Source organism: Brachyhypopomus gauderio, chromosome 6 (assembly GCF_052324685.1).
Source record: "Brachyhypopomus gauderio isolate BG-103 chromosome 6, BGAUD_0.2, whole genome shotgun sequence".
NCBI lineage: Eukaryota > Metazoa > Chordata > Actinopteri > Gymnotiformes > Hypopomidae > Brachyhypopomus > Brachyhypopomus gauderio.
Window position 1 is genome coordinate 10085481 of NC_135216.1, and position 71085 is coordinate 10156565.

Sequence of the window (71085 nt, forward strand, 5' to 3'; positions counted from 1 at the left end):
AGCTAGTCATTCAGGAGTTAGCCCTTCTGAAGCTAGTCGTTCAGGAGCTAGTCCTTCTGAAGCTAGTCGTTCAGGAGCTAGTCCTTCTGGAGCTAGTCCTTCCTTTCCCACAGCCTGCTCTCAGGGTGGACACTTGTGCTTCATTACCCAAGGCCATTATGAGAGGCAGGCCAAAGGCTGCCGTAGCAGTTATGACTCATCCTGCCAGGACATACGTTTGTTCATTAATGCTAGGTTAAAGGTTAAATACAGGAAAATTACATTAAAGTATTCATAACAAATGGGAGGGGGATTTAATGTCACACCTAGGGTTGCAACGGTATGAGATTTTCACGGTATGATAACCGTCTCAGAAAATACCGCGGTATCACGGTTATCACGGTATCACAGTTAGTTTGTATATTATTAAAAGATACACTGACCCTTAAAGAAATTACAAGTTTTTTTTGTTCAATTAACTATTTATTGTAGAAACCTGGAACTATTGTATACAAAATGTCTCCTTTAAAAAAATAAGCTGTACACATGTTTAAATAAATACTGCAAAATTAGATAAACCTAAATCATGGATTTCAGTACAATTATTTAAGTTTAAATTATTTAATATCTGATAAACTCAACCTGGGTCAGTGTCTGATCAACAACTGTTGTAAACGTCCGTTGTACTGCCAAGTTAGAATATAACCAGATACTGCAGAAAGAGAGGATTTATTTCTGACATGACCCTCACAATAGAGATTTCTATTTTAAGGCTTTCACACCGAGTCTGGTTTTAACATATGAAAAACAGGCACGTAAAATTTTGAAAATGAACGCATGTAAATTAATGGCATCTTTCACATCCAGTGAAAGCAAGGACCTTAAAAATCTATGGATTTACACTTTCACTAGTGACCGTAGCGCGCGACTCGGCACAGTTCTTTTGTATTACGTTAACAAATACGAGCCTCTTGTAATTCCAGGACGAAACACGAGAGAACGTGAAGACGTTAAGACTGGGCGTTTTGAAAATAAACAACCATTAAATAATTTAATAAAAAGCGAATTATTTTGAGTATATGTATAAATATTTAACTTAATTAAGTTTAAGGTGCTGGGAAATATTGAAACGGACCTTTAAAGTTACGTACAAGTGCTTTAATTCCACCTTATAAAGGTGTATGAACCCTGCAAACATGACTTTGTTCATTGCGCTGAGGCGCGACGCGCGCAAAGTTACAAAATTCGAGACGTGCACGACCTCGCGAATCGACAGCGCGCGATACCCGCGCTCACCGGCGGAGCCACCGCGATTACGTCATTTTCGCCGCTGATTTTAGTTAAGCTTTTTTTTTTGTTAAAAAATTTGTTAAGTCTAATGCACTTTCTGCCATTCTCACTGCTGTGTGCTTAGTAGCTGAACCGGAGCGGAGTTGCGCATGCGCGGGTCAGTTTCTCCGCTGGCTTGCTTTTTACCGGTAATAAGCAAACGCACACGGTATGATAACCGTGCATTTTAATACCGTGGTATACCGTGAAACCGGTTACCGCTGCAACCCTAGTCACACCTTTAATGAGATACATACAATGCATATTGTCTGCAACGCAGGTGAGTGGTGTTTGATCAGTGGTTCTTCCTCTGTGTCATGACGCCCATCACCATGACAGTGATGTGCCCACCGACATGTATCATGTATGAAGAGGCCTATATATAAACACCTCTGCTTGGACCATAGAAGAGACCTACATATAAACACCTCTGTATGGACCATAGAAGAGGCATATAAACACCTCTGAGTGCACCAAAGAAGAGGTTTATATATAAACACCTCTGAATGGACCATAGAAGAGATTTACATATGAACACCTCTGAATTCCATTTGGATTCTTCATCTTCCACCAGAAAACGAGACAAACAGAACAATCTAGAGCAGATATTAACATATTTATTACACAGTAAAGAGTACAACAATACCAGAATCATACTGCAAAGATTCACAGACTGACAGACCATTGATTATAGCCCCAAAAAATACAAAAGAAGAAAACACAAAAGAAACAGAATAAACAAGAAACCACAGTTTTGACATAGTAGACTCAAAAGCTCAAGAATATACTGACAAAGTGTGAAGAAAGCACACACCCCCAGTGACAGTCTACCATTAACCTGTGGTTCATGTTTCAATTAAGTATTGCACAACAACTTTCATTTGAGTTTATTTTTTCCACATTAAAAATTTATTCACGCCCGTCTGCCCCTCTGCCCTTCCATAAGCCAAATGTTTATTTGCTTTACAAAAAAAAAGAAAACAAAATAAAACTGATAAAACTAAAGCATGTACATCTCCCTCTTACATATCGGTGAAACAGGCATGCGCAAAAATCACCACCCATCTTTCTCCGCGCGGCGTGTTTAGTATGACCCTTTAGTATAAGCCTTGACGATACTGACTAGCGGCCTAGCGTTTCTTACGACGAAGGAAAGAAATAGCGGGAAAGGGGGAGAGAAGGTGGGGTTGGAGGGGGGAGGGAAATATCACATATCTCACTCGACCACTTCTTGAATTACACTGTATATCAAATGGAGTCAAAACTCTGAAATCATTTATTTTTTCCACTTTAATTTCTTACCTACAAACCAAACTCAGTGTGATCTGTATGCGTGACGCGTAAAGTAACATAAAAAAGTTTTTTTTTTTTCTTTTCCAGCATATTTATTCTATTCATTAGGTTTTCTCTTTTATGAGGTCTGCATTGTTACCAAGTAGTGATATGGTTTTGCAGCTGTATGAGCTTTTAACTTTGGGTTTTAGTCCTGTTCTCGTGTGCCCATTTGGTTTGACTAGACCAGCGTCTGCTCAGTGACTGGTGCTCGTTACATGCTGTCAGAGGTAGAGTGAGACTTTTTGCCACAGAGGAAAAAAGGTTGTAGCAAAACAGACATATTGGAGAGGGAGGGAGGAGAGAGAGCTTTCTACATGTTCCTTAACGCTTCCATATCACTAAGCATTTGTTTTCCCCCGGGTTGCCCTGACTACACTGACCACAGTAACTGTGTACGTTTTCTCAAACACAAGGCTGCTTTAGGCAGCTCAGCTACCACACAGCTTCTGCTATGTGAAGGGGTGTCACACACCGTTCAACGTTTTTATATTTTTTTCAGTTTTTATCTTTTTCTGGATCATTCCACCTCAGCGAGTCTAGAAAAAGACGAGAGAGCGAGACAGAGGAAGCAGGAAACAGGAGAGCGGAGGGAGGAAGAGGAAGTGTAGAGGCCGCTCCAAGCCCGCCCTCCTCCTCGACGTTTAGCACCATGGTGTCGGGGAGAACGCCCCCAGCCATGTAGGGGGAGTGCTCATTCAGTCCCCTCCTCTTCCTAAGCCACCAACGAGGTTTTAGCTTGTTTCGTTTGTTTTTGTTTAGGTTTAGGCATATTGTTTCAAAATTAATCAATGGTCTATTTCTATATTACATGGCTTAACTGTATATGCACTGATACACTTTAATGTTTGGATATGTTATTTATGAACGTGTGCTGCTTTTGTCCAATACCCCAATGCCACGTCACCCTTTTGGCGTGATATTCCAGTTAGAGCTGATAAAGCAAAAATCCTTCAACGTGCACTAACAATTGTACAATAATACACTGCAAACTTTGTTGAAGGAAACATAATTTAGTGGGGGCAACAGATCTGAGCCACCGCTTGCGTTATTGCTCATTACCCTGGAGCAGTGTCACACACGCGAGGAAGCCTTCTCGTCCCCCAGCTCCGGCCGCAGCCACCGGGGCTGTTCGGGCCCGGCGGGGGGGTTCACTGCGGGTGCGGGGCTGCTCGTAGCGCCGGGCGGGAGACCGGGGACGGTTTTGGACATGGAAAGGTTTACTGAAGGTGGTTTCCCCTGATGAACACATGGATAAAACGAAGAGTAAGACATGGTGCGTTTGAGTGAGTCTCTCTTTTTCATGTTTAAATATTGGATAAAATCAGGTTTTGGTCCTTCGTGTCTGTCTTTGGCTGTCTTCCATGTTAATTCTTTTGTAATACTGTGTAACCTGGTGCTCTGCATTGTTAAAGCTGTCTGTTTACACCTCTGCATTTGGAAAGTTAGTTTCTTAGTGTGTTTTTGTACATTTTTTTTTTTCATTTTTGTATAAAACAAAAAAAAAAAAAAACAACATATACTACAACGTTCAGTAATGTGCATGCACTGTTCTTAACTATTCAAAGCAAAGTTATGACTGCTATTGTGTTCAGGACAAAGGAACATTATTAACAAAAGCAGGCTGTGATACTATTTTCCTTTTTTTTTTTTTACAGGAAATAAAAATCACAGATACGTAAAGAAGCACTACAGCGAAAGCCTGTGACATAAGGCTTTCTACTGAGAAACCCCAACCGAAGCATGCTGAGAGCAACTCTGTGACAGTGCAAATACATTTATGTAACGTCCCATGTACAAAACATTTATGTTAGCATTCCGTGTAACATGCTAGTTCTCAGAAGAGATGGGATCATAGTGAAGCAGCAGCTCTGAGAGATAGCTTTTGTCTTCTTTTCAAGAACAATGGGAGAAGCGTGTTTTTTTTGTGTTTTTTTATGAACTATAAGGGATCTACCACAAACACTCACAAGTAGGAACGCAGCTCGAGTTAGGATGTTATTTTGCACCAGCTAGGGGGATGAGCCTTACGGTATGACTGTGGTTTTTAAGTATTATGCATTATCACAATTGTCCAACACGTACAATAAATAACCATCGTAGACAGTACAGGACACAAATGGTCAACACAATGAAAGCATCAGAGGGGGAAAGAAAAGAAAAGTAACTGAAACAAGGACTGGTGGTCCAGCTATAGCTGGGCATGGTGAGGAGGCTCCTGTACTGGCTCCAGCGATGGAGGAACCCACCTCTCAGATACTGGTCATGTTTCAGCCCTTTGCGCCGCTGTCATGGTGGTGAGGTTCTTACAGTCCCGCTCACCCAATGACCCCACTTCCTGTTCGGGGCTGACAGTGAGTGCTTGGGACTCATCCTTCGTTGTGGCACTGTGTGAAGTTCCCACAATGCCACGAGCTACTCAGCCCGGCACGGCTTGACATTCCTTTGAAACAGACCTTTTATTTCTCAGACCAGCGGTCAGAAGTTTAGAAGTTTCAGAAGTTTCTGAAAATGAGCGATGGACATCCTTCATAATCTGCTGCACGTACGCTCACTGTGCGGTGGGCCTGTGGAGTTCAGTAACCCAGAGAAGCCTCCATCTTCTACTCCAGCATGCCCCGCCACCACTGCCAGCATTGTTTTTGTCTTGCTTCCTTGGAACAATGTCTTTGTTAATCACATATTTGCGTCTTTGTTTGCAACAGCTATGAATTAATCCCTTGGTTTGTGGTTTGGTAAAGTGTCTTTCAATGAGGTCAACTAGTTTTAGATCCCAGCTACTGCAGAAGAAAAGGAGTACTGAAAATGAAACGAAACAAACCGAGAACAAACAAACCCAAAAAAGTCAACGGGGAGGTCAAATGTGCTCATCCAGAGGTCTCAGCTGTCCACGCAGTTTCGTTTTCTTCTTATTTACACGAACAGAAAAGAGCAATGACGACAACAGATAACAATAACAGCAATAATCAATAGTAGCTATAGTAACAATAAAGAATTTAAAACACTGAGAATTTAAAACAAAGAATATCTTTGCGTTTTCTATCATGGCAAGTCAATATGACCTGATATGGACCTCCGGTGGGTAATCGTTCTGGAGCCAGTCTTTTCTCTTTTGCTAGCACGATAGCTTTACCACCTTTAAGCAAGCAAGGTAGGCGAGAGTCCCAGGTGGGCTGGTAGGGTTTTTTTAACGAGTTCACCTCCAGCTCTAGCGTGCCGTCGGCTCTATGGTGGATGGGGTGCCGGGCGTGGCCGAGCGGGGCGTGGCGGCGGTGGGCGTGTCCGCGGGGCTACCCGCTCCGCTGCTGGGCGTGGCCGAGGAGCTGACCGTGGCCGGGGTGTCGGCCTGCTGCTGGGCCTGCAGGGTCTGGCCGCATACGTGGTGGTGCTTCTCCCAGTCCTTGTGCTGGCAGAAGGAGCCGCAGTACCGCGCCGTGTTGCAGCCGCTGCACGTCTCGCTCGCCTTGCGGCCGCAGTTCCAGCAGCTCTGCACGGGAAGGGAGACGTTAGGGTCCCCGCGCACTCAAACGAGAGCCGGCCGCGTTCCGGCGCCATTAGGCATGCCACGGGAAACAAGGAGACAGTAGGTGACCATTCAGAACGCCACTTAAACACCACCGGCTTCCCGTTTCGGAGAATTGTGGAGAATTCTGCTTTATTTGTACCGAAGTGTGGTTGCTTTTGTAGGTTTGGGTGTAATAAGAGGGTGTGGGGGAAAAAGGACGTGGCAGGACGTGAAGTCCAAAGTGCTCCCAGATCCCACCTCTTCCTGCGCTTCATTGTGTACGTCTATAGGCCAAATAAGAGCAATTACGAAAAAGTTTGTGCGGGGCACAAAGAGGAAGCAGCGGTTCTTACGCACGACTGACGCGATCCTCCTGGGAGAGGTCGGCACCAACACTGTACTCAGCTCAGATGTGGCCGCTGTCTCCCCTACACAACGATTGCACGGGCGCAACCCCCCAGCACGCTGACAAATGGCTCGTCTATCCCAGAATCCTCCCCAACCGAATCTGTACCAGCCGAAGCGTCCAACGTGTCTTGTACACACAAGGAAAGGGCAGGCCCTCCCTCGGGCGATGAACACTCTACTGCCCCCTCTAAACGACTCCTGCCTGCGCGGGGGATGGTCTGGCACCTGCGTTTATCCTGCTCGGTGTCTTTCATCTGTTTGATCTTGTTTTTTTTTGTATATAAAAAAGGCTTTCTAATAAAAATACCTATTTCAGAATAATTCGTTGAATATTTTGCTAAGGACCATAATAATAACAGGGTACACTTTGGACCTTGATGATGTCTATAGGAATATTCACAGTTATACCAGCTGTGAAAACGTGTCCTGAATTTTAGTACCTAATCAAACACTGATGGGAACAGCATAAACACTTTAAAGTATCATTAAAGCAGAATTCTGATCAGTTCCGCTGAATCACCTCCAGCAACAAGTTCATTATTAACTGTGACCACAATTCAGACTGCTTTTTGAGAGAGTGCACGAAGAAGACAACTAATCACAGTATCTAACAGACATGCATTTACGAACAAGTTGTCAAGGTGCAGATCGATAAGCTCTCCCCATACAGCTGCTCATATGCGGGCCACATCTCTTGCACCATTACAAGAGGGGGGTATTTTGCGCCGAGCTGGGACACCTGCTCCCCCGGCGCTGATGGAGTGACGGTCCGGGCCGGCGGCGTCTGGGAGAGCGAGTGTGTTTACCTCGCTGGAGTCCTCCTGCTGGTTGATGACCGAGAGCGCGTCCTCCGCCGCCTGCCTCTTGGCCTCCGCCACCGTGCGCTCCATCTTGGCTCGCTCCGTGCTGATCATGTCGTGGGCCTTGCGCTCGGCCTCGGCCACGGCCTTCTGCAGCTCGGACATGGCCTGCCTCTTCACCTCGTTGACGGCCTCTTCTGAAGGAGAGGTCAGGAGCGCCATTACGAACATGAGAAAAACAGTGCAAAGGAAACAGGAGATTATCAACGCCAACCAAAAACCTGTCTACCAAATACATCAATTCATAAAAGCATTTTCATATCCTTAATTTGGAAATTATATGTAAATTACGTAAATTATGTATGTGTGTGTGTGTGTATATATATATATATATCATATATATATATATATATATATATATATATATATATATATATATATATATATATATATATATATATATATATATCCTATATATTATTAGAGATGGATCATGCATCATGGAATATTCTACAAGTACCAGGTCTGGTTTTAGAAGAGAGTCGATCAGCTCTTTGTTTAAGACCAGCTCTACTTAGACAATGAATATTCATGTCCTTTCCATGCAGTGTCCTAACAGTTTTCATATTGTGTGCTGCACAAGCCTTTGGGAGCACAATTGAAATGCATAATTTAAATATAAATTGTCTGATTTGCATATACAATTAAACCAGCTTCAGCCTTGAACACAACAGAAAACAGCAAACACCCATCCTCTGGTCCTCTGGTCTGATAGATCTGTGTCACAGATATTTAGTCTCAGTTTAACAATACAAAATGTAGTGTACAGTGTCCATCTGTGGAAAAAAAATCTTTCTATGTTTTGTGCATGAGATTTAACTTCATTTGATATATTTTCTGTGGAACTATAGAACTATTGTGAGGTTCTGATGCTCATTTTTAAAGAAAAAAATTGCTTAAACAAAAATGGTTTTGAACTAATCACAAAGTGAAACAAACCAATAGCTCAGTTAAACAATAGTTTTCAAAATTGAAATTATTGAGCTTGTGCATTAAAAATGTTTATTTATTTATCATCCTGAATATGTAAAAGGCAAGGCAAAGTTTATTTATATAGCACCTTTCATATACAACGGTCATTCAAAGTAAAAGAATAAAGGATATATATATATAAAATGTGCTAAGCCTTACTGTTTGTAAAGTATATCTCACATCCCAAGAGCACAGAAAGAAAATGAACATAGACACTGTTCAGCTAAAGTGTCTAGATGCATTTGAGTGTCATTTATGGACAAAATTGCCATGAATTAAACCGTTATGTAGATGCCTCCTGTGTTAGAGAAATAGACAGTTATGGTCACATAGACCTTCCCCCTCAATCATAAATGTGATTGCAGTGTGACTGCAGTGTGGGATTGCATAATGGAGACCAATTTTCATCTGGATTGGACTGAATTGTTAAACCACGGTGGTTTGGTGCGTCGAGTCCTCTGTCTGATGGGCTGAGGTCATGGAAAATGAACAATGTTTCCTGATATATTTCACTCTGATTATATTCCACCGTTCGGATGGAATTTCTGTCTGCAGTGGTGCTGTGGTGTTGTGATGGCAGCGTCTCGAGCTAAATGGATGTGAGAATCATTTCTCGTTTTTTAATTGAGAAAGATTAGTAGGATTGCTCTTATGAGGCCTCCAATTAGACCACACAGCAACTGCTTTAGACAGCAACTGCTTTAGCTGATGCCATTAAGTGAGCAGAGGCCAGCGTAAACAACCTCCTATTACAGTATCCATCATCCGTCATAGTTCACCCAGATCACCCGCCGTTTAACAAAGTCTTTTAATCATGCTATCTATGCTTCACCGGACACTCCGCTCAAATGGGTTTGAGAGAAGAACGTGCCCTCATCTCCAGGACTCCTAATAGCAGGAGTTAAGTGCACTCCTGCTGACTACATGCACGCTTTATGATCTAACAGCACGGAGATCCCCTCCGAGCTCCTCCCGCGGCCCGCCCACCCTGAGCTCGGCCCCCGGGCTGGGAGCGCGCTCACACCTGGGAGCAGATCGCCACACACACTCACACATTTCAGCAAGGACTGGGTGTGACTGAGTGATTAACTGGCAGAAAAGGGCTCTTTATTATCAACAGCCCATGAAACAGGCCCCAGATCATTTCTCTTCAAATATCCTTCGGTCCATATGTGCGAGTGTGTGTCTGTGTGTGTATGTGCGCCTGTACGTGCGTGTGTGTGTGTGTTACTGGCTAACCTGCTTTCTTCCAGATCTCCTCAGGAACATATCCGGATACCGGCCTGTGGAGCAGCTCCCGGTGGATCTCTGATGCACAGAAAGGGGAACAGATTCATTATAAGCTCCACCTCCACAGTCCACATGAAACATGCCCGCTCTTTCCCACCACCCGCTTGTTTTGATAGCAGCGGGCCGTCTTCTTCCTACCCGAGTCGTCTGAGACCTCTGAGGTGAGGGGCGGGTGGCACGGCTAGCGTGTGTAGCGCGCGTGTGTAGCGCGTGTGTACCTGCGGACGTGCTGTCCTGGCTGGCGGGGCTCTGCTGACGGGACTGGCTGCTCCCGCTGGTGCTGCTGCTGGAGCTGGAGCTCTTCTTCAGGTCCTCGGCGTCGCTGTAGCGGCGGATCCAGTAGTTCAGCTCCTCGCGGTCGGCCTCCTGACAGCGCCGGAGCACGGTGAGGGACCGCCGGGTCTTCTCCACCATGTCCATGATGCAGTTGAGCAGCTGTGGAGCACACACACGCTGAGTACACACACACGGGCGAGTACGCACACACACTCTGAGTACGCACGCACACACGCACGTGTTGCTCCCTCCCACAGCATGAACGCACACAAGTGGTTTGGAGAAAATGATACGTAAGAGGCTACGGGGGCCATATCAATCATTTATGCTAATGCTAACACACATATTCACTCACATACACAGACATGAACAGCAATTCAACTTTCCATTTGCACTTTTAACAGATGTGTTACGTTTCTCTCGTCTGCCCACACCCTCTCACATTCACACACACACACACACACACCTGCACGCACACACGCAATCACACACGCGCACGTGTACGCACGCACACACACACACACACACACACACACACACACACACACACACACACACACACACACACGCATACACAAAGGTGCTTTGAATAGTAATAAAAAATGTTATTACTTTTCTTACATGGTCAAGGTGCTTCCACTCCTCTGCCCATTCTCTGTCTGTAAGCCTGTGATCAATGACCTCCTCCTGACGAGCCCCTCCATGCATCCCTGAGAGAGGGGGAATAAAAGGAGAGAGAGAGAGAGAGAGAGAGAGAGAGAGAGAGAGAGAGAGAGAGAGAGAGAGAGAGAGAGAGAGAGAGAGAGAGAGAGAGAGAGAGAGAGAGAGAGAGAGATTAGAGGAAGAAAGGAGCAGGCTCGTTACTATTTGTGCCGTGGTTCCCCATTTCTCCTGCTGGCTCCGTCTGTTTCAGGGCTATCACTCAGGTCCTTCATGACACCCACCATCTCTCACACACTCACACACACTCTTCATCGCTCACCCCCCCTGCCCCCACTCACACACACACACACACACACACACACACACACACACACACACACACACACACGTTCATTCCTCACTATCCTCTGCAGCGCTGCCCGTGGGCACACTCTCGTTCTTGGTGGAATTAGGCCTGCCAGGCTCAGATATATCTCATTCATACATCACGTCGGAGCAGCACCATCGCGTAGGTTTGTATTTTTAGCACCCCTATTTGGGTGTCATTTGTCAAGATGGGGATATATATCCACATTTACTATTATATTACCCTTCCAATCAGCATAAAGAAGGAGCCGGTGCCTAATTTAACCTCCACGGGCCGCGCCGCTCCATCAGCCGGCGAGATCTGAGCCACGTACCGATGGGCCGGGGCCGTTCGCGGACCTCGCGGTGGTTGGGGTGGCGGTAGGAGTCCCTGTAGTGGTGGGCGATGGCCATGTCATCCAGCCGGTAGTGTTGCGGTGGGGGCGGGGGAGGGGGCGGGGGCGTCGGGTGGGGCAGGCCGTTGGGCTGGTAGGGCAGGCCGTTGGACGGGCTGAAGCGCTGACCCGGGCTGATGGTGCACGCCCGCTTGCTCGGGTGCTCGGCGTGCGGGGGCTCCCTCTCGAAGCCGTTCTCTTTGGTCCTGCGAGAGGAGGAAGAGGAGGAGGAGGAGGTTTAGACAGGGAGACGGAGATGAAGAGGGCCCGGCTTTGAGCAAAAACACTTGTGAGAAAACGCCGGTGAAAGAGATGTGGGCTGCCTGACTGCACGGGCCTTTGTCTGTGTCGTGTGAGTGAGTGTGTGTGTGTGAGTGTGTGTGTGTGCGCTGTATTCTGGTTCGGGTTGTGCCGAGAGCCTATTTGAAACAGCTTCAGCTGTAATAGAGCTTTCTGTGATTTCCTGCACCGGGCACAATGATGCCCGACGAACAGACTGCGGCCGCTATAAACGAGGGGTTTTGATGGCGTGCGACCTTCAAGTACGCTCTCTTGTCTGAGTCAAAGCACGGCAGACACCTCCCACCCCCCCGCCCCGACCCCACCCGCCACGTGCAAGCGTGTGAGCGCGAGCTGATACAAAGATCATCGCGCCAGTCGCCCCTGTCACTGCAGAGAGGCAGCGCTCCCTCTGTTAGCACTCCAACACGCTCAACTTCCTAATGAGTCGCTTTTATGGACTCCTAATGCTCATCCATATGGTCTCCAGAAAGCCCCTCCCCCCACCACACACTCCCCCACACCTACGAGAGGCGCCTGCTTCTCTGCTCCGCCTCCTACAGCCACTTTCGTACCAGACTCTAACTCTCTCATTCAAGACGCAAGATACTACCTTGTGCAGAATTGAAAACAGTGCCTCAAACCCTATTCAGATAAACACCTTGAAGAATATCTTTGTGTGCCAAGTTTTTTTCTACATAAAGCATTCTTTCTGCCACCATATTATTGTTTTTTTTGTAAACACAACACCTGGACTATGCAGAAATTCTCTTAAAAGCAAGAAAATCACTTAATAATTTGCACATACATGGAAGACTTGTACTTACTCTACACCTCACACACTTACGTTGCATCACCAGGGACTCACTGAATCTCATTTAAATTCAAGCTTCTTTTTTTTCTCTTCACTTTTCACATATACGGAGGCCGTGCGGCACAATGGAATATTTTATTCAAATAGGTGTTCTCACACATTTCTCTTCTAAATGAAGAGACAAGCTGCATTCTGGGAAGCTCCCTCACCTCCGCGGACCCTTTGATATTAATCAGCCCGAAGTAGCCTGACATTGTGCTGTACGGTTAAGAACGCCGTCCCATTCAGATTCCGATATTGCGTTTCTCCCCTCCTCCGGGCCACTGGCGAGGCGCGGGTTGCCGAGCTAAGCAGTTAGAGAAGCGCTTAGCCAGCTGGATGCGGGCGTGCGCCTCATCTGTACGTGTTATGGGCTGAACCCCCCCAGGCCCACCCCTCCCCCCCACCACCGCACCCGTAAACCCACAGGGATAGCGGGCAAAGAATCCCCACAGGAGAGGATGGAACGCAGGCCGGCTCTGGCCGTGAGGACTTAAGGTGGTGTACATCGATCCCAGAAACGACACATTCATTTGGTTTGGGTAGCTGGTGTGAATATGGAGGATGCAGGCGTTGTTCTTCATGGCCATGTTCCTTCTCCTTCTCCAGCAGGACCTTGTCTGGGTTTAGAGGGCTAATGCTTCCTGTCCTGCACTGCTCACTGGGCCTCCAGCAGCACACTGAGTAATGTCACTACAGACTCAACTGAACTCAAACACCCACATACAGTCACACACACACACACACACACACACACACACACACACACACACACACACACACACACACACACACACACACACACACACACACACACACACACACACATATTCTCACACACACACACACACACACGCACACACACGCACACACACGCACACACACGCACCTACGCACACACACACACGCTCAGTATTTCTATATTCTCCAGATGTGTCTATCGCAGGCTCTCCTCTTTCGGAGAGCCAGGTTCTGCCTCATTAAAGAGAGCTGCAGAGAAACCCAATGGCGCATGAAACTGCAGTATGCAAAGAGTTGCTCACAGTACATCCCAGCAAAGACTAGCCCAGCTCATCCACACCGAGCTCCTGCTGCGCCTGCCGGTACCGTCTCGCTGGGAACCTTGAGTCCCAGAGGGGCTGTAGTCTCCTGGTCACTCAGCCATTGCACAAAACTGGCAAATCTTTGGAGACAGGAAGCCACCATCAACCTCTTTATTACAGCTCTCTCTCTCTGCACTGCCACGCTGGGTGTGGGAGTGAAGGTGTGGGCGTGTTGGGCGGTACACCCACCTGTCCGGCGTCCTCCTCTTGCCGTTCTCGTTGACGTCCAGGAGCAGCTCGGAGGAGTCCACGGGGGACGTGATGCTGGTGTCCAGCAGGAGCTGCTCGTGCTGGGCCAGGTACTGCGCCGGGTTCTGCTTGGCCAGCCGGGCGCAGTGCAGCAGCTCCCGCTGCAGTAGCGGCAGGTTGGCCTGCAGGGGGAGATAGCGGTCAGCTCTGGCGCCGCGCTAAGTCAGAGGAAAGGTTGTGTGGCGTGGCGTGCGCTTGGACACGTTCCAGTGTTTCTCCGAGCATTGTTTACCCATTAGAGTGATTGTGGGGAAGCTCTCCAAGGGTAAAAAAAAAATAATAATACAATACAGTGCACAGCCTCGGGCCTATACTTTGGTGCTTTCTGCCTAGGTTAGGCTCAGCTGTGTGACCCAAACCATGCATTAGTGCTTTCAGCTTTCCCCCTGACTGGCACAGGGGCATATAAAATCACAGTCAACATGGAAAGTGCCATCTTCAAAGCAGGTGGGAGAAGAACGGCCAGCATTATCTCTCCCTCTCTCTCCCTGATTTCCTCGTTGTCTCTCTCGGCCACTGATTGCTAGGGGGGCCCGGCTTCCTCCAGAAGCACTCGGGCGGCTTTGCCACTTCAAAGCCGTGCAGAGGGGCATTCTTTACAGCAGATGAAAGGTTTTCATAGCACCCCAGCCAGAAACAGTGTGGGCATTACGCCAGTCAAATCACCATGAGCTGACAGCACATGATCAACTCTATTCTTCCACTCTCGCTGACTCTCTTTTCTTGCTTTCCTTGAGATCTCTCTCTCTATCTCTCTTTTTTTCTTCCTCTCTCCACACGCAATTACTGCTGTGCCATTTCAGAGATACACGGCCTTCACCTCAGAGGTGTGGACGGGACGACTCTTTGAAATGTGAGCGTGAAATGTGCTCTTAATTCCAAAGAACACTTTTTGGCTTACAGACTCTGAAAATATTTTATCTAGCTTCTATTAAAAATGTAAACACTTCAGTTGGCAACAGGGACGCGGGCTATGAAAGGTTCTCCGGTCACTGGCTGAGGTAATGCAGTGTTAACAACTTTCCATGGTAATTACCAGAGGACAGAGAGATTGCTTTGACTGCAATGACCTCAGTGTTTATTACTCGGAGGTCATCACAATTAGTACTAGGCCATCTCCAGTGTCAGTGGATGTAGCAAGCTATGTATTCCACATTGTCACAAAACACCAAGCCATCGGACTGGAAGTTTAGGACTTCAGGTTGCTCACCGAAACACCGCACATGGGCATCCTTCACTGTAATTGAAGACATATGTGTAAGCTTTGCTTAAAGACAGAGCAAACACGCTACTTCATAAATGCTGCCTAGCGCCTGTCTGTCCAACTCTGTCCTGATGTGGGCCATTAGCGCACAGCTAGATGGAAACTCCTGAATCAAAGGCAGGCCGCAAAGCGAGCCGTGTATGTTGGTAATCGTCCCTTCCTCGGGGCGCTAGCCCGCGGTGGCGTTCTCGCGGCTGCTAATGCGCTGGCAGGCCGCTTGGGACGGATGCCTGTTCTCTGGACCCCCTCCCCCACTCACTCATCAGGAAGAAGAAGAAGAAGAAGAAGAAGAAAACAAAACAATCTGCTTCATATTCTAGCTCAGCCCAATATCTAAGTAACATAAGAAACAGCCATTTCGAGAAATCATCCAGGAACACCGTTCACACGAAGGCAGTGAGCTGGTATTGACTCCAGATTACATCATTAACACAGTGCGTATTGCCCTTCCAGTAAGCACTTCACGGCAAACCCAGCGCTGAAGCGAGGGTCGTTAGATGACATTAGCCTAATGAAAAAACGCCTCTAATGCACATTGTTGCAGCTGCGCTTCTGTGCACTTATAAAAGCCCCCTGTTCCCACAGCCATATGGTATTTGTCATTAAAGCCTCCTTTGAGGGAAAGCACTAAAATTAGACGAGAGAGAGAGGCGAGAAAGGCTGAGAGACGAGAAAAAAGAGTGAGAGAGAGAGAGAAAATGCGCAAGAGAGACAGAGGGAGAACACAAGTTGCATGTTGGATAGCAGATAGCGCCTCTCCTGACTGTGTGATACAGTAAACATATGGCGTGGGGTGGGGAGACGGTGGAGGGTGGGGGTTGTATCCCAACACGTCTCTCCGCATCCATCAGCGACCAGCGTGGCCCCTCAAGAAACCACCGCCACCGCGTACGTCCGGCGGTCCGATAATCCCCAGATAGAGAGAGCGGATGGCGCTCTCTCTGAACCGCGAGGGCGCGGTGCCGTGCCGGTCTCCTGCAGCACGGGCCTGGACTGCGTCCACTTTAGCGCGGCTAAAAGCGAGAGCACGTGGCTTACAGCATGAAAAAGTGTGTGTACGCGTTTGAGCTTGGAGGGAAAGGGAGGAGCAGCGAGGGTGTAAAGGTTATACCGGAGGGAGGAGCACTGTGCTGTTTAACAGCTGTCACGTCTAAGCAGATGAGGACGAATGAGCCCGGCTTAAGAGAGGGAAATATCGCAGGACCCACACGCCAGCGTCTCCTTATACTATCACGGTCCAGCTCCAGGAACACACCAGGATGCATTCTCCGGCCCAAATATAAACCACACACTTATTAAATGTGCTAACCCTGTTTTTTTTTTTTTTTAAGTGACATCAGTAAAGTGCTTTAAAATCAAGCCCCGTTGCAATTCTAACTCCTTTTTGAAAGCACGATCCATTTATTTCTTTGAGCATTTCAATTTAAGTGGCCCAACATAAACAGACACCAGGCGCTCTGGGCTGTAATGAGATAAGTAGCCCGGTGACAAATGGAATGAGAGCATGGTACAGGCTGGTGTTCTTCTAGAGGCCAGCAGCGGCTCACGTTGCTTCGCTAATGGTTTCAAACGTTCAAACGTCCCACATCCCCCCCCCCCCCCCCCCCCCACCAAACATCCACCATGTGAGAAAATCGATGACTCAACAGGGGAGTCCATCATGCAGAACGAACAAAAAGACATGTTGTGCTGGAAGACCCGCTGCACTGATGCACTTGTGTCTCACGTGAGTTCACGTTCCTTATTTCCCCATAAAATATTACCGAAAAAAAGAGAGAGAAACAAAAACGAGTTCCCAGCGAAGAGGAAACTCGAGATTTTTCAGCTCATGCGGAAACCATGTATCCATTCAAGCTTTCCCCGCCTCTCCCCAGACTCGGAGAGAGAGGGAGAGAACCCGAAAAAGCGGGCTGAGAGAAATATGCACATCTGTGTGTCAGCTGTGGAGCTGTGTGAACGCTTCCCAGATCGCTGGCTTTTGCAATACCTTCAGAAACGGTATGACAAAAGGTCGGAGCGGGAAGTTTGTCGCTTCCTGCAGTTTGGAGTGGAATTCCTCTATGGTCAAAGTGGAGTTCTGCAAAATACAAGGGAAAGACAAAGAGAATAGAACACACATGAATACACATGGAAAGCATTATGTGGTAATATTCATCATATGGCGCAAATCTGTGTCCTGCCGTAGATGTAGTGATTTGGGCTTTGACTTGGGTGCTGGGAAGGCAGAGGTTGGCACATACAGAACCTTTTGCCTTAGTTGCTCCCTTAAACGTGCAAACACTGACTGCGCACATGCACACGTGGCAATCGCCATGTCAGCGGTAAACCTTATGCAGTACGTTAACTGTCATTATTGCTTCCTGCGTGTAAGATACGAGATAAGGCGGCACTACGCTATCACTACACGCGCGTCACTACACGCGCGCTTGCGGCTTGATCCGTTTAATAATAATAAGGATATAGGTTCCCGCTGGTCTCTGATCTCGGCCCCGGCGTCGTATATCAGCCCCTCCAGCCGCCCTGCGCCTGCCGTGAACGCCCAGCGCGGTGGGTGGTGGGGAGGGAAGACAGAACCGACTAATTTCGTTCCCCCACTCTCACCGCTCTATCTCATTCTAACAGACTGGCAGGATGGTGACACTATTTTCAATTTTCAATATGTTATTTCCAAGACGAAGTGAGAGAAAAGGCGGAAGAAGAGGGAAGAGAGTGAGAGAGAGGGAGCGTGCCGGAGAAAAACACACAGCTTTTTCCTCATTTCCCAGACCTGAATTTTGTTACATTAGGCTTACATCTGTTCGCCCAGATTGCAGCGGCCTGTTTTGACAGCCAGAAAGCCTCCTGAGCTTTTCCTCCGGCTTCGCCGGCGCTAATTAAGTGTGTCACTCTTTTCAATAAGGCAGAGAGGAGAGCATATTAACGGGAGTTATGGAAGCCAAGGGGACACAAGAAAGCCTCAGCGTGTAGACACTGTGAAAAATAAACAAACAAGCGCCAAAAATTAAAAAAGGGGGGAGCCTTCCTTCAGAGAGGCTCATTAAAGTGGCCTTGGTACAGGCAGTAGTGTTTCACCACAACCACTTATTTCATAACCAGATACGATGCACAGGAACATTTTCGCAGCTATAGCTGGACTTTAGGGCTGGGTGTGGCGTGACACTGTGGCCCAGCTGTGAACGTCTGCGACCACTGTGGCGCATGAGGGATTGTGTTTTTCGTCCAACAGACTTCGATGTGTACGAGAAATAACACGGATTCGTTTCCGTTGACTGTGTTGTTCTCTGTTGTGTTCTGTAATGCTTTTACGTAGACTTTATGCGGTTAACGAGGATCATGACGAATCGAGCGTCACGTGCGTGAACTCACCACGAGGCCAAGCACCAACGTGCGGACCCGCTCGCCGATCTCGGGCGAGATGTCGTTGCCGAACTGCTGCAGCGTGGTGAGGAAGCGCTTCAGCTTGCTGAGCTGCCGGGCCCCGCAGGCCGGCGGCAGCTGCTGATTGGCCAGCGAGGAGGAGGAGGAGGAGGAGGGGCCGTTACTGAAGCCGTTGGGCGGAGACGGGGCGCCGTTCAGGGCCGTGGGAGAGTGGCTGGTGCCGTTCGTGACTAGGAGGAAAAAGCCAAAAGCCAGAGAGGCGGTTAACACGATCAGGAGGGTGATTGATGCTGACTTCTAAGATTCTAAAAATGTTTAAGATGAATTCACATTTAGGAAACCAGTCCCTCGTGCCTTGTTTGTGAGCCGGCCCTGTTAGCCACACTTAGGATACCACGCCACTCATATGTGCTCGAGCTCACGCCGCTAACGGCATTTGCTTCCCATCACGCGACGCCATGTGCTCCCCCGCTGCACGTCAGACAGCGGAGACCTCGCGGGGGGAGCGTACGTGTGGTGGAGCGTGGCCCCCGCTGCCGTGATGCGAACCATACGCCAGCACGGATCCAGCGTGGCGTCAACGTCGCTCTAATGAGATTAGGCTGTGCGATAGGCTGGCCTGTCTGGCCTCTCTCCAATGGCACAGAAACGAGATCCTTCAGCTGCATCTGGTAACAATTACATGGTGGTGCTGGTGGTGGTACGTGTGTGTGTATGTGTGTGTGTGTGGGGGGGGGGAATCAAAGAGCTTGCTTTGTTAAGCCTTCAGCATGTGTAATTAGAGTCTGCCTTTAAAAGGCTCCTCGTTGCCGTGGAGCCGGTTTGCCGCCTGCATTTTTTCATAAGCGCTAATTGCGGAGTCTGAGTGATCTGTTTTTTAGGGACCTGACGTGGAGGGAGTGAGGGGCATGTTCACCATGATGACCGTACAACGCCACTCCATTACCCAGCCTGGGCAGGGAAGGAGCCGCAGAACCGAGCTGATACCGAGTCATCCTGGCAGTCGCCCGGGTTCCCATGCGCAATGCTCATGCTCTCTCTCTCTCTCAATCTCACACATACAGACACACACACACACACACACACACACACACACACACACACACACACACACACACACACACACACACACACACCAGTCAGAGACAGGTAGGCTGCTACTGCCCTGCCCTCCACTACACAGGAACACTGTGTCCACTTCTGCTTCTAATAGGTGTGCTGTGTATGTTATGTGCATGTTGTGTGTGTGTGTGTGTGTGTGTGTGTGTGTGTGTGTGTGTGTGTGTGTGTGTGGTACTCACGTGTGGTTGGAGTGAAGGAGCTGGTTCTGGGAGCTCCCTGTGTGCTGGGGGGAGGAGGCATGGTAGGTGGAGTTAACCTGGACTGTGTTTTCACATCGGCAGGAGAGTCGGGCATGGCGGAGGGCTTCTCAGTGCGATCTGGAAACACACACACACACACACACACACACACACACACACACACACACACACACACACACACACACACACACACACACACACACACAGAGACAGGGTTCAAGATACAGCACCCACATCTTCAGCCTCAGAGATGACAAGGTTGAAGCGATGAGCCAAGAACGAGGAAGAAATCCACATAAAGAGAGAAAGAGAGAGAAAGAGAGAGAAAGAGGAGGCAAAAAGTGGAGCAGTTCTGGTGAGACCTCCACAATCTCCTAGCAGCTGCCTTTCTCACACACCTGACCTCCTCTGACACACACACACACACACACACACACACACACACACACACACACACACACACACACACACACACACACACAGGAGCACCACAGTGAGAGCCCGCGCGCGTGAACCTGCTTCAGGAGGAACAGCCTGGTGCCACGTGTGTACAGAGCCTAAAACCCCTCACGTGCTTCATTACTGGCGGGGTCTAATCCAAACAGAGGCCAGCTGTGCCACATGTGTTGAGTCACTGTGCTTGTGACCTGCAGACAATGGCAGCTATCAGCAGCATTGAACTGTATCCAAAAAGCAAATACTGTTATCGAACGGCCGCGCTGAACGTGGCACGGGAGGGCAAAAGAGGAGGTGGGGTTGGTAGGGTGATAGCAAACATGGAGGCCAGGGCCAGGGAGGGAGCACTCTGTGCTGCTATCTGAGGCAGGGGGACACACGAGACAGCTGGACAGCTGGTGGTCAGGGGACACCTTCCAGACACCAGCATGCTTGACCACAGCCGAGGCCGACGGAGACGGAGAGAGAGAGAGAGAGAGAGAGAGAGAGAGAGAGAGAGAGAGAGAGAGAGAGAGAGAGAGAGAGCTTCGGCCTGCTAGATAAGCTCACACTTCAACACCACAGCCCCATGCCGCTCCACTCAAAGCCCGGTGGAGCCAGATGGTTCTGAGAATGCGTAGATGTCACACCCGGACATTTTTTTGCTAAGGGAGTCCATCAATGGGACTGATTAGAAGTGCTGTGCCTTAGTGAAGGTTATTGCACAACTGCAGTGTGTGTTCAAACTGAAGCCTTTGTTCCAGAGGTAGGATGCTGATGCTAATGAGGAAAAGGAGGAAACAGATGCTTTTAAGAACCCTCACATCTGGACCGAAGACCTCCAGACAAGTTCAAATAGCACATGACATCATACACACTGGAAAAACGTAAAAGGATACATTGCTGTTGCGCATTAGAAATATACAAATTCTTTAACAAAACATGCGCTCAACACTTTATTTGTGTCACCTCAGCAAAATGAATAGTGTCTTTAAGCCCTTGCACACAGCACGGAAGTAAACTACAAGCAAAACACATTTTGCTCAGATCATCCTGAGGGCTTGGGAGGGGATGCGGTGGGGTGGGAGGGGTCTTAGCTTTGGCTTTCTCTTTCCCAGAGTGAGGCTGCTCCACCAGCACACCCCTGCCAGATTGGAGGAGATCAATTCAGTGGGAATTTCAGCCCCATGTGGCCACCATTTCCCAGGAACCTTGTGTGTGTGTGTGTGTGTGTGTGTGTGTGTGTGTGTGTGTGTGTGTGTGTGTGTGTGTGTGTGTGTGTCTACCCTAAGCATGGTTAATCTGGCCCATACCTGGTCCTCACACAACCCCAGCCTTCTCTCTGCTGATAACAGACTCAAACAGATGGCCAGTCTGAGCAGTGAGAACACACTTCCTCTCCTTCCTCAATCACTCACTCATTCTTTCTCCAGACAATAAAGAGATAGTGTCACTGATATCCAGACAGGATGGTAAAAAATCAACTTTAAAATAAAACCGTAAGTCTTACACTTAACTGCTTCACTTCAGTATTGACAGAGCAATCTTTAATGCATCGTCAAGAACGGTTAAAGAAAGCTGATTAGCTTGGACAACATCATGAAGATTTATGGGACCACAAGAGAGTCCTCTAATCTGAACTCTGAGCTTACACATCCCTACCCCATGCTAAACCATGCATCCAATGATCTAATTTGGGCTACGTTAAGGTTAGAACACAGAGCTTCTGATCTTAATTTGAGTATGGAGCATGTTCCATGAAGGTTGAAAGCATGCAGCACTGAACCCCGATTTAACATTTAAATCCCAGCATGCTGCCAGTCATTTAGACTGAAATGTTAAAACATGACTAGATGACATTGATGAGTCACTCGAGATGCTGTAAGGATTTCAAATGGATAAAAGGAATATATCTGTAACCATAAACACTGGACACATGCAGCTGCCTTTGTGATTAATTTAAAAAGAAAGTCTCGTAAAACGATTCTTCAGTATGAAGATGACATTATGCCTGCTAAAGACATATTATGGTGATTGTCTACACTTGATGGACTAGCCAGTGACCTCATGCACCTCTGAAAGCTGCTTCTACATATGTAATCAGGGATTAACTCTTGGGTCAGAAAGATCGGACTGGAGCTAAAGAGAACACATTCACCATTACCCAAGTTAAAATTCATCCCTGCTCTCCACCTGACAGGGATGTATGATGAAGTGTTGTGTCAGGCTTTAATCCACACACATCTGATATGACATCCAAAACAAACACACAAACACACACACACGCGCCCCGGACACTGTATGAGGCTCTACAGAAACACAGACCTGGAGGAGAAATAAGAAAATATAGTGTGGTTTTATAGAGTAGAAACAGGAGCATGTATATGTACCAGGGCAAAAACGCCATCTTCCCATGATTCACCAGGGTAATTCGTTTAGCACGTTCATGTTTACCGCTTTGACTCGGGCAGGCTGGACGTAAGGGAGCTGTTATGATGGCACACGCTCTTTCTGTTTCAATAAAGTCCTTCCAATTCCCTTCTCTTCCTTGGCAGATGCATCAAAACGCATCAGTGCAAAATCCACAGGAAGTTGAAGAATTTGGTGGCAACTGATCTCTGATCAGCGGCCCGAGGCCGCGCGAACTGCAGGCAGACCACAATGCGGTGAAGACATGACTCATCCTTAGCAGCGTCTCACTGGAACCGCCGTGCCTGGCACGGGAGAGGAGCGTAAACGCGCCGTCGCACCTACGCTTGGTCACGCGATCCGAAGGGCCTAGCGAATAACATCATTAATGGCTCCCGCAGGCGTGCCGAGGTGTCCTGTGCGCGAGAAACGCTGCACGCGCAAGGCAGCGAGAGATTTGACACCGGCTGAGAAACGAACCAGCGTGCACATCCTCCCTCGCACGTTTCGCGGGGCCGACCGGTGTACCGCGCGTTTGCCGCTCGCTCCTTTACGAACGGGAGATTGCCTCACGAACCGCGTAAATGAACACTGAGCGGCCTGAGATGGGTAGTGATGTGCTGAGAGGTTTCATGCAGGCCCAGAAAGGGCCTTTTCCTTCTCTTACTCGTTAGTGCGGTACTGGAGTTCCGCAGACGACCATTAAATGCCTTTTCACGCACATCGTTTTCCAAGAGCTGCGAATGCCGGTCAGTTCTCTGCTAAAGGAACACAGGCTCCAGGGGGTCGGTCTCTCCTTTCACTAGAAAGGTGAAAAATGGACAGAAGCTCACACTGCCCTTGTGAATCTCATCAAGACACTTGTATCGCTGCTCAGCCAGTGTACCGCAGAGTAAATATGCTGTAATATACTCCATACTGCCTATCTGCCTTAAGGGCAGTCACAAATATTCATTTCAAATTAACATTCACACTTCACGAGGGCCCCCCGAAAATGAAAGTTGTAGCGCTGAAAACATCCAACAGCACACACATTATACAGTCTCATCCAGCAGCAGCACCTTAGATCTGCAGGAACGTTTCAGTCCATCTGCTGCCTCCGCTATCTGTCCCTGGCAGTCGTGCACGGGTGGCAGCCGGGGAGCAGCTGTGGAGGCTGCCACTGACTGATCTCCCTAACAGGATTTCAGCTGCCGGACGGGCTCTCTGCTATCTCCCCGCTGCAATATGGAAGCAGCAAATTATTGCAAATCTCCACTTCAAAAATCATAAAATCACCCAAGTAAAGGAGCAGCTCGAGCAATTTCTCCCGCTGCGAGTTGTGAGTCATTAGAGGAGACACTGGGGCATTAGAGGAGACACCGGGGCATTAGAGGAGACACCGGGGCAGAACGCGCACAGCCATCACACAGCAGGATTCTGGCACCCGCGCTTACATCAGCCTCTGTCGGGCCGATCTAAGCGCGGGGCTTTAGGCAGACGTCTTCTCCAGCTCCAGCCCAAGTCCTGCCTGATCTTCCACACTCATACCGCAAGCTTCGCCAGAGTTGCATATCTGTTACATCACTCACTGCGCTCATCGAATTCCAGGATCCACTGCGTGGATACAGAAACAGAGGGAAAACGAGGTCATAAATAAAATGCTGCCATTAGTTCACGCGAGGCATATTAAAATGCCCAAATCCTGCGTGAACGCAAATTTGAAATGGATTTAATATATCCGAGGAGGCCATTCCTCTAAATCGCGTTGTCACTTTTTTTGTTGAGAGAGGCTAGAACTAGATTTATCCTCCTACACAGCAGCTCCAGCAAGATTCATTCACCTCCCCTAAGTTAGTGGACCAGGAGCTTCATAAAATCTAATATGCTCCGACAATAGTGACTTCTATTAGGCTTTGCCAGTAAGCACCTCACTCTTATCAACTCTCCTCAAAATGAACGGGGATTTCACACTTTCTCTAATAACCTGCCCGTGCTAAATCAGCACAGTTCGGCGAGCGCGCAGGTCACTGAGAGTGCTTCCTCAAAGGAGGAGGTGCGAACGCAGGCCCCCTCGCCCGAGCCAAAAGGCATGACGCGCGAGAAACGGCGGGTAGCCGGTCACCAGCCGCAGCCGTGCCGGAGAGATGGCAGCGGATCAGCGAGGGCCCCGCGGGCGACGGGGACGTCCTGCCGCCCGTCACGGAGAGGGCAGGTGGCGCGGGGAGGACGAGACGGAGGGCAACGCTCGCAGGAAACGCATCACGGAACAAGCCGAGCGAACAAAAAGGGGACGGAGCGTGGCCGGGGCCGTGCGCGAGCGAGCTCGGAGGACCGCGGGGCCCAGGCGGGGGAGAGACGGAGACGCGGAAGATGGAACGATGGGGGAGGAGGGGGAGGTGGGCGAGGAACACGGAGTCGTCGGATAATTGGAATTCAGGCACTGTTTCGAGTAGCTGAAGCTCCGGGTGAAGTCAGGGGGAACTGGAGGCTTGCATTGGTATGCAAGCATGCTCTCCCCCTCCAGAATACATTATGAACCTGCAGCACGGGCTGTGCACCATGCAATCATCTCTGCCAGATGGAACACTGCACTGAGCGTGGCCCATCAAACCCCTTCTGCTTGTCAGAGAAGATGTATGAACGCCCCCGCCGTCATGAAGATCGCTCCCCACACTTATTCCCCTCACTCTCCCTCACCGCAAGTTCTGTTCCCTTGGACCTCTATCTTACTCTGCTCACCCTCCACCCTGCTCCTTCTCTCATCCACCCTCTCCCCCCACCTCTATTCCTCCCTCCGCTTTCTCTCCCAGCCCCTTCCACACACCGTCCCCCAGGTGCTCATGTGTCCCAATCCCCGCTCGGCCGACGCCAGGTGGCGTGCCGTCGCTCCATTCCGGCCCATCGAACGATGCCGGGGCCGAGGGGACCTTCGTCAGCCCGCCCTCACTCAAGAGTTACGGCCCCGCCCACCAGCGTCTCCTGGGCAACCCGGCCACTTTCATATTTAAAGAGCCCACGATCCTAACCTGCCGGGTTTCGGCTCGTCACCATCAAACGTGCTGCAATAGTGTTCGTAACGAGCCTACGTTTGAAGCACGCAAACCGCATGCGACTCTACCCATGGGGACTGCTGAGGAAAAATAAGTTAAGTCTGGAATGCACGCAGCAAATGTTACAATTAAGCTCTTCAGGGGGGTCACCCTTGTGACAATGTATTTACAAATTAATGGCAGCTGCCATTTGAGCATTACGGGCAGGACGCGTCACAGTAACGAACAACAGTAGGAAGCGCTCCGAGTTTCACTCTGCTCCTCTTGCTTACTGTCACAGCACATCCATGTGTTCTTCCCATCGAGCAGCCCAGCGGTACGCCACTGTTGGTTTGTGTCAACATAAGTCTATTTTTACAAGGCTCTGGCACTATGAGATCACACTGGGTGGGAGCGAAATCAGCACAGTGTATTTCCAAGACTGTGCGCGATGTCATGGCCGTCTGGGCTGACGCCTACGGTGGTGTGGCGGCGGTGGGCACCGCGGAGGGCGACCCGGGAGCAGGGGTGCGGGGCAAGGGCAGTGGCGGGCCAGAACACACCCGCCCCAGAACCATCTGCTGAGACGCTTCAAAATAAAGACCCGCTTCTGAAAATAAAAAGAAACTGCCTAATAAAACAGATGCCGCGTTTAAGAGCGGAAGTCTCTCGCTTTTTTTACTTCTTCTTCTTCTTCTTCGTCTTCGTCTTCGAAATGGATTTATAGTAACGTCTGTTTTAACCATCTGTTGAAATAAGACCCGATTGGCTTAAAGCATAGAGGAAGAAAACAAGCGTTGAGGAACAATAAAAGTGATTCACAGTCTCCGTTACGCATCTGTTGAAATCTCCGAGATTTGTGCTGTATCTTGTTGCCAGGCAAAAAAAGGAAAAAAATTTTTTTGAGAGCTCTGGAAGTGTAAGAGCTCATGGGGGAGCTTGGATAAATGAAAATAAAGACTGCATGTACTGTAATCTCCCTCCAGTACGTCTCATCTACGAACAGACACATCATTGAAACGGGAACAAGATTTTGCAATTATACTACAAACAGCACTGCAAATGCCAACATGTTTTGAACAAACAGGAAATAATTATTTACTAACTTCTTATCTGAAGAGGCAGAATTAGAGTATTTGTCAATAAAAGAGCTTTTATACCGAGATTAGTGCTTTCAAACGCTAATCTGAAACTCATCCAACTCTCAAGTCAATGACTCACTCAGCTTCCTGGCACCAGCAGATGCCAGCTAAAGAGAGAGAGAGAGAGAGGGAGAGAGAGGAGAGAGAGAGAGAGAGAGAGAGAGAGAGAGAGAGAGCATTCAGTGTGGTTTTTTGACCCCACGAACATTCATTAACAGAACGAAGTCAATCATTTCTAGCAGATGTGAATACACTAGAAGTGTAAGTTGCTGTCATTAACCACACTAGTTCAGAAGATTCACAACAGACTGAATCAAAATGCGAAATGTTTTGGATCTGCTGTAAGGACTGAGGGCTCCTCTGTCCTCCAGCCCTGATCTGAGGACCTTCTCACGGTGACACCAAAACTACAGAAGAAACAGCTGTGAGAAAGAAGCAATACGCCGATTCAGTAGACAGATATTATGGGGCACGTGTTCATGGAGACAAACCGTCAGATTTCACACCACTCTGCAGTCCAAGGGAAGCGTTACGCTGCTATTACACACACACACACACACACACACACACACACACATACACACACACACACACACACACACACACACACACACACACACACACACACACACACACACACACACACACACACATACACACACACACACACACACACACACACACACACACACACACACACACACACACACACACACACACATACACACACACACACACACACACACACACACACACACACACACACACACACACACACACACACACACACACACACACACACACACACACACACACACACACATACACACACACACACACACACACACACACACACACACACACACACACACACACACACACACATACACACACACACACACACACACACATACACACACACACACACACACACACACACACACACACACACACACACACACACATACACACACACACACACACACACACACACACACACATACACACACACACACACACATACACACACACACACACACACACACACACACACACACACACACACACACACACATACACACACACACACACACACACACACACACACACATATACACACACACACACACACACACACACACACACACACACACACACACACACACACACACACACACACACACACACACACACTGTGATGACGGTGCATGGGCCTCAACAATATCCTGGCAACAACTGCACTGCTCACACGGCCTCTGATGTTAAGAGAAGGCATGTCCGCAGCTATAAATGCCAAATCAATTTTCGACAGATAATAAAGAGGCTCATGTTTTACATCAGGGAAATGCTATTTCATTACACCCAAAAATCTGAGGTAATAATATATGGCCCTGTTAACTGGGAACACATCTATGTGATAAAGGATAGAACAAGAGTGAACCACAACATGGGAGGCAAAGGGATGGGGGATGGGTGAGAGAGAGAGAGAGAGAGAGAGAGAGAGAGAGAGAGAGAGAGAGAGAGACCTGGCGGCAGGATGACGGTAAGTTTCTGCTGGGACCGCCGTCTGCAAGTGTTTTGAAAATATCACATGACAGAGGCCATGTGTTAAAAATTAGACCGAGTTAAGCCCTCTGCTCAGAAAAATATGTAGACAATTTATGAAACGCAGTCCAGGATGGAGATTTACTAAGTAGAACCAGATTAAAAAAACAACTAACCCTACCCTCCATGCACACATGAAAACCATCTCTCTCTTTTTCTCTCTTTTTTCTCTCACACGTTCTCTCTCTCTCTCATTCTCCAGCTCACCATGAGACCCTAAAAAGGATTTGAGACACATCTGGCAGGCGGTTGTGGCAGGAGACGCTGATGTGTGACCTAACGTCAGAGCACTTCCACTACCGGGGCTTTTGTGGACGGCGTGGAGGCGGTCAGGGGCCCGTGGCTGGCCCGAGGCCGTGAGGGGCAGGCCGTATGGCACGGCTCTAGGGACGGCGTCACAGCCATAATGTCTGAACGCGCTCTGGAGGGGTCGCACGGAAAAGGGCTTCGTGCTCAAGTGCTGAATCTAGGAAAGCAAGTTCAGAGCTGCAGTCTTCTGACTTATGGCTTCAGGAGTCTTGTGTGTGGACAGTAGCCATGTGGTCAGGCCGGCGTGGGAAGCTGAGCCCACACTGGGCAAGGAGGGTGAGAGCAAACTGGGCAAGGAAAGGATGGGGGGGTGGGGTGGGGGTTTAGGGCATGTGGCTTAGGGTCACCCAAACTGTGGAGCAGGTTGCCTGAAAGCAAGACGCTGACATAAACACACACGCACAAACAGACACATACCCACACAAACAAGCATGCATAAGCATACATAAACATAAACACACACAAACACGGAACACCACGAAGTAGCCTGCCTGTCCTGACGTGACTCCGCCCTCCGCATACGAGCGTCTCTCTCGTATGCGGTCAGACGCGGTCAGCAGGAGCGAGCGAGAGCGAGAGCGCAGGAGGAGGACGGTGCGGGCAGAGCTGGGTGGAGGAGAGCCTCTGAGAAAGCTCCGGTCCCCGCTACAGATGGACGGCACCGATGCTGGCGCGGGGCCAGCGAGCGAACAGATTGCCCGTCGCTGAAGCCTGGAGGAACAGTAGCTCCAGTGCAGATGGGCGTCCGAAATAGCCCCATGTCAGCTCTCCTCGAGTGGCTCTGACCTGGCACACGCTCCCACGCACAGCTGCTTCCTCCAGCACACACACACACACACACACACACACACACACACACACACACACGTACAGATACCCAATACACAAGCAGCCACTTCAGCCTTCAACTGAAAACAAAGCCATTCATACATATGTTGTAAAAACAAATGGTTTTCAGAGTGCGCACATCTAAAATAAGACCACGTTCACTCCATAACGCAGCGTTCAGAAAGGACGAGAAGACAGGGAGTCTTAAAACCGAGATTCATGGCATGGAACGTGTGACGCACGATGACAATAATCCCTGGCACCTTCTGAGATACACTGAGGGGAAATTAAAGAAAATCCATTGTAATACAGTGTAGTTTTTCTCTGGAATTACAAAAGAAACAGATAGAAAGAGAGAGAAGGCGAGAGAGAGAGGGAGGGAGGGGGGGTGGGGTAGCGGGTGGGCAAGCTGGCAGAGCCCCAGTGCCCATGGCACACAGGAGAGCAGCGCGGTGGGCAGTGCCAGTGGAGTCTGTCTCACAACACCATCTGTGAAGAGCAGAGAGCATGCAGCACGAGGCATTGCCCACAAGCCCCGTACACACGCAACCTGCCAGCTGCCCTCTCTCTCTCTCTCTCTCTCTCTCTCTCTCTCTCTCTCTCTCTCTCTCTCTCCCTCTCTCTCTCTCCCTCCCTCTCTCATCCTCCTCCTTCTGTCTCCTTTGTTGCCTTTCTTGCTGTTCCATTTTGCTCCGTCCAACTGCCTGTATTTTCTGTTTCTTCTCAGCTGATGGCCCTCCGTTCGTGGACACCACCGTGACACACGGCTGAAGACGGACTTGGCCAGGAAGGCGAGGGGAAGCGCCCGGCGTGGGTCAGCACCGGAGAGTCAGTGTCCGGCACCTGCGACCACCACTGGCCCATCATCCTGCGATAGCCGTCAGCATATCCGCCGCGCTGAAACAGCAGGCGAAGGAAAGACCCCCTCAGGACGGGAGAGAACTTCAGGTGTAGAGGACCATGGAGGTTCAGAGCTGAGCCCCCCCCCCCCTCTCTCTGCCAGACACATGGAGGAGCAGAAGAGGAGGTGACACGAGACTCGCTCCTCTGTGCCGAGCAAGGGCAGACTTGGCCAGGGGGGCCTCAAACTAACATGCACGCACGCACGCGAGACGAGTCCCGAGGCCGAAACAATGACAGCTGGCGTGCGAGCGTGCACTGACACGTGCACGCTCGCGCACGCGCACCCCCCCCCCCCCCCCCCCCCCCCCCCCGCTCCCTCTACCGTCTCCTCCCGGCCGAGTCTGGGGCGGCCGCACGCTACTGAGCACGCTCTGAAAGAGGAAAAGAGGGGGAGATGGAGGTGGAGGGGGGTGAGCTCGAGAGGGAGGATGAGGAGGGCTTTGCAAGAGCACGCGAGGGCCAGAACCAGGAGACGCAGGAGCAGGAGACGAAAAAAGCTGACGTGGACAAACGCAAGAAGCGGAGAGGTGTTTCTGTACGGAGGGAGAGGAGAAAACGGGGACAGGGCAGGATGGAGGGATGCAGAAGACGAGTGTATGGGATGGGACAGGGGCCTGTCAGTCTCTCCCAGCCGGCACGTTTGGAAGAGCGGAGCTGCCTGGATTTCATGAGCATCTGCTCCTGGTTATGTGCACACAGCTCTGATTTCTGCTAGAACGTCTGAGGCTGTGTCACACACGGCGTGCTCGTGCCTTCATGGGCTAATCAGCTTTTAAAAATTTGGATTTATACATTGAATACTGCAGTTAGTTAGGCAATGCACAAAAGTCCCGCCCCTCTGCAAGCCCCGCCCCCTGCTCCCCCTCCCTCCTGTCAGACGCAGATACAGCGGCAGGAGCCTCATTAAAAGAAGAAAAATCAATTTGAAGAGTCCTAACAAAGGCATTCGTCTGCTGCCACTGCTGGGTTGGAAGTCTCTAGAGTAGCACTTCCCTCCCCTTCTCTCTCTCTCTCTCTCTCTCTCTCTCTCTCTCTCTCTCCCCTATTCGCCAGTCTCTCCCTCCCTCCCTCTGTCTCTCTCCCTCTCGCCCCCTCTCAGACTGTCATCACTACATGTGATTAACATATGTCTGGGCTTTCAGGCCCTGTCGGCTTGAAGGCATTTCTCCCGGCCGCCTTAAACAGCAGATGAGCTCCATGTTGAGAAAACCCTAGACGGAGAGAGACAGACAGGCCGAGAAGAGACGGAGAGAGAGAGAGCGGAAGAGATAGAAAGGGAAGATGGTGGATGGACAGATTTTCCTCTTCCTCTTTTAACAGCATCCGCTCTCTCTCTCTCTCTCTCTCTCTCTCTCTCTCTCTCTCTCTCTCTGTCTCCTCACCTCTTTCACCCCAGCATCCCTCCTGTCTCTCACCCTCCCCTCCTCCTCTTCCTCACACTCTCCCTCTCGTTGTGCTGGTGAGTGAAGTTACATGTGAGAATTACATCGTGCCAGTTGGAAAACTGCACCAGTACTGGTGATCTGTTCACCTGAATAGTGCAAGCATTCCACACAGCAGAGCGTGAACAGAAGGCAGCTGAATGGCCCTGATATGTCACTAAGACAACACCTGTGATAGCACCATGACAACAAACAACATGACATCTGAGCTCCTCTAAATCGCTCATTCAAACATTACTGGATCGTTTAAATCTGCTGAAAATAAAGCTTGTCTGTAAATACTACCGGAATGAAGAGCAATCCCCATTTAGACTCTCACCTTGTGCTTTCCAACTTTGAGGAAAAAAAGAAAGAACGAAGAACGAAAAACAAAAGCCCACAACCATATTATTTAATTTTAAAACCACTCCAACTCAGATTCAACTCTGTTTCAAGAATGAAAGAATGAAAAATCCAGTAATGGAAATATTGCTTGATTAAAAGTCAAATGTGAAATACTGTAATGAGTCTCACCAGTCTCACCAAAAAATCTGCAAACTTTTGCAGAGCAGCAAACCAGGGCCGTCACTTCCCATGAAGACAGGCCGACTGGTGGCGTGTGCTTATGGCCCAGTTCTCCTTGTCGAACTCCTTGTCTCCTTATCGCCACTCAAAGTCCGGGCTTCCCCAGCTCCACTCTGCTTGGATCAGCGCCCAGACGACGGGCCTGTATTCAGCCCGCCCCGACGAAGGCCCGCTTCAAGAGCCAGCGGTGTTAACGGGCTGAGAAGAGTGAGGACACAGTGAAGGACAGTGTGAAAGCCGAGGAGATCCCTCAGGATCATGGTGGGCTGTTTTAACTGGAGGCGGTGGCCTTTACCAGGCTGAATGGGACCAGCTCTCGGATGTGTGTCTTGAAGATCTGGCAACCCGAATGGCTGCAGCGCTCCGACTAAGAAGCCAATGAGATCTATGTGAACCGCAGTGGACTGACACCACCTCTCTCAGTCCCGATCCGGCGGGCCCGCCCCGCTGATCGCCCCTGATTAGGCCTGCTCCGTGCGGGACGACCGTGTCCCGCCCCAAAGCCCCGCCCCAAAGCCCCGCCCCCTCCAGCTCGGCCACGAGAACGCACAATCACCCAGCGTGTCCAACAGCGCTTGACCTGTGGCGGAGAGAGAGACGCGAGTACACGGAACAAAGGAGCCGGACCGGTCCTGCCTCTCCCCCGCTCCCCTCGCCGCCTTCATGCGGCACAAAGGCCTGATTTTCCACCCAGCTGGAAGCTATTAGGACCCTGTGACGAGCAAACCCCAAGCCCGGTGGGCCAGGGAGTGCGTCGGAGTGACGGGGGGGGGGGGGGGGGGGGGCCTAAAGAGCACAAGACCCTCGTAGAAAAGCTAGAGCCACAGCTTCCCGTCCAGAAACAATCAGAACAAAAAGCAGCAGAAGTCGTAACACAAGCAGGCCAGGCTCGTCCTCTGTATTCGTTCATCGTTCACCTGTTATCATTCAGGAATGGTCTCATGTCACCAGTGGGTAGCGTTTGAAGTCCTTCGTCATTTACTGTTATTCCTTCTCTGCGTACTGCACTGGGGGTGAGACAGTATGAGCAAGAGGAAGATAGGAACCGGGTCTGCGTATGTGTGTGTGTGCACGTGTGTGTCTGCGTGAGTGTGTGTGTCCAGCCACTGAGCCATCTGTCCACTCTGCTTTGCCCGTGTCCCTGAACAGGCTGTGGGTCTTCTCCTCCTCTCTCCTCCTCTACAGCTTGGCCGGCTGGCCCCACGCTGCTGACCTACCCCCCCCCCCCCCCCCCCCCACCACCACCACCACCACCACCTCCTGTCACGCTGGCCACACTGGCCCCGAGGAGCCCCGTCGCACTGCAACGGCTGCGGGCGTAGGAGCGGCCAGGCAGTCCACGCCGGAGACGGAGCATCCCTCCGTTTCTGCTGATTCACAAAAGCCAATTATCTCATCCGTCACGATCCAGCTCTCCCCAAGTTTGAACAGAACCCAAGTCACGCCGGAGAGGCGCCTGAGGTGGGCCGAGGAGCTAGCATAGCGCTAGCCGACACAGAGCACCTCACATTCATCACAGCCTCCACGATGGTCCATACCATTCAACATTCTGCCTCATTACACAGCGAGAGCGGCAGGTAGATCCAGGCATCATCCTGTTAAATGCGATCACTAGGTGGCGCTGGTAGTTCACACTACGCCAGAGGAACCTGTTATGAACAACACGCGCGTACGCACACAAACACTCTCCTACACGCAGGCACGCACGCACACAGATACAGCGTTTGTCACTGAGATTGTGTTAAACTTGTTCTTACGCTCGTATGGTGTCAGCGCGCACACACAGCTCCACTTACATATAGAATAATCCATTCAAAATATAAAACATGCACGTAACACACACATGCAAGATAATACAAAAGTGTTGTGTAAAACGGCACAATTTCAAGCGTCTGAATTTCTGCTCGGACGTTTGCTTCGTTCTCCGTGTCCGTGAGAGGAAGGAGGTCAGAAGCACGGCGTCATGTGCAGGTGAAGGAGAGTGGATGAGGCCACAACATCTCAACATCTCAACAGTCTGTTAGTCTCTACAATTGTGTCATCGCTGATGACAAAATGAAAACAGGAGGACTTTGTCAGTAGGGCTGTCTGCACTCGCCCTTGTTTGGGGGGTGGGGGGGTGGGGGGTTAGGGGGGGAGAGAGAGTCCAACAGGAACCAGTCGTTCCTGGCCCGGCCCTGCTCCACACAATGGCCTGGAGAATGGAAGGAACCGTGCTGCGGGCAGAGATAGGCCACTGTCAGGAACCCGGGCGAGAAGGGTCCCGCCTCAGCGGGGCAGGATGTCGCAGCCGTGGGACCGCGAGGCCCCCCGATATCCCCCCGTTCACACACTCTCGCCTCCGGGCCGGCCGGGATGTTTTGGTGCTCAGGTAATTAAGGTCGGAAGTCCCGGGGACAGCAGAGCCGGCGGCCTGACCTCCGCTGTCCTGCCGGAGAGGCCGTCCCCTCTATCTGCCTTCCGCAAGCCCTGCCTGGGGCACCAGCAAAGCCCACGCCCAGGTCCTGCACTACGCCACTCGTTCCTGACGAGGACGGCCTGGTTCAGGAAAGAGACGGTGTGGTCAAGGTCTCCTGCGTCTCTCTCTCTGCCCCACGTGCAGGACAATGAGGACATTCTCCATTCCATGGAGCGCAGAACACCAATACCTTCTGCCCCTCCTGCCCCACACTGCAGTCTAGAGCATGATCCCCTGACATCATACGCTGGGAACTAGAAACACCAATACACCCCCTACACCACGCAGGAGTCTCATATCATATGCAGAAGTCCAGAGCACTGATACCCTCTCGGAGAAAGTGAGTAGCCTGCATCACTTAACTCTCACAGGTACAACACACATGGAGCTGACAGACACCCTCAGCCAGGGCCGAGTCCAAGCACATATGTTCACACATAACCAGCGCTCCAGTAAGCCTGCAACATGTGCAGAATCCCTGCTTGGCCTGTAACATCTGCAGGAACCCGCCTTGGCCGATTTCGCTGAAGAGGAGATGAGGGCTCGGGGTGGGCTTGCCCTCTGACCCCTGTGGCCCCGGGCACGGGCTGTCAACACTGGCTCACCCCACCCCTCGCACCCTGCCATGTCTGCTGTTGCTATGACAGCATGCACTACAGCTATATGATGCGTTGGGCAACGTTGCCACCCCCTTTAGGAATGTCAGCACACAGCAGCGCTCAACACACTACATGTGCAATATGCTAAATAACATTACTACTCCACCGTGAGAGACAGAGACTGAGCAAGAGACAGAGAAATAGAGAAAGTGAGAGAAAGAGATGTATGAGTGAGAGCATGAGGGAGAGAAAATACAGAGAGAGAGAGAGAGAGAGAGAGAGAGTTAAGAGGTGTATGAAAAGAGGTAAAGACAGAGAAATGCCTCACCATTCATAACATGCGGTGGCAGGAGCAGGGACAGTGTTCTGCCTCGCCTGACTCAAAATCACCTCATGTCTGACTCGTAAAAACAAAACGCCGTCTCCCCGCATATGTGCCCTATTAACATCTCTCCACCACTTCTAGGAAAGCCTGATAGCCCCTAAATCAGAGCCAAAGACAACACGGCGTCTGCAGGAAAAAGGTTAGACCAGGGAGTGGAGGACGAGCTCAGAAGGTCCGAGGTGCTGTTTGGGTTTTTAGAATTTCAATATCTTCACAATTTCAATTCCACACGGGCACGTGAACCCAGGCCTGCAAGACCCCTCACCCAGACCCAAGATAGAGAGCAAAGAAATGTGGAATTCACAGTATGTTACTCTTGAATTCACACACACACACACACACACACACACACACACACACACACACACACACACACACACACACACACACACACACACACACACACACACACACACACACACAGTGTGTCTCCCTGGGAGGCTGTGCATCTCCTGCCTGTGATTCCACATTAAGGCGATGTTAATTCTGCATGAGGGGAAAGAGTGCCACGCCCTGCTCAATGTTACGCGTCTCACGCAGGCGGCTCACGCGGGCGGCTCACGTGGGCTCCTGCTCTTCAGGCTGCAGAGAGCCAAAATAAAACCAAACACACATGCGCACCACGAACTCCATCTGCTTTCCTTCAGCTTTCCTGAACACACAGACGAAGGAAAGAGAAGGCCTGCTCGAATCCAGTGCTTGTCTAAGACTGAAATATGAAATTTGACATTCGCAGATATAAAAAAAATAAAGGTCATCCCACGTAGTTTCCAGTGGCTCCGACACTGCCTACATTACAAATAACACTATATGACAGACCAGCAACTCCATTACACCAAATACTCCTAGTTAGAAAACAGAAGATATGTACCCTCTGACCTTATTCCATTACACACGGCGTAATGTGGGCCTGCTACAATGTCCTTGGAAGTTGAAATTACAGGAAGGAGTCTTTCCAGGAAGGAATCTTAAAAATACATTACCAGTGCTGAATATGGGTACACAACCACAATCTCATCCACTCGGTGGAATGAGCCCACACATCTAAACATGAGAAGAAACCCACACACATCTAGAAGGTGATCTCCGGGGAGCCCTCTGACCTGACTCCCACCACTCTCTCTGCTCCTCCGGGCTTCTGTAGGTCTGTGGCTCCTGGCAGTGGGGCTCTGTGTCTGTTCAATAGCTCTCTCTCTCTCTCTCTCTCTCTCTCTCTCTCTCTCTCATTGAGCTTCTCTCCTGCTCTCTCCTCTGCTTTGCTCCTCCTCCTGAGGTTTCCCGTGCCGTACCCAGACCTGTTCTGGCGGCTGCTGATACAGCCTTCACCATCAATCTTCAGTGCAGGCCCCGCCCACCCACATGACTCCTCCCACCACCGACGCCTCCTCTCCACGTCTCACACTTTAGCCGTGCTACAGGGAATATACTCAAATACTGTCTCCGTCCCTGCAGTGACCTCCAGTCAGCTGCTTATATACACGCCCCCCTCCCACACACATCTACATTTCACGTCATCATGTGACACCGTACAGATCGATGCCCAGCACCGACACCAACAGACGCTCCGTGCTGACGGAGGCCTGTCCAATAATCAGCGTGGCCCGTGCGGGTCTCACCGAGGGGGGGGGCTGTCATCTGCCCTCACACTCCTCTCCTCATCCGCCCTAATCCCCTCTGCAGCTTCACTTTATTTCCATCTCATCATGTGTGAAGGTGCGTTCCCCCAGGTCCTCAGCGCTGTCACAGAAGAACCGCTTCCTTGTTCATGGCAGCGAGGAGCTCTCCTCCACCCAACACCCCTCCCCCACAACACACATCGCCCAGAATGCAGATAAATAATTGAAAACAAGTGCGGGGATTTGCCAGACTGTAAGCTCCCTTTCATATGTTAATTACGCACAAACAGTTGTTTTGAATAAAGGCATTCTTGTCTCTCCCCTCCTCTCCTGGTCCCCAAATCCTACAGGGAGAGAAATATGGTGCCAACCGCAGATAAACCCAACTCTACAGTTATAGCTCTAATCTATCTCTCACACATACACACACACAGACAGACACACACACACATGCTCATGCACACACACTGGCAAGTGCCTCCAGCTCTCAGATGATGCAAGGGGCCTTTTTCAGAGAGTCATGTTGGGTGCAGCGTGGCAGACAGAAGCACGAAGGAATCAGAAGGTCTTCATAAGCAGAAGGTCTTCATGGCCCCTGGACCTCTCTTCAGACTCCAATCGTCTCCATCTATTCTCCACCCGTCATTAACGAGCGGCAGCCTGGGGCGGGGCTCTCCAAATAGGCATGGTGGGAGGAGAAGTGGGCGTGGCCAACGCATGCTGTCTCCCCTGCCTCAGGTGACACCCAAGGACAGTGCTTTCTTCACCCCACAGGTCAGGTGATGAGAAACTTCCACTCCGAACACTGATGTGGTGCAGGGACGCGTGCTATACGACACATTTGGAAGGTGGCGTCTAAGAAAACATCAGGTAAAGCTGGCAAAATCTTCAGGCGGCACTGGCACACGGACACGCACACGCAGCGTCACGTATGGGCATGTGAGCTGGTGGCACAGGGTGGAGGAGTGACAGAAAGAAAGCAAAACAAAATGAAACGCTTCAATTTCCACACGCAGAACTGCAGCTGTATCATTATATTCTAGCCCTGTGCAGCTGTGAATTATTATGTGGACAATTTAATACTGCCAAAGAGGAAAGAGCAGATTAAGATTATATCTGTGTGACGTTGCCAAAGTGTGTGTGCACGTTCCTCAGCCGTGGTGAAGGGGAGCAGTTCAAAACAGACGCATCCTCTCTTTCGCCAAACGTGATGGCTTGGACTAAAGCAGAAAAAGAGCTACTCCCCCCACTCTCTCTCTCTCTCTCTCTCTCTCTCTCTCTCTCCGCGTTGAGTAGTTTTTTTTTTTGTGGACAAACTGTTGTTACACTTGTATACCCCTGAACACCCTGAGAACCAGTCATTTCTCTGGTCTCTGAGGAAACATTAAGACCAGACCTAAAAAAACAAACAAAAAAAAAAAAGACATCTTCATAGTTATGGAAAAAAATTAAGAAAACAAGCACATAGACAAACTCACTCTTTTCCCAAAAGGTTATTACATTTTGTGAATGGTATGGAGTAATAGCAAGCATATGTGGAGACCAGCACTAAGAGCAGTAGTCAAGGCTAAGCTAACAGCACTAGCACAGTCGGGAACCCTTGTCCTTTAAAGAATACTTGTTACTGAAGTATAGCTCACAAAACCAGATGTTGATAAAGAGATATGAAGACAGATGGCAAAGCAATTACTGGCACGCAGAAAATGCCCTGAAACAACTTAAAACATTTCTGACCTTATAAGGCAGACTGGATTTATATGCCCTGCCATTTCATTGCTTTATGAGAATCCCGTCCATGTTGGAAGTATGTATGGTCTTAATCTCAACTCCACCGCGCTGCTCACCACAATCTGTACTTATTTAAACACTGGCACTGGAGTGTATTTTCAGAGGAATAAATCAGGGAGGGAGTGCAAGGGGCATGAAATAACACTCGGTGCAAATCCATGCGGCAGGCGTCCGGAGTTCATCCATACCTTCCTCGTCTCCGCGCCTGGAAACGTATTGGTCAGCAGCTTTTCAACGAGCACACTGCTCTGCAGAATGTGTGGAAACTCTGCTGAAGCAAAACCATAGTGAAATAGCTCTTTACAACCAGTTATACTATCTTTTACAGATTTTATTTTCTGACCTTATTCCAGACAGATCCTAAGTACATTCTAAATATGTACTTGGGAGTACAACGGATTGTTCCTGAGAGACAACTAAAGGCACCTTTCCTATTGCTCACAGCCCCGAGAGATACAGCAGGCCTGTGGTGTGGGTATGTGAGGTGGGTTTTTAGGCTGGTTCTGTATCTGGAGTGGGTCAGGCCATATCCAGAACCTCAGGCCTTTAGTGGCAAGGCCATGCACATATAAGGTAACTGATACACTAATCCCATGTGGATCGATACAGCATGGATCACAGTTCCTCACACAGTCCTCTCGGAGCCCTAATGATCCTCTGCTCTACTTGAAATCCACCAGTCAGCCTCTCCTAGTACTGTGTCCTTTACACTGAACTTCACAACTTCCCAAATCATTCTGAGGGGAGCTCTACAGCGTCTTTCCCCGGTAGCCGGCAGTGGAAGCAAGATAAGTGGTGGAGGCTGAAGAGAACTTTTGCCCACTGCTTTGGAGGAACCGAAAAAGCCGCAGGCTCGAGGCCTGACAACAGGCCAAATCTCTGCTCCCATTGGCTGGGGCTCATATGCCGTTCTTACCGGAAGCTTCGACCGCTCGGGAAGGATTTCAAGTGGTGGAATTCCTTCCCAGCAAGGTTTAAAAAAGGCACAAGTAGAACCGTAAACAGGAATCGAGTTGTGCTTTCTATGAAGCTCCCAGGCAGGTGTCCAGGGGCAAGCTCTCAAGATCTCCCTTCATTTACCAACACGACTTATTAACCAAACACCTCGGACACGCCGCTGCTGGTTTGCGTCCACCGGCACGACGCTCCTCGAGCAACAAAGCAAGACTCCGAGATGGAATTTCCCAGGTTACCACGTCACCACCGGCTGCTCTTCTCCACGGCTGCTGTGTTAAAGCGATCTCTTCAGTCATTCACGGAGCGCTGGTGACAACACGGGGGAGATAATGCCAAGTAATTCCCCACAATTCCCCATTCATTTCATACACTTTTAATGCGCCAGGGGTCCCCCCGCTCCATTCAACATCAAGCCGCAACTACCGTTTAACAAAATGAACCCACGGTGAAAAGGAGAGATTCATCGCCACCCACCCTAACCAAACCCACGCCCCTGCGCCTCCCTCTCCTGCCTCTCCCCGCACCTCCTCCCCGCGTCTCCCACCTCAGCCCTGCTGTAGGGATCGGGCTCTGTTGAAAAATAATTGACACTGGGCATTCATCTCGGAGGCACCTGCTGATCGTTTGGCAACAACACAATCTTTCGGCGAGCCTCCACAGTGCCTTTGTCCCAGCACAGTGTCTGTGACACTACACACCAAACTGCAGGAAGAAGAGATCCCCCAGTCTACTGACGAGGGTAGCGTGCCGTTGGAGATAGCCGCTATGCAATTTATTGGGATGCTATTCAATAGCAGGTTTAATTCTGTAGCAGAGTAAGATCTCTCAGTGGGGCGGTTAATACATGGTATAATGCATACAGAACATAAACCTCAATGTGCTTTGAAAATCATTGTGTATCACAACTGGGCACCAGGCTGTTTGCCTTTTATCTGAAGCCAGAAAGTGATGAGAACAATTCTATCCATTCATCTTCATCTCTCTCTCCCTCTCCTTCCTCTCTTTCTCCCTCCGCTTTTCTCAGGAGCTGTAATTGACTGAATATGTCAATATGTGAAGTGAAATCACGGGGGCCTACTGTCTCTGCTTATCGATCCTCGGTTCCTGAAGGAGTCGAGCCTCGGGCCTCTAAACAAATCTTAATTACACTCCTCTTTACTGGACCACAGAGGCCACCCTTTTCATAAAATACATATCAAAATCCATACATCAAATTTAACATGTAAGAACAGCCCATAAATCAGAGATTAGGAGCTGTGGAGGAGATCTGCCTTTGTAGCTCTGTGCGAAACAGACTGACGTGGACTTACTGAAAAATATTCATTACGTCTATGTACTGTAAAGTGTAATTACACGCTAGTACGGCTCTAAGGGCAATTAATGCACCTAGCAGCCCGTAACCACGGATAAGTGAGAGGTGCTATTTCTGTTGCCTCCTTTGCTGTTTGGATACAGTCCTAACTGCCCAATGCACACGAATAAAAAGAAGAATCGCTTTTTTTGTCATGGAATTTTATGGACATCCAGCAAGAGGTTTAGTCCATCCCACAGGAATCATCACCTCATAAAGACAAGTAAAAGAAAACCCCCTGATCAAGCCATTAAACAAGCTGCATTCTCCGTCCATCAATCTTTACGAAGATATGCCAAAGCATAATTCCCGTCATCTGCCATTCTCACCTTGTCTCTGACTCCAAGCAGCCCTGGATGCATAGACAAAACCCCAATCACAGATAACAATGTGCTAATCTCTGTTCCCAGGGAGTGAGGAGGCGGACCTGGAGAGAGCTGGAACCGCCACGGGGCTGCCACGCGGTCCAGAAGCGCGGTCCAGACGCAGCCTGAGCCTTCGCTTTCTCACCCGCTCCACCATCCTCATCCCCAAATGCGGCCCCTCCCCCGCCGCCGACACATTTGCACGGCCGCACGGCCGCGCACAAGCGCCCGCGTGTGCCCTGCCACCCGAGCACCTTCGCCACCCTGCATCTTTTACCCTTTTACAGCTAATCTTTAAATGTAAATCCTGTGACAGGAAAATAGAGGAGGTGCGAGATAGCAGGTTACATCTTCACTCCTGCACTGTTATCGCGTTCTGCATCACTGAAAAGCACCTATTCAATAAGATTAGCTTCTGGCAGAGTGCACGGCGACACACCATGGCTTTGTATTCATTAAACACACATCCCCAGCTTATCTGGAATAAAAAAAAGGGGGCTTGTCAGGATGGCACATTGTGTGTGTGTCTGAGGGGAAGGCAATGTGCATTAGGGCGATTACAATATCAGCCTGGTCCAGATGGAGGCAGGAAAATAAACAGAGAGAGAGAGAGAGAGAGAGAGAGAGAGAGAGAGAGAGAGAGAGAGAGGGAGAGAGAGAGGGGGGGGGAGAGAGAGAGAGAGAGAGAGAGAGAGGGGGGGGGAGGAGAGACAGGGAGAGAGAGAGCAGAGTGGGAATGGAGGGGAAGGCAGGGAGGTGGTTTTTGTATGTGTGTGACTGTGTGAGAGAGATTGCATATATTATGTATGGATGTGTGTGAAAATGTGTGCTTGAGTGTGTGTGTGTATGTGTGTGTGTGTGTGTGCGTGTGTGCATGTGTGCGTGTGTATGTGTGTGTGTGTGTTTGCGCGTGAACATGCATGTGCACATGTTGGGTTAAGAAAGATGGGGAGAAAGAGACATTAATTGGTAAATGAGCATTGGATTAACAGGAGAGGAAGATAGAGAGAGAGAGAGAGAGAGAGAGAGAGAGAGAGAGAGAGAGAGAGAGCAAGAGCAGGCAGCCCAGCCACCTGTCAGCTGGAGCAGTGGGCTGTTTGGTTAACCCTGGACCACACCGCTCCTCACTGTCTGACAGCCTACAGCCCCCTGGTCCATAGAGGCACGCAATTCTCAAATCTACAACCAGGAAGAGTATTTGCTCTGGAAATATACAGCTATTATTTCTCAACATATTCATCGATTCACACAGCTTTCTACACAAAATAATGCATTATATTGTACAATTTATTGTAATGTGTTATATTACCTCAGACTTCAGTCACACTGTCAATTCATGTCAGTTGCTACATCACCCATGATAGAATTCTATAACCAGTACGCAAAATTCCTCTTAGTGATAAATTCGTAACCCATCAATGGCTACTATCGATCTGAAACATAGGTCCAAGGAGATGGTGTCCACATCAATAATTCATCGTCTGTTCTCCGCAGTACCCAATGTCGAAGCCCTCACAAAAAGAAGGGCTTTATCCCCGCTCACAAAAACCTCTCCCAGGTTTCGCTCCCAGCCGTGGGTCGAGTCTGTCAGCAAGTCCGAGAGCTGCGCTCAATGAATATAAAGAGCTTCATACATGACAAAGCTCAAAAGGAGAAGAGGCGGGAGAAAGGTGAAAATAGTGGTGTGGGCTTCTGGTCCTGCATACTGCTTCTGGCCTGCAGTCTCTAAGAATATGCAGGGCGAACGTGGTTATTATTTAAAACAATAGTGCAGACGTTTTTTTTTTTTTTTTTGGTTTTTTCCCCCTTTCCACCGAAACAGCAGCTTAATCTGGATATTCGTAGTCTGAACCTACAGACCGCTTTCGTAGTCGTGGGCCCTGCAAAGCGTTTCTCAATGCCACACTTATGCCGTAAACATAAACTTAGCAACGAGCAGTACATATGCCTATTTTCCCAGTCAGACAGCACAAAGAAAAACAGGCAGGCGGAATCAGCTTGATAGTGCTGATGCAAGACTGTGATGGGAAAATCGGCTGGTTTATATTAGGGGTTAACGATTACGTGACATCACTAACGAAGCGGGTCCCATACTGCACTGATAAGATACTTGGCTCTTGGCCACAACGTCTGCACTTCGTCGTTTATAAATGCACTGTAATTACTCAAGAGTAAATGTTACCTTGAATGCATGTAAAGTGAATGAAAGGCATCTTTCACACTGGTATAATCATTATTTTCTCTTCCATTAATGCGGTACAAAAAAAAGAGAGTATCGCTGTGGATTATCAGCATGGTTTCTACATGACACCAAAAGTTACGTTCATGAAATGCACCCATCTTATTGCTGTATCAATAATAGTTAAATATGGAAATATGGAGCAACTTTACTAGACAGGGCTGTGCAGTGGTGAAACGGGTAGTTCTGCTAACACTTTAGCACAGCCAGCGCAGCATTAGGTGTGGGCAGAAGGCATGGCTGGGTGGACATTTGGGCGCTACACACACATGGATCTAGGGGACGTGGAGGAAAGGGTAACAGGTGTGGGGCAGGCAGGCTAGTGGCTGTACAGATGGCCGCAGCCAGACAACGATGCTGTCCCAGTCCAGCCTGGCCTGGTGCTGTTTAAACAGCCTCATGGCCACAAAGAGAAAATACACATACGCAGACACACACACACACACACACACACACACACACACACACACACACGCACAGTACACGTGCCATTTACTGAATACTCACCATCAGCCACACTGCCTTATGTTTGACTAATTAAAGCTGATCTTCACCTCCGCTCACAAAGGGAGTTGCACAGTGAAAGGTGGAAAACAGACTGCAGTGAGGCAAGTGTCTGTTCAGTGTGGACCGACTGCCAGAAGTGATTGACTTATTGCATTGCCATGTCTAGTACTATAAGCTCTGTATGGTTCAATATACACAATGCATCTGCAGACATACCAGTAACACTCAATAACAAATTATGTTTTCTGAAGTAGGTTCTTTATACCACACTTATCAATGTGGATTCAGTAAATTTGCTGATACCAAGAAAATTAGATAAACAGGACTGGTTTTCTGATTTGAAAGACGTACAAAGGTCGCTTTAAGTGCCATTTACAAGACAACATTTACAATTTCCATTTAAGACTCGCATGGATTTTCCATGGACATTCTTCCTTGATCCAAAGCGTGAGAACGAATATAAAGAGGAGCCCTAAGCAGAACGCAGCCAGTGCCTGGGACATATTTTGTGTCGGATTAAAAGATACGCTGATTGCCACAGAGACCGAGTTCCCACGAAAAGTAAAAAAAAATCGACCCTTTAATTTCAAGCGGCCAAACCATGTCACCCTTAAATCGCCACCATCTCCATCTCCCCTTCATCGTCCCTTTGGAGTCACGTGAGGAGTTGGCGCTGACGAAGTAGCAGCGGGAACAAACAAACAAACAAATAAATAAATAAAAAAATAAAAAAATAAATAAACATTACGACGGACTGGGAAAATGCTTTTGACAAATGTGACGGGTATGAGCTTTTTCAAAGGCGAACTCCCAGACGTAAACCTTTGAAGAGCTCCCAACTCCGGAGAGACCAAGGGCAGCGCGCGCGGGTCTGGCTGTATTAAGCGCGCGCGACTGCTGCGAGCCTTCCAGATAATGTTTACCTCCACTGGAAGGGCTCAAACCAGACGTGACAGATCGTGCATGGCACATAAGGAGCCAGCACACTAACCAGCAATATTTCGCATGCTTATTAGTGTCTCTTTTCTCCGCCATCGGGCCATTTGGAACGCATGAGTTGATGTTTCTTGCATTCACGGGCAACAGCTGACATGTATTGTCAATTTAAAAGGCACTTGACTTGTATTGTTATGAACTCCAAATGCAATTGAAAGAGGATAATTGTATGTGGAGTTAATATACTCCTCCCGAGACGAGCAGAATGCACTTTAAGGGGGCCTGTCTTACATTTTAAAAGGCTACAGTCACACCTGCGTTAGATTATACAAACTCAAAGAATGATTTCGCGTTAGTTAACACACTGACATTTAGATGGTTTACTTAAAAGGTACAGATTAGGATTGGATGTCACAGTAAAAAAAATATATCTAAATGTAGCATTGGCCATATTTAGGCTATTGGACTGGTGTTAACACCAGGCAAAATATGACACTTTGCATGCATCGTGCATTTAAGTTCATTTGGGTATTTAATATTAGTGGAACACATAAAAAATCAATTCAAACAACGTTTTGTAGATTAATATAATAAAAGTCAATATAACCCAAGAAATATTGTACAATTTGGGGTAAGACAAGCAACAGAGTTGACTTTTAAGTGCCGTTTTCTGTAACTGTCGTGCTTTCTAAAAAAATATATCAAAACATAATTGAGGATGAATACATTTCAGAAGTGTAGCGACTTAATTTACTATTGCGCACACATGTGAGCAACATTGTGCACTTCGGAACCGTATGACGTTTCCTAACAATCAATGAAAATTGATGAAAAAATGAAAGATTTAAGTATAAAAAAGCGGAGAACACACCACAGAGCGATACAGCGTGATCTGGGTTAAGAATACGAGGCATCCTTCGTTAGGAGATCAGGCTACCAGCCCATCCAGTAAATTAGGTAATGCGCTTCCATGATTTATTCACATTACTCGCAGTTTAGACAGCCGGACACAAGTGAAGCAACTCAAATGAATAACGTTAAGGTACGAAACTCCCTAAAGCAGTCGGATATAAACCCAAATTGCAATCAGTACTACTTACACTGAAAAGAAGCAGAAATTCCCACCATGCGTTACGGTGTTACGAGGGCAAAATTAATTCCCGGTCTTCGACTCCGGTCGAAACGTTAGATTCAGAGATGTTTCTCAGTGCTCTCGGTGCATCTCCAACACGACGGACCTGTCCGTCAAACTCCGGTGCGCGAGGGCGGCACGAGCGCGGACACTGACGAGGATGCTGTACCGCTCGTGCGCCAGTCGTTCAGTTTCACCCTCTTTATTGTCCTTGCGAGTGCACGCGGGTAGGTACCGAATATTCGTCCTGGATGTAACGGCGGGCAAATTTAAAGCTCGTCAAAAACAGCAGTGAAATTGTGGATCTCACGTAGGAGTCTGTCCGTCGCGGTTGGTTTGAGGATCGCTGGTATTTTGCCTCTAGTCGGCGAGCTTCGGGAAACCCAGGTGCAGAGGAGGTGGGACCATTTCAGTGGGAGGTGACTGAGATAACAGGCATCTCTATCTTGGCAGAGCCAATACAGTGAATACTAACAGTGAGTAGAATCACGTTTTTTGGTGGAGAACGAGGTTTCTTACTATCACGAGCTTAGTCGAGGGCTTGTTGAGGGTGATGAACGTCTGTCTGTGGTCGTTTGTCAGTGAATACTCTTATTCTATCCTCTCTCTCTCTCTCTCTCTTACACACACACACCCACACACACACACACACACACACACACACACACACACACACACACACACACACACACACACACACACACACACACACACACGTACACTAGCCTGCAATAACTCAAGGCACTTTCCCCTACCATCTGGATCTCATCTCGGCCTGCCTCGCCAGGAAAAGCAGAAGCTTCGTTTACAGCCTGATGATAACAGCCTCTTTCACACAGACGCTTGAAGTTAATGCATCGCAGACTCACTCTCAATCTCTCTCTTAACCCTAACTTAACCCATAAATTGTATATTCCAAATTAGAACACACTATTTTCTTATTTCCATGGCACTTTCTGTCTTCTCTTGGTGTTTGCTCTTATTCTACTTCTTTTATGTTGATTTCATTTCCAAATATGGTATCCATACACTTCCATCTTTTTCCCTTCCATTGAAATGTTAAGTGATTTACACCTACTATAGGCAGAGTACAATACAATACTATATCTTGATGTGTACTTCTGAGATGCATTTTGTGAGACATTTTTGATATAAAATAGGTCAGTGTCCCGCAGTCTTTTTTTTTCTAGTCCGGTCTCCTTGTATCTCCTTCAAACTGCGTGTAACGTGCTGTATTGTGTCCTGGGAGAGTAGCAGAGAGGCCATACCTGCAACCCTGGCATTGCCTTTTTGATGTGCCACTCATATTCTTTGTTCCTTTCAGACAAAGACACCTTGGTGAGCCTCCTCACCTCGGAGAACTGCAGACTGGAAAAACAAGGAGAGAGAGCAGGATAGAGAGAAAGAGAGGGAGCAGGAGAGAGAGAAAGAATGAAAAGCGCGTGAGAGAGAGAGAGAGGAGCTGGGGTCAGAGCAGTCAAAGTCGTGCAAACACACCCTGTGCCGCGTTATCACAAACACTCACTCCACTCCCTTTTGTGCCCAGTGTGTGTTAGAGAAAAGCTCCTCATGACAATCAAACAGCAACATCTTGACACCGGAGGCACGGGGACGGTGGTTTAGGAAACCTGCAGGGGAAGAGGCAGGGGTCTGAGAGGCAGCCGCGCGTTCTGATAACAGCGCCAGAGACCAGGAAACACACGGCTGTTTTCGCCGCTGAGGTTCCTGGAAGTGGGACGCCCAGGGCGATGGGCCATGCACACACAGGATACCTCGCCTCCGTGTGGGGACAAACACACACACACACACACACACACACACAAACACACACACACACACACACACACACACACACACACACACACACGCACGCACACACACAAACACACACACACACATACAGCCATGCAGACTTCCTGAGTTTCCCCACCTACTGGAGGGCCAACTGTGACACACACACACACACACACACACACACACACACACACACACACACACACACACACACACACACACACACACACACACACACAATCGCTGCCACTATCTTGGAACAACAACAGAATGACACAAGTCAAATCGGTGTGTTGGCAAAACGAATCCTAATCTAAGTTAAAAGAGTCATCCATTTAAGGAAGCACAATAGCAGAGAGCTAAGACCCACACTGCCCAAGGCATTATCCTCTTATTGTTACAACCACATTGACAACCCCCACACAACACATTCACACATATTTTTAAAAGAGAAAAGCTGTGGGTCATTCTGGATATTAATACCGATACAAATACCGTATGGCTACACCAGCTGAAGGGGAGAAGCTAAGCAGCAGGACACAGACAGCTGTTTCTAGCTCTGTGATAATGTAATTAGTGAACCCACTCCAAAGATGGGCTTTCATCTCAATCCAGTCCCTGTCTATAGGTCTCATATTACACTATCAATCTTCACACATTTTTGCATATATGATGAGCTGACATGGGTCAGCAAATCATGTGATTTATAGCCCAAGCACCCGTAAGCACATGGACCTCTTGTTTCAGAGGGGTAATAAATAAAAACAGAAATAGTATTGGGCTGCTGGAACTGATGTGAGGTGGAGGAGCTTAGAGTGGTAGATTTACTGTGGCAGCGGGGCAGTTCAGGGTCTGGGGGCAACTGAGGGGTACTGCAGGGTCTTCTGGGCCCTAGGCTCACTACAGCCTGTTTGAAGTGTGCACATGTGAAAAGCATCTCACCTCTTCCTCCCACACCTAGTCTCAATGGCGATAAAAACTGACAGACAAGACACATGGAGTGTAATGCTGTCTTGCTTGTCAGTCTGGTGCGAGCACACGCACGCACGCACGCACGCATGCACGCATGCACACACGCGCACACACGCGCACACACGCACACACGCACGCACACATACACCACCACCACCAAGCAACCTTTGTGAATCATGCTCAGTGAAATATAAACACGAAGATCAGAGACAGTGAATTAAATTGCCAAGATATGTGGCAACTGGATAGGCACTTAATCCAATGACTTTTCTGTTTATTAAAGGAAGAAGCCTGTGTGCACACAAATTAAGAAGCCAGATAAATTATAATACACACACACACACACACACACACACACACACACACACAAACACAAACACAGTTACACTGTCACACAAACGCAGGTTACACAAATATGCTTTAAACCAGTCAGAGAGCTTTATGTTGAAAAATAAATATTTGCTTTCATCCTTGATGATTTGTAAATATTAGAGATCTGTCAAAACAGTTTAAATAATTTATTTATTATAGGAATATTACTAATTTGCATGTAAGATTAACCTGTGTTTGGTGGCTTAAACATACAGTTATTATTATAACCAGAACTTAAAATAGTAAACAAAGCAAAAACAAAAAAACAGATAACTGTTGATAACCTGCAATGCAATAATAACATCAGTTATTCCCTCTTGATAAAAACACTCCATTCAGTATGCGGTGTACTAAACAGTGCCAAGTCGTGTTCCTGCTCTGTGATGGTTGTTATATACAGTAGCCATCGGGGAGAGGAGAGTTCAGCAGGAAGATCATGTACAGAACCACATCTGACTTTTATAGTGTTCCCACCCCCACATCCACCACCACATCCACCCCCACATCCACCACCACATCCACCACCACCACCACCACCACATCCACCACCACCACATCCACCACCACCACCACCACATCCACCACCACCACCACCACCACCACATCCACCACCACATCCACCGCCACATCCACCACCACATCCACCACCACCACCACATCCCCCACATCCACCACCACCACCACCACCACCACCACCACATCCACCACCACCTCCACCACCACCACCCCCACCACCACATCCACCACCACATCCACCACCACATCCACCACCACCACCACCACCACCACCACATCCACCACCACCACCACCACATCCACCACCACCACATCCACCACCACATCCACCACCACCCCCACATCCACCACCACATCCACCACCACATCCACCACCACCCCCACATCCACCACCACATCCACCACCACCCCCACATCCACCACCACCACCCCCACATCCACCACATCCACCACCACCACCACCACCACCCCCACATCCACCACCCCCACCACCACCACCACCACATCCACCACCACATCCACCACCACCCCCACATCCACCACCACATCCACCACCCCCACCACCACCACATCCACCACCCCCACCACCACATCCACCACCACCACCACCACCACCACATCCACCACCACCACCCCCACATCCACCACCACCCCCACCACCCCCACATCCACCACCCCCACCACCACCACATCCACCACCCCCACCACCACCACCACCACCACCACCACCACATCCACCACCCCCACCACCACATCCACCACCCCCACCACCACATCCACCACCCCCACCACCACCACCACCACATCCACCACCCCCACATCCACCACATCCACCACCCCCACCACCACCACCCCCACATCCACCACCACCACCCCCACCACCACCACCCCCACATCCACCACCACCACCCCCACCCCCACCACCACCACATCCACCACCCCCACCACCACCACATCCACCACCACCACATCCACCACCCCCACATCCACCACCCCCACCACCACCCCCACATCCACCACCACCACATCCACCACCCCCACATCCACCACCCCCACCACCACCCCCACATCCACCACCACCACATCCACCACCCCCACCACCACCCCCACATCCACCACCACCACATCCACCACCCCCACATCCACCACATCCACCACATCCACCACCACCACCCCCACATCCACCACCCCCACCCCCACCACCCCCACCACCACCACCCCCACATCCACCACCACCACCCCCACCACATCCACCACCACCACCACCACATCCACCACCACCACCCCCACCACCACCACATCCACCACCCCCACCACCACCCCCACATCCACCACCACCACATCCACCACCCCCACATCCACCACATCCACCACATCCACCACCACCCCCACCACCACCACATCCACCACCCCCACCACCACCCCCACATCCACCACCACCACATCCACCCCCACCACATCCACCACCCCACCACATCCACCACCACCACCCCCACATGCACCACCACCACCCCCACCACCACCACATCCACCACCACATCCACCACCACCACCCCCACCACCACCACCACCACCCCCACCACCACATCCACCACCCCCATATCCACCACCCCCACCACCACCACCACCACCACCACCCCCACATCCACCACCCCCACATCCACCACCACCATATCCACCACCACCACCACCACCACATCCACCACCCCCATATCCACCACCACATCCACCACCCCCACCACCACATCCACCACCCCCACCACCACCACCACCACCACCACCACATCCACCACCACCACCACCCCCACACCCACCACCACCACATCCACCACCCCCACCACCACCCCCACATCCACCACCACCACATCCACCACCCCCCACATCCACCACATCCACCACCACCACCACCACATCCACCACCACCACCACCCCCACCACATCCACCACCCCCACCACATCCACCACCACCACCCCCACATGCACCACCACCACCCCCACCACCACCACATCCACCACCACATCCACCACCACCACCCCCACCACCACCACCACCACCCCCACCACCACATCCACCACCCCCATATCCACCACCACATCCACCACCCCCACCACCCCCACATCCACCACCCCCACATCCACCACCACCATATCCACCACCACCACCACCACCACATCCACCACCCCCATATCCACCACCACATCCACCACCCCCACCACCACATCCACCACCACCACCACATCCACCACCACCACATCCACCACCACCACCCCCACATCCACCACCCCCACCACCACCACCCCCACCACCACCACCCCCACATCCACCACCCCCACCACCACCACCACCACCACCCCCACATCCACCACCCCCACCACCACCACCACCACCACCCCCACATCCACCACCACCATATCCACCACCACCACCACCCCCATATCCACCACCACCACCACCATATCCACCACCCCCACCACCACCACCCCCACATCCACCACCCCCACCACCACCACCACCACCACCACTACCCCCACCCCCACATCCACCACCACCACCACCCCCACATCCACCACCACCACCACCCCCACATCCACCACCCCCACACCCACCACCACCACCACCACCCCCACATCCACCACCCCCACCCCCACCACCACCACCACCACCTCCATTCAGTAGGAGTGGAGTGGGGTTACTGAAGAGAAATGCAAGGAGATTCACTGGCACTGGCTGTGAAGAAACGGGTGTGGGGAGAGGAGAAGAGAGAGGAGAGTGAGATAGAGGGAGAGAGAGAGAGAGAAAACAGAGACGAAGGCGCCAACGGTCGGGCTGATTGGCAGTGTCGCTTCTCACCATTCATCAAGCTCCAGACTTCCCGAATCCTTCAGCAGATGGAGCGGCCACTCAGTTTAAACACCTGATATGAAGCCATCCGTCATGCTGTAACGCGGCAGTCGGGGCCACAGCTGGGCCCCTGGAGCTGCGCTGCGTGGCTCCGGCCGGCTGGGCGCACAGCCTGACTGCACCCGTGATGGACTGGAGCCAGGCAGCCCGCACCGTGCTGCGCCCTCCCCTGATAGCATTCACAGCCCTCCACTGGACCATGGAACAGGTGGAGGGGAGAGGAGGGAGGGATGGAGGGAGAGGGAGGGATGGAGAGTGGAAGAGAAAATAAATGCATAGCACAGAAAGAGAAGGGGGGGGGCGGTGAGGTGGAGTGGAAGATAGAAAAACATACGCAGCTTTCTCTCTTGAATACCAATGACACTCAGGAGCAGTACCACCGCAACAAAATATTGTATCTCCACTCCAAAGCTAAAACATCCACAGTATATTCTATTCTTACAAGGGGAGAGAATAAAATGACAACTGTAATTCCACTATAGCAACACGTGCTCTCTGGTTCTAGCCTGTCAGTTTCTCTCACCTTCACTTTCCTGAGCAGTGATAGAATATAACACATATGACCACATCTGCACACACACACACACACACACACACACACACACACACACACACACACACACACACACACACACACACACACACACACACACACAATGAAAGGTAAAAACTATCATTAGCCAGAAATCTGCTCCAGGCTTTGTGGAAGCCTTGAGTCTGAGACCTAATTTGTCAGAAAAAAACAATTAGTGGGGAATGATCCGTTACATGGGCTTTAATGAGTACAGTTAGGTCACTCCACTAAAAGTAGCAACACAGAAAGGTCATGGTCATGCCACTCCACACCACCCCTCTCCTGCCTCGCGTCAGGGGGTGCAGGAGGACTTACACGTAAACCAACACTGCTCATTAGATGACTGAAACATAGGTATGTTGATTTTAAACAATTGAAAACATGCTATCTCAGATATGAATTGCACTGTAAAAAAAAAAAAAAAAAAAAAAAAGCAACAAATAAATAATGAAAGGATCCACAACTCACTGGTGAGTAATCATGGCTGTTCTTTGTGAGAGGTTTGTCTGTCAGTGACCTTGGCAGGGCCTTATTGCATCTATGATAGAGACGGTGGTTGCTGTAACTATGGTAACCGTGGCTAACGTTTGGCTGCAGAATTCAAACTTTTGTTGCCGTTGAATAGGGCATTCCACTTTCAGCTAGCGCTCTGTGCTACATCTCGGTTAAGACGGAGTTGCGTATTAGACAGTAAGTAGGCGCCCTATGTAGTGAGAGGAAGTGAGGGAGGTTTAGGGGAGCGGGTCCCTCACGTGGGTACCACCGCTTCACACCGCACACGCACCCTACACTCATTTAGGAGGAGGGGACTAAAAACTCACATCGACCCGTCAGTGAAATCAATTCCACATGAGGCTTTTTCTACAAACACAGACGGCGAACATACAGACAGTAAACCCCAAACAAAACCCGTTCATTCCAGTTTGGCTGACGGTGGACACATTTTAGACTTCTTTGTCTCTTGATGGCATTAGAAGCCGATTCAGCCCAGAGAGAAGGGGACAGTTTCCTGAGCTGCTCGTCTCCGTCTGCTGTCCCTGCCTTCCATTAACCGATGACAGACTTTAACTACACGGAAAAATACTCTTTATGTCATGGATCACTGACTAACCTTTATGAACACAGACTCTCTGAAGTAGGTCTCATAATCACCAAGTCTTTCATCTTCTTCGGTTCATGCCGACTGTCTGAGAGGCCAAAATAGAGCACACACCCTCTCTACCTTCTCCGACACCATAACATGTGCTCTTTGGCTATTGTCCTCCATGAAAGAGATGTCGAAATGTGCCTGGAAAGCTAGCTATATGAGAAACCACATTAAAATGCCAGAAATATGTACAGAAACAAACCACTAATAATAAGGAAATCATTTTTCATTTATAAAATCAGGTATAAAAAGAGTAAATCTATTTTTCTATAGAATTAGCTGAACAAAGCACATGACATATCACACCTGAACTGTCGTAAAATATATAATTGAAAATGACAATACATACTTCAGTCTTTTCATTGAGGGGAACAGCATTTCACATGAAATCAGCTTTGAAAGGTTAACAGGTTAAATCAATACCTATAGGGATGTGTCTATTAACACTTTCAGGAGAATCAATAATTACAAACAAAAGCTCACAAAAGCCTTATAGCTTTGCTTCCGGTTGCCATGGGAGTTTATACACCTGACTTAATATACACAATCACCCATGGTCACTATTATCATGGTCATCATTTTCAAAGAGAAAACAGCCAATTCACAAACGGATTGTGTTCTTAAAAAGTGGAAAACACTGACAACTCTGAACGCCTGAACGTTAGGAGATGAGCCTGACACGGGCCACGCGAGCGTGAGTTATCATGACGACGCAGCAGTGGCTGGTTTGCGATGTGAACAGAGTGACTCGAGCTATCAAATGCCAGCACTGGCATTTTTAGACATGCAGACGCCTATGAAAGGAAATGTCACAGAAATGCACGAGAAGCCATTACGTGAGAAAGAGGTGGAATGTGCTTGACGGTAATAACGCACTCAGTAATTAAATGAACATGACTGCCAAGTGCCCATGCCACTTTGAGAACAGCCATTTTTGCCCAAAGAGATCATGCAATTATTGTCAAATCAACATGGGGGGAGAGGCATAAAGTGTGAAAAACGAGCTCTGCGCATGTCACCAGACATGTCTCGCTGACTGGAGCCATTTTGTAGGTTGCCATCAAAAGTGAGGGTGACCCTGAACGTTACAGCCCAGCGCGGTGCGGGGGAACGGTTTGTCAAGATTCACCATGACAGAGGCCTGACTGGAGAAGGAAGCGTCCTGGCCGTAGTCTCTGTCCTCCACCTGCTGGATCTGGACATCGTGCAGTGAGTGTGATAGAGGGAGGTGATCAGCGTGGGTCTCATTGAAGAAGAGTGTTGATGAACCCTTTTTGATGAACAGTTTGTCAGTGCATTGTGCTTCTGTTACTGCTGTCTACCAAAATTTTATGGACCAGTGGGGTGGAGAGAGCAAGACACAGAGAGAGAGAGAGAGAGAGAGAGAGAGAGAGAGAGAGAGAGAGAGAGAGAGAAGAGAGAGAGAGAGTGTATGTGTTAATGAACAGTACACACAGTTGGACAAAGACTCCCCCCCCCCCCCAGTGAGATAATTTCCACTAAAAATCCCAATCAGAGCTCTAGAAACACTTCACCAACAGCACCCCTATCAACAATTAACTCCAGGATAAACACCTTTATACATTTATTTAGTTTCTGACAACCATCTCTTTTTGTAAGCTATTGTTTAAAACGGCCTATCAATATCAGATTATTTGTACATTTTATCACAACTTTAGGCCAGGCAGGTTTATACACACCAGTAATTCAGAGTGTTTTAAAGGATTTTGAACTGATATTGATACGAGGAACAATCTAGGCATTATGGAGCATCTTATAAAGAACTCCGGCAGTGTCCACTGCTAGTGACATGAAGGCAATCACATTTTTCTCTGTTTAGTCTACAGCATGTCTATTGATTTTGTGAACAATTTTCTGAAAACTACAGACTGAACATGTACATGATTCACTTCCATGCTATAAAAAGGGCTCCTTGCTTTTCTTACAAGAAGAATACATAAATGTGTACCGCGGTTTCACAAAACATCACAGGTTGGTTTCGAGGCAGAATGAGGAAGATGCAACTCTCACTTAAGGGTTTTAGCCCCAGATAATATAGAGCAGCATGTTGGGACAGAGCAGTCTGTCCATATAGAGCAGCATGTTGGGACAGAGCAGTCTGTCCATATAGAGCAGCATGTTGGGACAGAGCAGTCTGTCCATATGGAGCAGCATGTTGGGACAGAGCAGTCTGTCCATATAGAGCAGCATGTTGGGACAGAGCAGTCTGTCCATATAGAGCAGCATGTTGGGACAGAGCAGTCTGTCCATATGGAGCAGCATGTTGGGACAGAGCAGTCTTTCCATATGGAGCAGCATGTTGGGACAGAGCAGTCTGTCCATATAGAACAGTATGTTTGGACAGAGCAGTCTGTCCATATAGAGCAGCATGTTGGGACAGAGCAGTCTGTCCATATAGAACAGTATGTTGGGACAGAGCAGTCTATCCATATAGAACAGCACGTTGGGACAGAGCGGCCTAGTGAGGTATGGCAGTCGTGCAAATACAAGTGAGATGCTCAAGCTGAAGGTTGAGGAGATACCACCTAGTCTTGTTTAAAAAGCTTAACTGTTAACTATAAATGCTGGATGCAAAAACTCTAAACAGCTGCATGTAAAATGCATAAAGAAGGAGACCCACTGTCAAAATATTCACAACATTCCAGTAATTAAATAAAAGGCAGTTCATTTCTTTAAACAAATGCAAAAACAGCCCCCTGCCCACACATTATGCTCAGCACACTCTCCCCTGGATTCTTACCCTCAAGCACAAATCAGCATTGGCTTTGGAGTCGTTCAATATACACCGAATCAAATGTAATCACTGCACATACATGACTGCTGTTCACAAAATGTGTAATGACAATAATATAAACATTACACAAAACCTACCACGTATACCATCAGTACATCGATGAAACTGTGTCAACAATTATTTACCTTCATATAAACATAGGTTTAAGCAAATGTGAGTGGTTAGTCAAAATAAATAAAAGCAAAAATATGTATAATGACAGCAAAAGCATATTTTTTATAAGAAGGCAACCACTGGCCTCCTGTCATTGCCAAAACTCCACGGAGAAGCAGAATGCTGTGTTAAAACACTTGGTCAGTACTCTTTCTTTACACTCTTCAACTGTTGCTTTCATTTGTTTATTTATTTATTAGTTTATTATATATTTATTATAAGTCTGGTCCTCACCTGTTGCCCTGAGTGCTGTGAAATCCATACAGCCCACTTTGGAGCATACATTAAGCAGTATAGCATAAGCGAGAACTGTTGAAGAAGGCGCCTAAATGACAACCACCATTTTGCTTTTCACTGCGTTAAAGATTTCCTTTGGCACTCGTTCACTACAGAAACATGAGGTGTGAGCATAGCAGTACCTTTAAAGGTGACAGGAAGAGAAGTCGTCAAAGGTTCCCATTTGTAGCAAGAGCTCTATTTGTCATAATTATGTGGTTGTGGGGGAAGTCTGGGAAAGGTCTAATCAATCTGATTTAATTAAGTGCAGTCAGTCATATGAAATGAGCAGAATGGAATTAATAAGCATATTTAAATCTGCATTTTAAACTCGACTAATTATGCCAATTCAAGGCACTTATCTACTTACTATTCTAAGAATCTTTTTTTATGAAAGTGAGTGAAAGATCTATGTTTGTTCTTTTTTTTTTGTCCTGTCAGAAAAAGTTAAAGTATCTATGAAGAAAAGTGCTATGGATATATTTTCTTGCAAAATGTCACAAAATGCATCTTTACAGGCACAATATATTTTGTTGTAAAAACAACCCTTACAAAATTTTAGAACATGCTTAATTTGGTCTGTGTACTCACTGTATCACATTAGTGGAATTACTAATACAAACAGTCTCAGCAAATCCTCCAGTGCACACAGAAGGCCTCATTACAGCGGGCTTCCCAGCTCGGTCGTGAGTGACAGAGCACAGTGTATTCAGGGTGACCGGGAGAGACAAGATCTTGGCGTCTGAGAGGGAGAGGAGAGGGGAAGAGCAGCCAGCAAAGGTAACCCAAAGAGACAGGGCATCCTCGGAGGGCCCTGGAGCCAGAACATCACGGAGAAGAACCATCTCGCTAGCTCCTGACGGCAGGGGAACCAGGGCCGAGGCAATATCCATCGTGTCTCCGGCCGTTTGGTGAACACTGCAGCTCGTCCGCCTCAGTTACTGATCGGGCTGGAGTACGGCATGACGGATTTGTTTACAAGACTGCTACAGATTTATTTTATTTTTTTGTTATGGATTTGTAGCTACATTTGGGAGCAGCTTCGATGGTGCATTGCCATGCCATTGCAAGGACTCTGCTGTGGATAAGCTCGCAGTGCGTTCCCTCTCGTAGCCCACAGCACTACAGAGCTGCAGGAACACCTGGCCTCATAGCCCCTAGCTCACCCACTGCCTAAGTGTTACATTCTGTCACTCATCGTGCAGGGAGAGCGGTCTACGAGGAAAACAGCACAAAATTACGATCTCTTCTTTCACCTTTCCGTCCTTGTGTGTGTAGTCATTTGTGGCCCTCTGTGCACTCTGGCTGTTGTGAAAGAGAACCAGTCGGTTTCATTTCTGCATGTGTGTTGGGGAAAATGAGCAGAAAACAGCAAAGCACGTCTAAAGTTTTCCAAATATATCCATTGCTAAGGATGGTACTGTGCACGTCTGCAGTAGTACACTAGCCAAAGGCAAAGATCGTTGAGTCATGCCTGCTTCTGAGAAATTTGAGGTGTTTCTCAATATAGTTGAGGTGTGTATCGTCCAGCCAGGCCCCCTGGTGTATGTGCATTTAAACTTCCTCCTCCCCACTCTCCCCCTCACACACACACTTAAACACTGAATTATTGAGTAAATATTGAGTAAAGTCGGAGAGTTGCAAGATTCCTGTCAACAGTTCCAGGCTTGCCAAACAGTCTCACAACAGGCTGCTCCATCATGAACGGATACAACCTCAGAAATCAGGGCATGACAGGGCCTCGCTCTCATACCCAGCCACCACTTGCATGAAAATGGAAAATGAAATCTGATTAATCACATTTACATAACTGATCATAAATTTCCCCTTTAAACAGAAATCATAAAATATCCAATAACCTAAAGGGCTTCTCCGCTCCAGCACAGGAACCATTCTGTCGTTCTCTATTCCCAGTCATGTGAGGCCTTCTCCCATCCCTAATCAGACTAAGATGGAAATGAGGTAATTATTCCTAGAGTCCTGAAGGGGAAGCCCAACTCTGTGTGCTGCTTATTAAACATAAGTTCCATGAGCCTCCCCACACTAAATCAAGGGATGTACTACTGGTCCTGAGAGATCCACCCAGCACGCAATGGGGCCAGGAGACTCAGATGGGCTGTACTGTAGCAAGTCCATCTTGGAGAGACAGCAGCTGACAGCTGCCTGCTGAAACATCCCTCTCTGTGTGTCTTTCACAGAAAGAGAGAGAGAGAGAGTGAGAGAAAGAGGAGGGGGGGCAGAATGAAAGTGTGAGAGACAGAGAGAGAGAGACAGACAGAGATCGAGAGGCCTGAAAAAGAGAGATAGAGAAAAGGAGAGATAGAAGAATAGAGTGAAAGAGAGAGAGAGAGAGAGAGAGAGAGGAAGGGAGAGAGAGAGAGAGAGAGAGAGAGAGAGAGAGAGAGAGAGAGAGAGAGAGAGAGAGGACTCACGCTAACACCAAGCACCAGGCAGCCTGTCATCATAAGGTGCACACTCCATCACAAACATGGTCCAATCAATATTCACTGGATGAGAGAACACAAGAAGGAATAATGAAGGCAGTACAGGGACAGAGGCTCATGAATGCAACAAAAACATCTCTCTATCTGTCTCTCTCTCTTTCTCCCTCACCGTCTCACTCTCTCTGCCTATATGTCTCTCTGTCCTTTCTGTCCCTCTCAGAAAAAAAAAACTCTCCAAAGGGACAGAAATTGAAGGACTATATTGTTTTCTTATTCACTTTATATTTGAAAAATCAAGAACACGTAAAGCCATTTTTGTTGCATTAAACGGACTGTTTTTCACTTCCTCTCGAGTGGCGCTGCGATATGCATTTACCACATCTCAGTAAGTGCAAATGTGCATTTGGCTTTTGGGGGGTTTTTGTCAAGCATTTTTGCTCAAGTATTCTATCTCTCCTGAGCCCTCTCCACCCAGTTTTCTGGACTGATTATTACTGCAATCGCTGGCTGTCTCATAGCAGCAAAAGGATATGCATTAATATTTGAGTGCATTTAAAACCGTAAGACTGTTTGTGGTAGTCACAAGAGTGTGTTTTTAACTCTGCCGAATCATAAGAGGTTATCATAGGCTGGCGTCTCTCATTCTTGGGATTCCTGGAAACAGATAAAAATGGCAATGAAAAACAGATTGTGGCTTTAAGAGGATACTGATCCTCTTTATTAAACCTTATCTCTGTGTTATTATGATTTCCTACATCTATTATTGAAATAGTGAACTTGCACCACAGATGTACTGTATGTTTGAGAAAGAAAGAGAGAGAGAGATCAGCATTTTCTTGGCCTATAAACGTGCACATCTGCAGTGAAGGCTCCACATCTGTTTCTCACATTTTCTCTCACACTGCTGAATGAGAAGAAAAAAGAACGAAGGAGGGACTGAGAAGAGGACGAGCGAGAGAGAGAGAGCGAGAGAGAGAGAGGGAGGGAGAAAGGGCCGCTAGCACTGAAAGAGGAAGAAAACCAACTGCAACAGAGCAGCCTTCTCTTCAGTCCACCCTGCTCCACCCAGCCCCGCCCCCTGCTCCTAGCCCCTCCCCTTGCCCTCAGACCCGCCCCCTGCCCTATCCTCCGTTTGGGCCACTTGTCTGGCAGCGTCTCCACTGCCCAGATTTATCGGTCAAGGAGTCAGGCATCTTCATGTAGGCCGGCCGTTTGGCCGAGGCCGCGTTCCAGCCGCGGTGGTCCTCCCCTTCCCACGCAGCAGATGTTTTGAAGCTCAGCTGGTTCGATGGCCGCCCTGCGCTTTTCCCCACCAGGCCGTTCTGACCTCCAGAGCTTGGCCATTGGTGGAATGATCTGCCCCGGTTTATGCAAACACTCCCTGAAAGACTGTTTCAGCGGGACTCCACTCCTGCTCTCTGGGAGGTTTAAAGCCGCTCCACGGACACACTCCATGGGAGAGAGTGAAGGAGTGAGAGAGTGAAACGCCGACCCTCTGGTGACACGCGTTCACTCTGACTAATGTAATAACAACAGCGTCCCTCAGCACACGTGGTGGAATGTTCAGCGAGCTCCATTGCAGGCATGGGAAAAAAAGACATTTCTGAGGACGTTATGCAGCATTTACTCTCAATTGTTTTTATGTCTTCACAAAAAATACATTCATCTTTCGGAGGTGGGCCCACAATGTACCACAGAGTGAACTTACAGCACGCTTAAACTTGACACGAACTCTTTCTCACACCCTCTGGAATACTAATCTGTCTTTGAACATCTCTTGGATGGTAATTGTCACATCTTCTGATTGTCACGGTGAGGCGGCCCCCTACCGGCCGCCTCTGTCCACAGCGGCTGTGTTGTTGTTGTTGTTTTGTGACGTCGTGTACGCCCCTCAGGTGGGCGGAGCCCGTGATCCGTTCCCACCTGATGGTCGTTTGTCTGTCTATATATGTCTTGTCTTTGTACCAGTTGACCGCTGGTCATTATATCCTTAATTCGGATCTATTGCACGGGTTTTAGGTTTGCACACTTTATATTAAACCACCCTTTCTCCCTGAGACTTGGCGTGATCGCTTCCTTTTTGTTGCTCACACCTGCCCGTCACAGAATGACCAGCCACCCTTCGGAAGCCGCCGAGTCTCTTTTTCTTTCTCCTTCGTTCGTGGTCATGTCTCGTGGTAAGTGTTTGTCTGCGTGGTGTTTGTTTGAAGAGATCCGCCGTGCTTTTGTGTTGTTTGTGGCACGGCGAGGGACAGGGCTCTCGCCCTGGAAATACTCTTCGTTTTTGTTGTTTGTTTGTTTGTTTGAAGAGCTCCGCCGTGTTTGTGTTTGTGGCGCGGCGAGGACCAGGACGTCTTCCCTGGGAGCGCTCTTCATGTTTTGTGTGGGAAAAATGTGTACATGTTGACGGACGTGTGGATCTGTGTGCGTGCTCGTTGTTTCATGTTAAATGTTTCATGCGTGACGCGGTCGCCGCTCGTCACTGTCGCCTCGCTCCCCGTGTGTCTTGTGTTTTATGTGGGGAGCGACTGCGACTCGGAGCGGCGCGTCACTATTGTGTATGTGTATGTAGAGCGCGCATGTGTGGGTCCCGTCTGTCTGTTTGTACACTGTTTTGTTTGTCTAGTAGTTGCGTGTGTGTTGTGTCCTAACGTGTTGTCTAATGTTTGTGTGTAATTCCACGCATGCTCCTCCCCCTGAATGTGTGTTTGGGGGGGGACCGGCTGTGGTCCCGTGCCATGGGGTGTGGCACGGAGGGCGTCGCTCCCGAGGGAGGCCCTGACCAGGTAAGTGGGGGGTTCTCCTGAGTTAGGATGGAGACCCCTCCCCCCTGGAGGGGGGATCAGGGTAGTGCGCGTTTGTGTTCTGTGTTGGTGTGTGTGGGTGTGTGTGTGCAGGTGCTTCTCCCTGGCGTTGAATCGTGGCATTCCTGGACCTTGTGGCGGTCTCCAGCTGGCAGGAGCCCCCTTATGTTGTGGGGTGACCGGAGCCCGGTCGGAAAGAGCCCCTCCCTAGAGGGCTGGGGCCCCCGGATGTTTGGGGACCATGGGGCTCCGGTCTGAAGAGCTCCTGCACAGGACGGAGACCCTTCCACGGGGTCCTGGAGGTGACGTAGCCACGCCCCAGGGAGGTAACCTGCACACACATACACCCCGGACGGACAAGGAGCCGAGGCCCGCCGTCCTCGCACCTGTGGGGCTATGCGGCTTAAGGCCGGTTAGGGCGTGAGGGCCCTGTGACCGACCGGGGCGTGGTTTTGTCTTGTTGACGGCCCGGTCGGTCCAGGGTCCCGCCCAGGGAGGTGAGCTGACTAATGTTATGTGTTTTGTGTTTCAGCTCGTGGACTGCAGGAGGTGTCCCTGCCTGTCCTTGCCTTCCTGCCCCTTCGTGTTGTTGTGCAGCCGCTGTGTGCCACACACCCAGTGGAGGGGAGTGCGGCTTGGTGGGGGGGTCTGTCACGGTGAGGCGGCCCCCTACCGGCCGCCTCTGTCCACAGCGGCTGTGTTGTTGTTGTTGTTTTGTGACGTCGTGTACGCCCCTCAGGTGGGCGGAGCCCGTGATCCGTTCCCACCTGATGGTCGTTTGTCTGTCTATATATGTCTTGTCTTTGTACCAGTTGACCGCTGGTCATTATATCCTTAATTCGGATCTATTGCACGGGTTTTAGGTTTGCACACTTTATATTAAACCACCCTTTCTCCCTGAGACTTGGCGTGATCGCTTCCTTTTTGTTGCTCACACCTGCCCGTCACACTGATCCATGATCACAGGGCTCCAAGTTCCTCGGTGACCCGGTGGGTTCCGTCAGTGGTGCAGCAGAGGTTGTCAGTGACCTGGGCATTATTTAGTGGCTCAGTGTGTATCTTCAGTGACCTAGTGAGCATTGTCAATGACCCAGCGGGCATTGTTTTTGACCTAGTAGGCGCTCTCAGTGACCAAGCGGGCATCATAAGTAACACTTGACCCTGTTCTCTCTACCCATTACGGAAGGAGCTGGAGCAGAGATCTCTGTCAGCCTGCCTGCTCTGGCTATTTCAGCTCCTGCGTTTGTGCCAGGGCGTGCGGTCAACCTGCTGTTCACCGATCGGGCCTCTTGGACATGTGTTAGCATTTGAATTGATTGGATCCCATATCACTTTTGACAAATTTCTGCAAATGGACGCAAGCGGCTCTGAGCCATGCGGGCACGGCAGGGCTGAGAATGGCTTCCATATGGAGCGCAGACTCACACAGCCCCCTTCAGTCGCACTCACTTCTCTCCCTCTCTACGCTAATTACGGCAGTCATACACAAAAAAAGCTCTCTGCTGGCAACCTGGCCACACTGGCAGAAACATGGAAATGATTAGCTTTTGGGTAGAAAGATATATTTAAAAAATCTTATATAACCCCTTTGGACGATATTAGATCAATGTGGTTTTAATATAATGCAAACGCCTGTTGACTTAAAACTTGAACACAGTGCTGAATTAGAACAAAGAATAAATAGCTATGATTCTGTTGGTGCTTTATTTTGACATTGTGATGTATTTATAGTTCATAGATAATAGGTACTATGGGAATTATAGGTTAATGTTGAAGATCAAGCTATGTCAATCATACACTTAGCCACCTTTGTCAACAGTCTGTATATAATATATTTCAAATAATATATATATATATATAATAATTTCAAAATAACTGGAGCACATTAAATGCATTTAGTAGAACAGTAGTAAAACATAGATGTGCAGCGTATATTTGTCAGTCATTATAATGGCAACATACAGCATTGCACAACATTAAATCTGCTAACACATCCTGTGCTGTGGACAGACTGGCCTTCATCCACACCTTGTAACATCCACGTCTGTCCTTTTCAGTTCTGGGTAATGATAATTGGCAAATGAGGCATCAGAAATGTGTGCAGCCGTCACTGCAGACTATAAATTAGGGCTAAACAAAAAATGGACCCAATGACTTCAAAGCTTCAGCTCTGTGACTCACTGACTACTTGAACAGAATTTTTCCTTGTGCTTTCTCTATTTTTTTAGGCAACACCTTTCAGAAATTCTTCAAAACGAGTATGTATTATAGTCATTTATTCCTTTCTCCCAGAAGAACCCCAACACGGATGGATGCTCTTTCCACGGCGGTGACCTTTCTCCTTCATTACCCTTTTCTTCTCACTGCTAAACAGCCCCGCCAGCCAGTTCATCGAATAATAAAGAGCAGCATTGTGTCTCATTGCTTGCCAGACCAGGTTAAGTACGTGAGGGAGGGTGGTGGCGTCTTCTGCACGGCCCCCTGAGACCTCCCTCCAGCTGTTGAAAGCCCGCCTCCACGCCACGCGAAGCAGCTCGGGTCAGCCTTCTCCAAATGTCTTCATCTCCCTCCTCCTTCTCCTCCTCCTCCCTTTCCTTTTCCTCTGCCCCCCCTACCGTCCAACCTGGGCTAACAATTAACGAGGGACTCTCGGTAATAAGGCTAAAATGCACACGTTTTCAGCGCATGGTGACTCTCGCAGGAGGGTCCGAGCCAAGCAGCAGAAAGATTGATTGTGGGAAGCTAACAGGAGAGCTTGACGTCACTCACTTCCACGCCGAATGCTCTCTATAAGCGGCATGGATATTCACACTGCTTTAATTCGATATGGGATTTTACGAGCACTGTAGAACCTCCTGCTGCACTTGCTTTGATTACACCCTAAGATCACATGGTGTTCCTGGTATCACCGCTACCGCCTTCCAATCAAATCAGTCGGTGCGTGAGCCAAGAATTGTTTTCAATGCACAATATGTTCCATTAAAGTTCTGTTGCAAAATGTCATTTTACATTATGACATGCACCTGCACTGCTATGTTTGATCAATGGAGCCATTGTGGTTTTCATGGTAGTGAATATGACTCCAAAAACACAGTGGAGAGAACCAGATGCCAAGGCTACAGAAATCATTGGCAACGATTTTGTTGAAATCACTTGCAATCGCTTCTTTAGTCGGGCCACTCGCATGCCTTTTATGGTTCGGGTAAATAGCATTTCTTCATTGAAACGTAAGTGTGCTCTCAGAGTGGAGCTCACAGCAGGGCTCTGGCTTCAGTGTTATTGATGACAAAACCATTCCTGGTTCTGAGTGCATTACGGATTGAGGAAGTACAATTGATCACAGGGATAAGCGCAACCTGCCAAGAAACTAAGACAGAATCATGGGCACAATGGACTCTATTAGCTTCCATGCTGCTGTCGCTAACACCTGTACAGCACTGGGGTTACTCACACACCTATGGGGGAATTCATCCTTGTTTTAAAGTTACTGTATATAATGGCCCATATGTTTTTATGATTTTTGATTGGAGTGCTTTAATTCTTCCACACGTCAGTCATTTCTGGGCCTTTGCACATCTTGCTGCTTTAGTTGTTAAGTAAAGATATGCAAGGCGTTGGGATGTGGACACGGGCGGAGGTGTGGCGGAACCTCTCCGGAGTAGAACGCGGAGGGCTGTGGCAATTAGCGCGGGCTGATTTAGCGTGGCCGCCGTGCCACCCACGCTCACAGTGGTACGGGCACTGCTGCTGCCAGCTGCTCCGAACGCCAGGTTAATTACTGGTGTGCGTGAGCGTGCACGTTAATAGAATCCCTGAATCTCTCCGCGCAGTGGCCGTCGTGCACCGGAGACGGCACGTTCCGCGTTAGTCCCGCTCTTCCGTCCGCGCCTGCCCGTCCACTGGGCGGAACCACGCGGGTACCACCCCCCGGGGGTCAGACGGTACCACCTCCGGGGTCAGACGTCTGCGGCTGGGAGGAGGGCAGAGACAAGAGCACCTCACACAGCCTAATCACAGGTGTGCAGATGGGCACATCACTCCACACTTTCTCACCGCTCTCGTCCCCAACAATTAAAGCCCCATTTTGGATGTCATTAATCAGCAGGCTGCATGGCACGATCCAATTCATATCTGTCAGATGCAATGGGCAGAAACTAATAGGGCAGCAATTACTCTAAAGGAGTCGTGCACTGCGGAGAAGGCTATGACAGTGTGTTTTAACATGGAGCCCTCTACTGCACAGTCAGGCCTGATGCCAGCAAGCCCTTATTTGTGTTCTTCCCCAGTGAGAGCCAGAGAGGAGGGAGAGGCTGCAAAGGTCCATGAATAACAGGAGGATAAAACGGATCAAGATGTTTTCCCTCAGACGAGGTCCAAGCACAGGGAGGAGAGCACAAATGACCGTCTTCGGCCCAGATCTGAATCTCAGCTCCCAGCCATTTTCGTTCGCCTTTATTCTCTCTCTGCCGCAATCTGGAAAACACACGGACCGAGTTAACCCACTCCACCACCTCAACCCCGCCCCTGACCCCCCCCTGCCCCGCCCCCCTATCCCAAAAGAGCGATAGAAGCAGGTTGTGCCTCACTCACAAATGATTAGCCTGCAAGTATTTGTTCTCAATTCCTCATTCCTAAATTAGCAGGGGGAGGGGCGGGAGGGGGGGGGGGGGGGGTCTCTGAGCTGTGTGCTGTGAAACTCCAATAACACACTCCAATAATGCAGCTCCCAGCTGAGCTGTGAGGGACTGGAGAGGAGAGTGATATAATTGTGGCCATATGTAAAACAGTGTAGAGCAAGTATCCCATTACAAATAAACAGACCTTCTGACTCATTCTTAATAGTGGTGAGTGCTGGTTTCCTTTGGAAAACAAATAAATAACGTGAAGACTTTCCTCCATTCCTGGCTGGCTTGCACAGAGTCGAATGTGGTTTTTATTAGGATTGCTAAAGGAACAACGTAAAATGTTTCTCTTTCCAACATTTGGTCTCCCTCTTGCTCTACCAGATGTGCATGGCAAAGAGATGTTAGATTACCCACAGATGGGAGCGTAGAGATATACATAACAAAAGGAGTTATAGTTACAACTAATCTGATTTTACTTATTCTGATTTATTACTGTTGCTAATTCCTATTTGGATAATGAACACTGTGACATGCATTAAATGTGTCTATGCAAAGGTTGATGAGCAGATGCCCAGTCGTTAAGAATGAACTGAATGCAATTTGAACATTATTTTTGCTTTTCAGCATAAAAATATAGTTCAGAGCCCTGATGCTCAGATTTTGTGGTGGTTTTTACTTTCCCTGAGCCAGGACGCATAACTTTTGTTGTTATTTCTATGGATTCCAAAGATGAAATCAGTATGAATTTGCTTCACCTAGCAAACTGACATCTACAGTTAATCAGTGATCAGTTAACAGTTTCATTCAGAATCAAGCAGACATACCCATAAAAACATACGTGAGATGTTAGAATGTAATACGTGAGATGTTAGAATGTAATACGTGAGATGTTAGAATGTAATACGTGAGATGTTAGAATGTTTTCATACAGCAGACAGAGAGAAGTACGGCTGCCTTCATAGCTTTAAACGATTTGAGTTTTTCTTTTCTGTAACACAATTAAGAAGCTTAATAATGTTTCGAAATCAGTGGAAACATCCCTGCATCAGACCATGTTGTATATTGCAAGCCTTGAGTTTTAAGCAAGCTGACAGTGTTAGAAGCTAATTGACGCTGGAAAGAATGTCACTGTGATCCTGGATGGAAGTGTCTGTTTAGTTATTCTGGTCTCACAGCTGAAAATACACAACAGCTCCACTCCTCATATTGATGCCTCAACAGAATTTCAGAACTGTGGATCATTATTATTGTTGAAATACTCTCCAATATATCTCCATGTGTGTAATGTATCCGTTGCATGTAAATGTGTATCCAAATTCCTGTTTTAGAGAATCTGTTATATCTTGTGTTTTAGATGTATTTTAAAACTCACATTGGTGTCATGAATTAATGCCATCCTTACATATCAGATACAGCTGAGGACAGAAAAGAGACTACAGACACCAGACTTATCCGATCTACTGCATCTTAAGATCACGGTAAAGGGAAAGTCCATTTGTTAATGTGGTAGTGATTGTACACTTAACATATTTATGTTAATGGTAGCTCTCAGGATAGGTTACAAAAATGACTTCTTTAATATATGATGCACAACAGACACAGCTCTGTGAAGCCCTCAGCTCAAACTGTGTTCCTTCTGTTTTACTAGCTGTCTAACCTTAGGTTACTTATCACATATTGGGTTTTTACTGATGACTTCACACATGATGGGATCAATGGGATTGTTTAATTCTTGTTCATTTCTTCATAACGTGTCTTCCTAAGCACAGAAAGTGTGCAACGGTAAACAAACTATTGCTTAAAGTGTACCTTGACATTTGGCCTTCGTGAATTTCCAGTAACTCGATTTAGGGGTACTTTATTATGTCCTCTTTGTACAGTATAGCAGTAATGTTAAGTGATTGCCCTCTACAGCTTCATCTTTATACTTTTATAACTTAGTCATATATTTCTTCTCCACACTCACAATTATCCACTCAAGCCTGGCTGCCATTAGAGAGCATTTTCCTAAAAACATGCCTGCCTTGAGGAGCGGGGGAGGGGCATTCAGGAAGGCTTCCTATTGGCTTACTGGAAGCAGAGCTCTTTTCCCTATTGCTTGGCACCAGAATTAATAATAGAGAGTAAATTACAATGGTTCCTGTGCGAATGGACAAGTTAATGGCATCACGGAGGGTGGAGTGGAGCACCGGAGAATCAGAGAGGTGAGGTGCAGAGATGAAAGATCAGAAGTGCCACCTGGGAGCTCGAGGGGAGTCCGCGGACCAACGCTCGCAGAGACACAGCCAGGTCCACACAGCGCACAGTGCTGCTGACAGAACCTGGAGGAATGCATACCCACCGCCGTGGTGAAGCACGCACAGCAGCCTGTGAGGCAGTGCGTGGCTGAGCGGCGTTCTGGCCCACGCCTCCATCTGCAGGTCAGGCCAGGTCATGCAATATTACTCCCACTTAAGAACTGATCTCAGATCAGAGACACGCTTTCATCTGCAGGAGTGCTGGTTAGAGATTCCAGTCAGTCTGTTGGGGGAGGAGGGGGGGGAATGACTGAGAGGGAGACAGAGATAGAGCAAAAGAAAGAAAGAGAAAGAAAGAAAGAAAAATAGGAGCGTAATGAGGATTAGAACACGTTTCTCTGCCCTCTGAGGAACTCTGCTTTGATCATCCACCTCTAACCAGGCTGCTCCACAGAGACATACTACACTCCAACCCCAGGCAGCTGTCTAACAATGCATCCATGCATTCCCATTCTAGTGAAACGCACATCACATCCACACAGGCTCCTGATCCCACCGAAGCCAGGAACCCGACAGGGCGCCGCTCGTGTGACAGTATGACAGGGTCTCATCAGCAGAGCACGTGCTACCGTTCACACAGCCCATAATAGGCATCGTCAGAGGCGGGCAGC

The 71085-nt window shown here is 48.9% G+C and overlaps 1 protein-coding gene across 4 annotated transcripts; it reads right to left on the reverse strand.

The window, feature by feature from the left end:
* Positions 1-1905: 1905 nt before the first annotated feature.
* Positions 1906-48127, reverse strand: runx1t1 (RUNX1 partner transcriptional co-repressor 1). 4 transcript variants are annotated; one of them, XM_077008562.1, is made up of 11 exons: positions 48052-48127; positions 19782-19919; positions 18469-18710; positions 17090-17179; positions 13779-13960; positions 11295-11560; positions 10564-10661; positions 9894-10110; positions 9625-9693; positions 7360-7550; positions 1906-6127 (listed from the first exon to the last, which is right to left on the reverse strand). In XM_077008562.1, exons 2-11 carry the CDS (start codon positions 19894-19896, stop codon positions 5849-5851), a joined length of 1749 nt encoding a protein of 582 aa, XP_076864677.1. In that variant the 5' UTR covers positions 19897-19919; positions 48052-48127; the 3' UTR covers positions 1906-5848. The 4 variants fall into 4 exon arrangements, with proteins under 4 accessions (XP_076864677.1, XP_076864675.1, XP_076864676.1 ...); XM_077008560.1 differs by lacking the exon at positions 48052-48127 and adding an exon at positions 46752-47512 and having other exon boundaries at positions 7360-7547; XM_077008561.1 differs by lacking the exon at positions 48052-48127 and adding an exon at positions 46752-47440 and having other exon boundaries at positions 10573-10661.
* Positions 48128-71085: the final 22958 nt, after the last annotated feature.

What these genes read in the sequence shown, in the direction of transcription:
- runx1t1 (XM_077008559.1), bottom strand. Translation starts at nt 46,779, where the DNA reads ATGGTGGGAATTTCTGCTTCTTTTCAGT. An exon ending in AATTTCTGCTTCTTTTCAGT is followed by an intron (nt 19,920 to 46,751) that starts GTAAGTAGTACT and finishes GTGTGTTTCCAG; the next exon opens with ATCGCACTGAGAAGCCCTCC. An exon ending in AAGAGGAGGACGCCGGACAG is followed by an intron (nt 11,561 to 13,778) that starts GTGGGTGTACCG and finishes CTCCTCTCGCAG; the next exon opens with GACCAAAGAGAACGGCTTCG.